This window comes from Chiloscyllium punctatum, chromosome Y (genome assembly GCF_047496795.1).
Source record: "Chiloscyllium punctatum isolate Juve2018m chromosome Y, sChiPun1.3, whole genome shotgun sequence".
Taxonomy (NCBI): domain Eukaryota; kingdom Metazoa; phylum Chordata; class Chondrichthyes; order Orectolobiformes; family Hemiscylliidae; genus Chiloscyllium; species Chiloscyllium punctatum.
Window position 1 is genome coordinate 2,016,840 of NC_092792.1, and position 72,089 is coordinate 2,088,928.

The 72,089-nt window shown below is 42.5% G+C and overlaps 1 pseudogene; it reads right to left on the reverse strand.

Moving 5' to 3' along the window:
* Positions 1 to 32,074: 32,074 nt before the first annotated feature.
* LOC140471383 (Ig heavy chain C region, membrane-bound form-like) lies at positions 32,075 to 52,009 on the reverse strand (annotated as a pseudogene).
* Between the last annotated feature and the right edge of the window lie 20,080 nt (positions 52,010 to 72,089).

Genomic DNA, 72,089 nt, shown 5'->3' on the forward strand with positions numbered 1-72,089 from the left:
GTTACATTAGCAATGATTAACTTCTCATTACACAGCATTCAGTGTCGGATGGCCTGCTTGCTAGTTGGTTTCCGCACGTATTGGTCAAGGAAACTATCCCACATACAATCTAGAAATTCCTCCTCTCCACCATTGTAACTAAATAGATTAATCCAGTCGATGTGCGGTTAACATCATGCATGATCACCAAAATACCCTTATCTCATGCATCTCTAATTTCCTGTTCACTGCCATTCCCAACATCACTACTGCAGTTTGTGGGGTAGGGGTGGGGGGAAGCATGTGACACCCACTTTTATTTTTTACCCTTTTTTTCAACTCTACCCACGAAGACACCAAAATGTCAGAGCTGGTATCCCTAAAAGAGATGAACAAACCTACATGACAAGGAATGGAGACATTTCGCTGAAAGGTTGACCTTGATTTGATGCTAATTAGTCTTATCCACTTCCAATGAGTTGTTTCATAATGCTACAGCTGCCAGTTTAAGGTGATGAGCTAGAAAAAGCGTGCACTTGCTTTCTCAATAGATTGATATCAGTCTCGTATCGTTGAATTTTCACATCAGTGTAATGTCAGTGCTGCTCCAGCAGATGGAAGTGAGGACTGATAGTCGCTTCTCCTGTCAACATATTCAGGCCTGTTGTGACACACTGCTGGTACAATTGAGACTGAAGTGCCGGGTTTCTTAGTCACGTCACAACCATTAGATGTTTTAGATGTTTTTGAAAGACATGACGGAAAGCAGGAATGCTTAAGTATTACTGAGTCATAGGCTTGGTCATTAGTCGATATAGAATCCATGTAGGTGAAGGTCAGAAAGACCATGGGAAAGACAACGTTGCTGGAATAGATGTTGGAATCATGGAATTATTAATAAAGCATGATAGAGATCAGAAGATAATGAAGCATGGAAAAAAAGGAAGTGTATTAATCATTGGCTAATTAATCTTCACATCAATTGACAGACAGTCAGAAAGACTTTTACACTTCATGTTAAGGTCCCAGGGAGTGTTGCTGAACAAGGAGACCTTGGAGTGCAGGTTCATAGCTCCTTGAAAGTGGAGTCACAGGTAGATAGGATAGTGAAGAAGGCATTTGGTATGCTTTCCTGTATTGGTCAGAGTATTGAGTACAGGGGTTGCGAGGTCATGGTGTAGATGGACAAGACATTGGGTTCGGGGCCCCTGTTGGAATATTGTGTTCAATTCCGGTCTCCTTTCCATTGGAATGATGCTGTGAAACTTGAAAGGGGTTAGAAAAGATTAACCAGGATGCTGCAAGGGTTGGAGGATTTGAGAGGTTGAATAGGCTGGGGCTGTTTCCCTTGGAGCATCGGAGGCTGAGGAGTGACCTTATCGAGGTTTCCAACATCATGAGGGGTATGGATAGATTAAATAAACAAAGTCTTTTCTCCGGGGTGGGGGAGTCCAGAACTAGAAGGCATAAGTTTACGGTGCGAGGAAGAAGATATAAACGAGACCTAAGGGGCATCTCTTTCATGCAGAGGGTGGTACGTGTATGGAATGAACTGCCAGAGGAAGTGGTGGAGGCTGGTACAATTGCAATATTTAAAGGACATCTGGGTAGGTATATGAATAGGAAGCGTTTGGAGAAGGATGGGCCAGGTACTGGCAGGAAGTACTAGACTGGGATGGGATATCTGGTCGGCATGGATGAGTTGGACCGAAGTGCCTGTTTCTGTGCTGTACATTCCTATGACTCTATCAGCAAAGGTAGTCACAAAGAAGAATTCAGATAGATTCCTGTAACAGTATGTCGTGGTTCAAAATGGAGTATTGATGTACTGAATCTGGTAATGTGCAATGAGTCAGATTTTATGCATGGTGACAGACTGAAAGATTGCCTCGGATCAGCAAAGTTTGAGCATTCATTTGGAGAGCGAGGATCTGACATCCGAAACAAATGTGCTCAGCTTATATAAGTGTAAATTGTAAATGGATGAGGGCAGAGCTTGCTGCAGTGGACCAGGAAACGGGTTTAGCAGCAAACACCCTGTGAAGAACAGTGGCAATCCATTCAGAAAAAACAGTTCAACGCTCACAGGAATTAAATAACTCAAGTGAGAAGGAAGAAATCTAGGAAGGGGACGAGTGTATTATGTTTATGTAGAAAGGTTACAAATAGCAACAAATTGAATTAAACGGAAAACATAAAATGTGGGAAATATTTTCGGTGAGCAGGATATTCGGAATTTTTACAGAAATCTCAATAAGCGAGCAAATTGGACAGACAAATGGACGTACATGGAATAGTGTAGGTGGGATGGGCTACAGGTTAGTATGACAGGGCGGCGCAACATCGCGGGCCGAAGGGTCTGTACTGCGCTGTAATGTTCTATGTTCTATGTAAAGGTTAATAAGGAGGGAGCAGTAAACATCGAAAGCGAAGCTGTAGCTCATATTAAAGTGGACAGCAAGAGCCTTCTTAAACAGAAAGAACTGAAGAGAAAAGCCAACGTGAATATAGGCCCATATTGAACGAAGCTGGGAATTCGTGACTGGGAACCACGAAATGACAGAAAAGATGAATAAATAGTCTGCATCTGCCATGAAAGTAGCAGGCAAAGAGCATTCTATAATTTCAAAATAATGAAGGGCAAAAGAAACGGCGAGTAATGCGATCCAATGACATTCACAACAAAGAAAACGTCAGAGAAATTTAAAGGAGTATTTACCGCAAAATGCACTGGAATGAAAGAGGTGCAATCCAAGATAGAAAAATAAATAAGAAAAAAAATGTGTTGGATGCACTAGTTGTAACTTTCCAATAATCGTTAGGTTTCAGAAAAGTATTACTGGATTGGCAAAGGGACAAGGTAACACCTTTACTCAAAAAAGTATGGACACAAAAAAAATGACTCAGGCCAATATTGACCAATTAACATAATGTATTGGAAAAATTGCGAAGTCTATAATAAAGCACGTAACACCAAAGCATTTAGAAGTACATGACATGATCGAGAGGACTGAGAATGGATTTACAAAAGGGAAATCTTGCTTGATAAATGTGTTAGAATTCTTTGAGAATGTGGAGGAAATAGTGATTTTTTTTGTTTTCTGAAGACAATTGATAAGATACCACACGTCAGATTATTTAACAAGATAACAGCCTGTGGTTTCGGAGGTATGACGTTGCCACGGAGAGAAGATTGTGGGAATCACAATCGTAAGAGTGTTTGATGATGAAGTTTACTTTACAGGATGTCAATCTGTAGCTGGTGAATGCCACATAAATCCGTTTCAGGGGACACAAATATTTACAAAATATTTTAACGACTTAGATGAGGGAAGTGAATGTACTGCAGACATGTTGGCAAATGGCACAAAAATTGGAGAGGAGGTTATTGGTGGGTACGAAGCAAACCAGTTTGCAGAGGGCTATAGATTGGAAAAGAGAGGGAACAAGAAACTTTGCATATTAATATAACATGGTGAAGTAAATGAGAAATGCCATAAAAAATGAAGTTATGAATTTTAGCAGGAACGGTGGAGCAACTGAATATTATTTGCATAGAGGTTTAATTCTGAAATCTACAGAATAGGTTTGGGAATCCTCATCACAGAATGACGAAAAGCTAGCTTATATTTTAACTGCAACAAAGGCAAACATAATACTGGGCTTTGTTTAAAAACTAATGGAATATTGATAGTTGGAATAAAAAAAAGACCGAGCTGATAAATGCGTGGCTGAGGAGGTGTTCCAGGGGCTAGGATTCACATTCTCCTATCACTGAGATCTCTTCAGCAACAGAAATGACACGTATAAGAGGGACAGGTTTGACTTGAATTGGAAAGGGACCACTACTCTTGCAGGAATTCTTCCTCGTAGTACCCTGAAGACTTCTAGCTGGTAAGGTTGATGGTGAGACTCAACACAATAGTGAGAAAAAGGAAAAGGTTGAGGATGGTAAAATAGACACGGCGAACCATACTGAGAGTCAAGGCAGGCAGCAGTTTGGCATAACTGAGGTAAGACTACAAAGCAGTGCAAGATGCCTGATAGATGGCGCAGTTGAACATAGGGCATGGATGGGAATGTGGGATGGGGATATCATAACCATTACAGGAAGGTGACTCAGGGATGAACAGGACTGGCAGCTTAATCTTCAGGGGTGCAGATACTATATAAAGGCTAGACGGGGTGAGGGGGGAAACAAGAGTGGCGGAAGAGTGGTACTTCTGGTTCGGAAGCACATTATGGCTGGATGTCGCAAGGAAATTCCTGGGAGACTGCCCAGAGACGTGACATGGATGGAACCTAATTTTGAGAAAGGGATGATCACCTTGCTGGGAGTGTGATATAGTCCTCTCAATAGTCAATTGGAAATTCGCAAGTGAATATGTAAGGAGGTCTCAGCTATGTGTAAACACAATCGGATTATGGTCGGTGATTTTTAACTTTCCAAACATAGTTTGGGACTGTCATAGTGTTGAGGTCTTGGAAGGGGAGTAATTGGTTAGGTGTATACAAGGAAAATTTCCTATTCAATATATGGAAGCACCTCCTAGAGGTTGTGGAATACTTGAACTTCTGTTGTGAAACGGAGCAGGACAAGTGACTGAGATGTCCTGGGGATCAGACTACAGAGCAAGTAATCGTAATTCTATTAGTTTGAAAACCGTTATGAAAAAGTGTAGAATTGATTTAAAAAATGAATGTTTCAAATTGGAGTGAGGCCAGGTTTGACGGTATCTGACAGGAACTTTGAAAATCTTGTTGGGGTGGGGATGGCGGGCTATTTGCTGAAAAAGGGACGGTTGGGAATTGGGAAACATTTAAGCATGAGATCATGAGAGTTCAGTGGATGGTATGTTCTTGTTTGTGTGAAGGACCAATCTCATCGGGTGCAGGGAAAGCAGTATGACAAGAGGAATTGAGACTCTGGTCAAGAAATAGGAGAAATATATATCAGGTGTAGACAGCTGGGATCGAGTGAATCCGGAAAAGGATATAAGGGCAGTCGGAAATCACGAGGGTCAAAAAGGGGCATGAACTCACTTTGTCAAATAGAGATTTTGAAAATCTCAAACGATTCCATTAATACAGAAAGTGTACAAAAATAATGAAGGAGACAATACAGCCGCTTAAAGACCAACATAGCTGTCTATGCGTCAGACCACAAGAGATGGATGAGACACTGAGTTAATATTTTGCTTTAATAGATGCATGGAAACTAAGGAAATTGGGAAATAAACAGCGATGCCTTAAAAAGAGTTCGTCTCAGAGTAGAGGAGGCACTGCATGTCTAGGAACCAAAAACAGAGGGAAATCCCTGAAATCCCTGAGATCTGATCAGGTGTTTCCCAGAACTTAGTGGGAAGCTTAGGAGAAGATTCCTGAGCCCCTTGCTGAGATATTTGTATGATTGATAATCATGGATGAGGTGCTGGAAGATTGGAGATTGGCTAATGTGGTGGCATTACGTAAGTTGGCTCGAAAGGAAAAGCAGGAAACCATGGAGAGTTGAGCTTTCTCTCCACAGATGCTACCACAGCCTCTGAGTTCTTCCTCAATTTCCGTTTTCCTTTGTTTCAGATACACTACATCTGCAGTTCTTTTGATTTTTATTTAGTGGTCGTGGAGTGTTGTCTTCTGGATTGGAGGTCTGTGAAAACATAACAATACCAGAACGTAAGAAATGTGAGAGGGATTCAGCCATCTGACCCTCCGAGCCTGCTCCTCTGTTCAGCAAGACCATGGATGATCATTCCATGGACTGAGCTCCACTTACCCACCTGGGGGATCCCTGCCTCCATTCCTGATGAAGGGCTTTTGCCCGAAACGTCGAATATCCTCCTCCTCGGATGCTGACTGACTCGCGGTGATTTTTCAGAAACAAACTCTCAGCGTTTTATCAATAAGGTGACCCTGAATAGGCGAGGGCACTTCTTTTCCCTTCAGCACGAGGAAAGGGGGCTGAGGTTTGGCCTGAACATGATCCAGAAATCATGAGGGGCATTGTTATGATGAATAGCCGAGGTCTCTTTCAAAGTGTTGGAGAGTCCAAAACTATAAGACAGAGGATTATGGCGAGAGGAGAAACGTTGGAAAAGGTCCTGAAGGTTAATGCTTTCACATAGATGGTGGTGTATTCACAGAAAAATCTGCAAAAGGAAGTGGTGGAGGCGAGTATCACTTTAAAATTTAAAAAGCACCTGGATATGTGCACGAGAAGGAAACATTTAGACAAATTAGATTAGATTAGATTAGATTACATTACAGTGTGGAAACAGGCCTTTCTGCCCAACAAGTCCACACCGACCCACCGAAGCGCAACCCACCCAAAAAAACCCTACATTTACCCCTTACCTTACACTACGGGCAATTTCGCATGGCCAATTCACCTGACCTGCACATCTTTGGACTGTGAGAGGAAACTGGAGCACCCGGAGGAAACCCACACAGAGACGGGGAGAACGTGCAACCTCCATACAGTCAGTGACAAATATGGGTCACCTATTGGCCATATGATACTCGGTCAAATTGGGATATCAGTTCAGCACAGATGAGTTGGAACGAAGGATCTGCTTCCGTGCTGTATAACTGTATGACTGTAAGTTTTGTTAAAACTTAGAAGAAGCTCTCGTCATATCACAGCTGAATACTCTCTACTACTGTGGGACTCGGATTAAAGGAAATTTACTCTGGAATCCGAGACAATCCACATGAGGTTCAATAGACTGATCTTGAGGATGGAGGGACTGTCTTGAGAGTAGAGATTGCGTAGTTTGAGCTTGTACCAGTTGGAACATAGATTATTCAGTGGTGACAGTCTGAACTTTCAGGAAACACGGTGCTTTAAATGCAGAAATGTTGTTTCCACTTTTGGGAGAGTTCAGGGAGGGTAATCTCTGGCTTAGAGGTCACAGATTTAAGGCTGAAGAGAAATTCTTCTCCCAAAATGGAGTGAATCTGTAGAATTCTTTACTGCAGGACACCGAGGTTGGACCATTGAGTACTTTCAAATGTAACTGGGCAGATTTTCAATTTTTAATGGAATCAGTGCTGATTGGGAAAAGGTTGAAAAGCGGATGTAAGGATTATCAGTTCAACCACAACGTCATTGAATAGAAGACAAAATTCCATTGACAAAATTGCCCGCTTCTGGTTCCTTATAATTGACCTTAAATCCCCAGGACCTGATCATATGTAGGTTAGAACTCTATGGGACGCTAAGGAAGTGATTGCTGGTCCCCTTGCTGAGATACTTGTGTAACCAATAGTCACAGGTTAGGTGCTGGCAGACTGGAGGTTGGCTGACGTGGATCCACTGTTTAAGAAACAGTAAGGACAAGCCAGGGAACTGTAGACCAGTGCACATGACGTTGGTGGTGGGAAGGGTCTTGGAGGGAATTATGAGTGATAGGATGTACATGTATTTGGAAAGGTAAGGACTGATTCGGGATCGTCAACATGCGTGGGAATTCATGTCTCACACACTTGATTGAGTTTTTTGAAGAAGTTGCCAAGAGGATTGATGAGACGACAGCAGTGGATGTGATCTATATGGAATTCAGTAAGGCATTATAAAATCATCGAGGTTTATAAAATCATGAGTGGAATGGATAAGATAAATAGAGAAAGTCTTTTCCCTGTGTGGGGGAGTCCAGAACTAGATGGCGTAGGTTTAGGGTGTGGGGGGAAAGATGTAAAAGGGACCTAAGGAGCAACTGTTTCACATAAAGGGTGGTACATGTATGGAATGAGCTGCCACAGGAAGTAGTGGAGCCAAGTACAATTGCAACATTTAAAACGCATCTACATATATTTATGAATAGGAAGGGTTTGGTGGGATATGGGTCGGGTGCTCGCAGCTAGGATAAGAAATTGTAGGGTTTTTTTGGACTAAACATGGAAATTGATATCACTGTGATTTTAGAATCAGACAACTTGCATATTTAAAGGGACTTTAATCAATTAGTATGGAAATTCCCTCCTTACCGGCATAATGGGTTAATCCACAATGGCGATTCAAGAAGGCAGCTGACGATCACCTTCTCGAGGGCCAAGAGCCAGCCAAGAGATGCCCAGATCCCACAAATGATTCATACTTTTTTTTAAAATCCGTAGTTTTATTTGCATATTTGCCATTATTTGTGTGCTGTGCTTGTGGGGAAATATAACCTGGGGGTTTGTTGTTCTGTCATCTATTCTGAGAGTTCTATTTCTGTGTTTATTTACATAAACGTTTCACTGGTTTCAAAGCAGAGTTGATGACAGTAAAGCCAGATGAACGGAGTTTCAAATGATAAGTTTCAAACCAAACCAAGTTTATTGGAAGAAGGTTGACAGTTTGCAGAAGTGAATGCAAATTTCATGACTATCGATTGCAACAGATATTATTTATATCTGGAAGATAAACCTAATTTAACACTTGAATTTAGCTTAATATTTGAATTCTGGAAGTTCATGCAATGAAACATTTCTCTTCAATTGGATCCACTTAGAACATTGATTTATATTGTCGTCCTTTTAGACAATAACATTTCCAACAGTGCAACATAGCTCAAAGTGCATTTTAGAATATTCATATAAAATAGTTGAAATGAAATCAAACACTGCTACAACAATTTCATCGAATCGATATTGTTGTTGTGAGGTTTAGTCACGCTTATATTTTCTTTTAATCTTTCATAAAACGTTGATGTTGCTGGCTCAATCATCGATGGGACCCTCTCCCTAATTACCCGCTGTGTCACTTGCTCATGCCACTTCAAAAATCATCAATTACCTGAAAGTGGGTGCGGATTCTGATGATTAGATTATCTACAGTGTGGAAACAGGCCCTTTGGCCCAACAAGTCCAGGCCGCCCCTCCGAAGAGGAGCCCATCTCTCTACCCTTACTTACCCTTACTAGGGCACATAACACTGTGGGGAATTTAGCATGGCCAATTCGTCTGGCCTGCACAGCTTTGGATTGTGGGAGGAAACCCACGCAGACACAGTGAGAGTGTGCAAACTCCAAACAGACAGGGGGGAAATCGAACCCAGGACTCTGGCGCTGTGAGGCAGCAGTGCGAAAAACTGAGCCACAGTACCATCTATGATGTTGGCTGACGAGGTAAAGGCGATAGACGGATTTTCTCATGGCAATTAGTAAACCAGCTGTTTTAGTATTTTTCCATTGACTATGGTTACCTTGTCACCATTTATTCCCCTGATTCCAGAATTAATTTGTATTCAAATTTCCCCTTGGCAAGTGGTGTATTCCACCTCCTGTCCACTCAAAGTCCAACTGGAGTTTGGAATACTGTTCCAGTGATACTCCCACTCTGATCCTCATGTTGAAAATGCAGTGAGAAAGCTCTCACAAACAGAAATGCAATAAATCTGACACTTTATATCATGAATAAATATTGGAATGGAATACTGACAGCATCACAGGAGACTTTGCATCCAATAATCAATCTAAAATCTGTATCTGATGCTCTGGCTGCAGACCTGATTCACCTGGTACATAATTCCCAAATTTCTGTTCTGTTTTCCTTTCAGATTTCCATCCTCCCCCATAATTTGCACGTGTTGGGTTCTTGTTTGAAATATGAAAATGTGAGTCACATATTCCAATGTTGTCGTCAGCTATCTTTTCGAAAGACTGCCATCTTGTTAGACTAATTATGGTTAATCTTTCTGAAGAAGCTTTAATACAAATGTTTGCCTTCTGCGTCACGTTTGCCACATGCACGGAACAAGCGCCTTATTGTTGAATAGGGTGGGGAGTTCAGGTCGGAATGGCAGGCGTCCCCTGAAGGACAATACTGAGCCATTTAACTTGCTTCAGAACTTTGGAAAGTCCATGATCATCGTTCATTACACCATAATTTTCATTTCATATCCTTCAATGAATTGAAGCTACCATGGTAGATATTGAACCCTGAGTTTGGAAATTTCGATTGTTTATCAAGTATTCATAAGGCCTACTAACCACTTTATTGAACTGATATGTTCACTTCAAGGATTTTTTTTTTTTACTGACCTATGCGACACAGTGAGCGCTATTACCCTTCTGTAGGTGTCCTTCAGAAAATCGAAATAATCTGCCTTTCTGAAATGCTGTGGTGCAAAATATTCTTAAGAAGGGAATTCCTGGAGTTTTGATCCAGTCACAGTGAAGGATCGTTGAAGTATTTCCATGTCAGGATGATGAGTGGTTTAGAGATGAGCTGACAAGTATTGCTGTTCTCATATATCTGCTGCTCTTCTCCTTCGAGATGGAAGTGATCATGGGAAGGTCCTGTCTAAGGATGTTGGTCAATTACTGCAGTGTAGTTTTTAGATAGTGGATACTGCAGGTACTGAGTGTCAGATTTGGAGGCAAAGTGTGCTTGTGAGAGTGCTACTAATGAAGTGGGATGATTTATCCTGAATGATGTCAAGGTTGTTGAGTGTAGCTGAAGCTGGACCAATCCAGTCAAGTGGGGAGCTGTGCCATCACACTCCTAACTTCTGCCGTTTAGAGAGTCAATTAGCTTTGGGGGTCAGGAGGGTGAATTAGTTGCCACAGTATTCCTAGCCTCTGGCCTGCTTTTCTAACCGTTGTGCTCATATGGAATGTCCAGTTAAGTTTGTAGTTAACAATAAATTCCAGAATGTTGATCGTTGGGGGGTTCAATGATGGTAACACCATTGAATGTCAAGGCGTTTTGCTAGATTATCTCTTATTGTCTGGAAGTGGTGTCAATGCCACTCGTCAGTCCAATTCCGGATATTGTCCTGATATTGTTACATTTGAAGGTATACTGCTTCCATGTACGAGGTGTCATAAAAAGTGCTATCATCGGCGCAGATATCAATTCTGGCCTTATAATGAAAGGAAGATAATTGATGACACAGCTGAAGACGCTTCGGCCAAGGCTTCTTCCTTCACGAACTCTAATGGAGATGTCCTTGAGCAGAGACGATTGACCTACAACAATCAGATCCAGGGCCGCTTTTGCACACACGCCAAATGCAGTATTGCTGTTACAGAAAATTCAGTGCCCAGCAACTGCGTTCTTAAAATAGGATGCCCATCGGTGCCATACACAGTGGTACATATTCAGGACCAGTGAGGAGAGAAATTTAACAAAGTTTCACTCAGCAATTAATCGGAATTGTATTCCTTGTCAGCACTGCAGCAGATATGCGTGTGCAAATTCAAAGCCAGGTTTGCTGATGAGACTAACGAGAAAGAAAGCTCCCTTCACGCCAATCCCAAAAGCTACCACTATTAACAACAGAACATGTGTGTCCCTGTGGGGACTTGAGCCAGATTCATTTGCACATGAGGCAAGCGTGATGACCACTACACTACAGTGCAACTGTACTCGCTGTCCTACCCAACGCACTGACAGTTGTGGCCATCCCATGCATTAACTTTCTCTTTCAAGTAGATCATTGTCATTCAGCATTATTGAAAAGTTAAAGAGCATCACTTGAAATTTCTCAGGAAATGTTAGCAGGGATGTTGTCAAGTTTGCACGGTTTGGCCTACAGTAGCCCAGGATATTATCACCGGCACCTCCAACCTCTGTATCATCGGCAAATTTAATTACCCACGCCTCAACTTCCTCATCCAAGTCATTTATAAATCCTACAAAGAGCAGTGGCCCTGGAACACAGCCCTGCGGGACAACACTCACCACTGACCTCCAGGCAGAATACTTCGCATCAACAACTACTCTCTGCCTTCTGCCAGCCAACTAATTGTGATTCCCTGTGTCACTGTGAAAGGGGACAGAGAGAGAGTGAGAGTCCTTTGGGTTATAACCACCTTTGGCAGCAATGTTTCTCTCTCCAAGTTTCCAAACAGTTCATTTTATCGCCCTGGGTTTCAATGTGAACAAGGTGGAGCTTTGATAAATTGATGTTGTTCGGGAGTAGCACTGAAGGAAGGTACAGAATAGGCTGATGATAACGAGGGCTCGTTCTAAGGCGATGGGTTGTGGTGAAGTGGCGCCGTCTATAAATGGGGTCATTCAACTCGTCTGATTCCAGATCCCGGGGCGAGAAATAACGAGCGTTTTCTCACTGAATTTGGACGGGGCTTTGACTGGAAGAGACTGTGATGCCAGGTATGAAAGGACATTTCACTGGAGTGGATCGTGAAATCGCGCAGTGACTGTGAATAAAACGCTGGAAACGTCCAGCAGAGGAACAGGCGACCCCGAAGTAGGCACCTGGAAACAGATGTCTTTCCCTTTTCCACTGAAAGGCACTGCTTCACAAAGTGGGGACTTCCAAGTGAAGCAGTGACGGGGATTATCTCTGCTGGTTGTACACCTCGTGAATGCTTTCTCTCCCCAATGTCAGCGTTTACATTCCACAATGACAAGCTTTGGGGCCTGTACCAGGGAATTGGGCCAACGGCGTAATGGGTAATGCATCTGACTTCGGCTCAGGAGATCGTAGGTTATACCTGGGGCGAGCACATTGAATTTTTCGGTACATTCTGCGAGTTGGACGTCCATTTTGGGTTCTCCAGGAGGTGCAGGGATTCATTGAAATTGGACGTTGCATTTGGGCCAATTGCATTTCATTGCCAGACAATTGGATGGTAGGTCCTGTTATGTCAGGTTCTGAGGAGGTGTAGGGATGGGATCAGTGGGGTGTTTTTTAATCGAATTTGAAAATTGCATTTGGTTCCATTGCAGCTCATTACCAGAGGGGTGTATGACACGTCCTGATTTGCCTGGTTCTGAGGAGCTGCACGGATTCCATCCAAGTGTTTTTGAGTTTGAACGTTGCCTTTGGGTCCATTGCAGCTCATTGTCAGAGAGGTTTGTGACAGGCCATGTTATGTCAGGTTCTGAGGAGCTGCAGCGATTGAATCACTGTGCTTTTAAAGTTGAAAGTTGCATCTGGACCCATTGCCCATTTTCAGTTCCAACTCACCTCAACGTCTCTCATTGACTGTGCAACTGGCTTGTGTTCCACCTAAGGCTGCCTTTTGTCAGAGAATCTTGTGTGTGAAGACAAAGGGCGCAAGTGAAGCGCAAAGAGCGTATATAATCCTGAAACCTTTGACCCTCACAGGGAATGAGTCTGTTTATCTCCCTCTGTGGGTGAAAAGGGAGATGTGTTCATCAGTGGGGTTACAGCACAGTGTGAATAGGCCAAACGTCGTTCCCATTTCTGTGTTATTTAAGATCACAAGGGGAATCTCATTGACATTTCCACTGGGAGCATCAGAACACACAAGGTTATGGGTCAAAGCTGGTCGCTGGGACTAGTCTGGATGGATGCCTGATGATCCGCACTGCATGATGGGATGAAAGGTCTTTTTGCAATCTGTAAATGCTCCAATGCAAGTAGAGACTACTCTGCAGATGAAAAGATCAAAAATAAAAATGCAGAAGCAGTTTCATTGAGAGTAAATGCGACATATTCGGTCGACTTCTCACGAAAGACAAGAGTGGTCCTAAAGGAAGAGGACTAAATTGGTGGAAGGCCAACTATATCAACATTAGTCTGTCGCTGGGGAATGCAGATTGGGAACAGGTGTTTGAACGTATATCCATATTCAATATGTGGGTGGTTTTTAAATAAAGGTTAATTAGCGTTCAGGAGAGAGGATGTTCCTGGAAAATGAGCAATACAAATGGCAAGACAAGGGAACCATGGATGTCAGGTGAAATGCCAGCCTGGCAAAGAGGAAAAGGGGTGCGTACTTAAGGTCCAAGTGACTGAAGACAGACGAACTTTTGAAAGAACATGAGGACTGTTCTGCCAATCTGAAACGAGGAGTTAAGAGGCCTAAAAGGGGTCATGAGATATCCTCAGTGGACAGGGTAAAGGAAAGTGTCTTTATTCAGATATAATGAGCCAGAGGGTACTAGAGAAAGTGTTGGCCCACTCAGGACAAAGGAGGAACCTTATACGTGCAGTCAGGGAAAATGGGTGAAATTCTTATTGAGTACCTGGCATTGCTGTTCACCAAGGATAGGGATATGGTGGATGCTGAGGTTAGGATAGATGTTTTATTACTCTAGGTCAAGCTGGCATAAAGAGGGAGGAAGTGTTGGGTATTCCAAAAGGCATAAAGGTGGGTTAGTCTCCAGGTCTGGATCGGATCTATCCCAGGTTTCTGAGGGAAGTGAGAGAGTAGATAACCGAGGTTTTAACAAATACCTTTCCAACATGATTGAACACGTGTGAGGATCTGGAGTACTGGAGAATTGCTAATGGTGTCCCCTTGTTTAAGAAGGTTAGCAGGAATAATCCAGTAATTACCGACCTGTGAGGCAGTTGTCAGTGACAGGGAAGTTACTGAAGATTAGGATATATTTCCATTCAGAAGAAAATGGGCTAATCAGTGAGAGGCAACATGGTTTTGTGCAGGAAAGGTCATATCTTACAAACCGAATAAATGTTTTTGTAAAGGAGACAAAGTTGATTGATGAGGGAAAGGATCCAGATTCCATGGACATGGACCTTGGCCAGGCTTTTGATAAAGTACGCAGATGGAGAAGGTGAAGTCACGTGGAGTCCAGGGTGCTTGAACTAGATCGGTAGAGAACTGGCCGACAACAGGAGACAGAATGTTGTAGTTGGGTAGTTGGAAGGGACTTCCTGAAAGTGGAGATATGTGACAGTGGTTCCACAGGGATCCGTATTGGGGCCACCGTTATTTGTGATATATAAAAGTGACTTCGAGGAAGGTATAGGTGCCTTATTAGTAAGTTTGCAGATGACACTAAGGTTGCTGGAGTAGCAGATAGTGATTGGGATTGTCAGAGAATACAGCAGAATAAACATATGTAGGAAAGTTGGGGAGAGAAATGGCAGATGGAATTCAATCCATGCAAATCCAAGGTGATGCAGTTGGAAGATCCGATTCAAGAGCGAACTGTGCAGAAAAAATGAAATGTCCTCGGGAAACTTGATGGACACAGAGATCTGGGTGTTTATGTCCATTCTTCCCCGAAGGTGGCGACGCAAGTCAGTCGAGTGGTCAAGAAGACATTCCTCCATCGGACGGAGCATTGAGTACAAGAGTTGGCTGTTCAGGTTACACCTGTATAAGACTTCGGTTCAGCCAAATTTGGAACACTGTGTACAGTTCTGATTGTCACATTGCCAAAAAGGACGGGAAAGCTTTGAAGGGGGTGCAGAGGAGGTTTACCAGGATGTTACGAGGAGAGGTGGAGTAGATTAAAAAGCCAGAGGTTGGGGGAGGACATGATAAAGCTCTACAAAATCATGAGAGGTTTGCAGGGAAGATAGCAAGAAGCCTTTATTCCCAGAGTGGGAAACTCAATTACTAAGGGTCACACGTTCAACGTGACCGGGGGATGGGGGGATGTTTAAGGGAGATATGTTTGGTACTTTCTTCACACAGAGGGTGGTGGGTGCCTGAAACACATTGCCGGCGGAGTTGGTAAGGGCGGGAACAATAACATCATTTAATAATCATCTGGGCAGATTCATGAATAAACAGGGAGCAAAGGGATACAGACCGTTAGAAAATAGGCAGCAGGTTTGGATAGAGGATCTGGATTGGCACAGGCTGGGAAGGCCGAAAGGCCTCTTCCACAGGGGTAAGGTTATTTGTTGTTTGTTCTTTGTTATATTCAGTCTCGCCAACAGGCCAAACCGTGCTAACCTGACAACATCCCTGCTAACATTTCCTGAGCAATTTCACGTGATGCTCTTTAATTTTTCAATAATGCTGAATGACAATGATCTATTTTAAAGAGAAAGTTAATGCATTGGATGGCCACAACTGTCAGTGCGTTGGGTCGGACATCGAGTACTGTTGCACTACAGTGTAGTGGTCATCACACTTGCCTCATGCGCAAATGTATCTGGCTCAAGTCCCCACAGGGACACAAATGTTCTGTTGTTAATAGTGGTAGCTTTTGGGATTGGCGTGAAGGGAGATTTATTTCTTGTTGATCTCATCAGCAAACCTGGCTTTGAATTTGCTCGCGCATATCTGCTGAAGTGCTGACAAGGAATACAATTCTGATTAATTGCTGAGTGAATCTTTGTTAAATTTCTCTCCTCGCTGGTCCTGAATATGAAACACTGTGTATGGCACCGATGGGCATCCTATTTTAAGAACGCAGTTGCTGGGCACTGACTTTTCTGTAACAGCAATACTGCATTTGGCGTGTGTGAAAAAGCGGACAATTTCAGAGATAAGGAGAACCCGAAGTGAATACTGGATTACTGGTGTACACTGTCCTCCAACTGTTTCCCAAAGCAGGCTCTCTATGGCCTCATTGGGATGCTGTGTGCTGTTTGTCAACGTGTGTGAATCAAAGGCAGAAATCCTCAATCATGTTTTGGAGCAGTTCACATGTTCGAGAGTTTTAAGCACCGGCTTTGTTTGCAGCTCATTCAGTCAACAGCCTGAATGTGTGGATTTACAGTCTCAGATGAAGGTCTTAACTCGCGCTCTCATACAGTCGCTAATGTTAACTTGTGCTCTGAAATCCTGAAGAAGGGCTCATGCCCGAATCGTCGATTCTCCTGCTCCTTGGATGCTGCCTGACCTGCTGCGCTTTTCCAGCAACACATTTTCAGCTCTGAAATCTAAGCGGTGTGGGAACTGAAGCTGAGGAAAGGACTGACAGGCTGCTGAATGACATTGTAGCCATTTTATTTTCCTTCACACCACAGAGGAGCAGGAATGTCTAAACTGAGAGGAATACGAAAGTGGACCACATGCAGCTCTGGTGAAATAGGTAAAAACCAGGCCTGCAGATGCTGGAAACCAGAGTCTAGAGTAGAGCGGTGCTGGAAAAGCACAGCAGGTCAGGCAGCATCCGAGGAGCTGCCCTGCTCTTCGGATGCTGCCTGACCTGCTGTGCTTTTCCAGCCCCACTCTAATCTAAGCTCTGGTGAAATACCTACTTTCTGATTCAGTCAGCAACAAGAGACGTGAAGGTGACTCAGGCGTGATTCGGTGGTGCCAGTGTTGGAATGGGCTGGACAAATTTAACAGTTACCTTTCAGGTAAACGTCCTTCATCAGGCCCAAAACGTCTATTTTCCTGTTCCTCCGATTCGGCCTGACTTGCTGTGTTTTTCCAGCACACCTCTTGTTTTGACTCTAATCTCCAGTGTCTGCAGTACCCACTTGCACCAAGCTCAAAGTCACACAATACCAGGTTAGAGTCCAACAGTTTTATTTGGAATCACTAGCTTTGGAACAACTGCTTCATCATCAGGAAGTTGTCACCTGATGAAGAACAGCACTTTGAAATCTAGTGCCTCCAACTAAAGCAGTTGTACTTTAACATGGCGTTGTGTGATTTTCAGCTATGACTCAGACGGGAGAGCTTTTCACACCTCGAATAAAAGACCAATCATGTGCAGTTTGCAGTTCTTTGAGATCTTGCAGTGACTTTTACCTTCTGTCAATACACACAGACACTGCCTTTTGTACATCTCTCAGCAAGCACCGTGGGATTTCGTAACATTTAGTGAGTTCGCTTATCTCTTCGGTTCCCACATTGGTTTTCAACTCAGCTGGCACCCATGTGACAATTGGTCGTGCCCTGATGTGGAAAGTTGCGCAGGAATAACCTGGTTGAGGGCAAAGATCAGGGAAATACCAATTTGTACCAGCACCGTATTCAACAACCTGGAAATGTGAGCTCTCCTTCTCGGATTCTGCTGCTAACTCAGATTTGAGGGTGAGGACCTCCTTTGAAGCGCTAATTTTGCAGAACAGGCGCTGGAAATGACCATATGGTGCAGGGTATCATCTGGGTGCCGACCTCCTTAGCTTTGTGAGCTACGCGTGTTTGGTGGCCTGACTGAGCAATCTCAGGCGCTGAGGTCAGGTTCCAGTTTCATAGAAAACAGGGCCTTGAGTCCCACTTGTGCTGACTGATTATTATGGCAACTTTAGGAAGGGGGGGGCGGGGTGCTGTGTTAAAGTTCAATGCAATAAAACATAATCATTACCTCCAAACCATTCTGTGAAGTGGGAGAGCACAGAACCTCCAACCAGTCAGTATCCACGCTGTGTTCCCCTGGTGCTGTGGTCTTCACTTTCACCTCTTACTCCAAAGTCCTCTGGCCTAATCCCGGGCACATCCAGGCTGCGCTGCTGTTTCATATTCCAGGCAAGTTGGGTTGTTCACCATGATGTTGGAAAGTGAATGGAGATCATTATTTCACCACTGTTGTGAAACCAAATCCTGTATTGAATCTACTCGCTGTTATTTGGTGCTGTGGTGGAAATGAGGGCAATTGCGGTGTGAAACTTTGTTAAATATCTCTCATTTCCTCCATTACTGTCACCACACGGTTGGCTATTGCACAGAATCTGGTGGCATTGGATTGAGTGTGATTTAGCGGTTTGGGTCAGACATCGGCTAGCTGGAAGAAGATAGAGAGTGATGTTTGATGCAAACTGTTCATGGTGGAGTTCAGTTAATCGTGGTGTAACTCAAGTCTCTGTTTTGGGTTCACTGATGTTTGTCATTTTTATGAACATCTTGGGCAGAGCCAAAATGGATGGGATACCAAATTTGCGAATGACACAAAACTCAATGGAGTTGTAGATAGTACAGAAGAATGTTATGGGTTACAGAGGGACCCAGATAAACTGCAGAGCCGGTTTGAATGGTGCCAAATGGAATGTAATGGGGAAACGTGTGAGGAGATTTACTTTGGATTGAGTACTAGGAATAAAAAGTACTGCAGTAATGGTAAGATTCTTGGTAGTTTAGATGAGCAGAGAGATCTTCAGGTTTTTAGACACTGGGATGCCTTCTCATGTACTTGAAAGACAAGTTGCAGCTGAACTGGAGGGGCACACATCTCCTGTCTAGGAGATTTGCTCTTGTGGTTCGGGAAGGGTTTGGGCACCAGAGTTACATATCTGGGGGGTGGGGGGTATTGTAGATGAGGCAGCGACACGATGTAGTCAATCTATTGGCAAGGCTTTTCATGCAATTAAACAAAGGGATCGGTTGAAGTGTGTCTGCTTTAACCCAAAGAGTGTCAGGAATAACAGTGGTCAACGTATAGCATGGATCAGTACTTGGGACTATGATTTTGTGACCCTAACGGAGACATGTGTTGCACAGGGGCAGGAATGTTTGTTACATATTCCAGGAATTAGAACTTTTAAAAAGAACAGGGAGAGTGGAAAAAGTGGAGAGGGTGTAGCATTGCTCATCAGTGAATGCGTCACCGCTACTCAAATGAAAATTGTTGAGGAAGGCTTGTCTACTGAGTCAGTACGGGTGGAAGTTCGGAACAGCAAATGAGCAGCTACCTCGTTGGGTTTTTTTTGTAAATCCCCAAATTGCAGGAGGGAGATCAAAGAACTCAAAGGCCGGCAGATGTTACAAAAATGCAGATGGAGCAGGGTTTTTGTCATGGGTGACGTCAACTTTCCCAATATTGACTGGAACCTCCTCCGTTCAGATGGTTTGGATGGAGCCATCTTTGTCAGTGTTCAGACAGGAGCATATAGACAGGCCGACAAGGGGAGAGGCACTTTTGGATTTGGTGCACGGCAATGAGCCATGGCAGAAGACTTTGTTGACAGTGGTCACAACTGCCTCTGATGCACCATAGCCACGGAAAGGGAAACGAGCTGATACCCCATGGGAAGATATTTAATGGGGAAAAAGGAAATTATGATGCTATCAGACAGGAGTTGGGAAATGCAGATTGTGTGCAATTGGCCCACAGAAGGGGCACAACAGACATGTGGAGAAAGTTTAAATTGCAGTTGGTGCGAGTGATGCATAAAGTTATTCCCCTGAAACAGTCAAGAAGGAGTAAGATTAAGGAGCCTTGGATGACGAGAACAGAGGTGATTCTCATCAAAAAAAAGAAGGCGGCTTACGTAAGGTGGAGGAAGCAAGGATCTAGCACAGCTTCAGAGGATTACACACTGTAGAAAAGAGCTCAGAAATGGAATGAGGAGAGCCGGGGAGGGGCTGGGTGGTGCATTTGTTCAGGTTCCCAATGGCCAGCTCATTCCTCAAGTCAGTAATTATGGGATACAGGGAGGCTTGGCTCCCTGGAAACAGAATTAGTTGGCTGGCAGAAGGCAGAGAGTAGTTGTAGATGCAAAGTATTCTACCTGGAGGTCAGTGGTGAGTGTTGTCCCGCAGGGCTGTGTTTTTGGGCCTCTGCTCTTTGTAGGTTTTATAAATGACTTGGATGAGGAGGTTGAGGGGTGGGTTATTAATTTTGCTGATGATACAGAGGTTGGAGGTGCCGTTGATATTATCCTGGGCTATTGTAGGCTGCAGCGTGACATTGACACGATGCAGAGTTGGGCTGTGAAATGGCAGATGGAGTTCAACCTGGATAAATGCGAAGTGATGCATTTTGGAGGGTCAAACTTGAATGCAGAATATAGGATTAAAACGGGATTCTTGGCAGTGTGGAGGAACAGCGGGGTCTTGGTGTTCAAATGCAGAGAACCCTCAAAGTTGCCACCCAAGTGTATAGGGTTGTTCAGAAAGGATATGCTGTTTTGGATTTCTTCACTGGGGGATTGAGTTTGAGAGCCACGAGGTTTTGATGCAACTCTACAAAGCCCTGGTGAGACCACACTTGGAATACTGTGACCACTTCAGGTCGCCCTATAATAGAAAAGATACAGAGGCTTTGGGGAGGGTGAAAAGAAGGTTTACCAGGATACTGTCTGGACTGGAAGGCTTGTATTATAAAGAGAGGTTGATAAAGCTCAGACTTTTCTCTCTGGAGAGGCAAACATCAAGATGATAGTCAGACACTTTTCCCCAGGCCACAATTGACTGCACGAGGAGTCATAGTTTTCAGGTGTTCGGAGGAAGGTAAAGAGGAGACTTCAGAGGTAGGTTCTTCACACAGAGAGTTGTGAGCACATGGACTACATTGCGAGCGGCGGTGTTGGAAGCAGAGTCATGAGGCACATTTAAGTGACTGCTGGATACGCACATAGACAGCGGTAATTTGAGAAGAGCTTAGGTTAGGTTATTTTATTTGAGATTAGGATTAAGCCTCAGCAGAACATCGTGGGTCGAAGGGCCTGTTCTGTGCTGTACATTTCTATGTTCCATGTCATATGTTCTATTATTAGATAAGCTGACGCCACCTTGAGAATGCAATTCTGATATTTGCACATTAAAGAACCTAAACCATCATATCCCATTTCAAAAGATGATCGGCGTAATTTAAATTTGTTTAAGAAGTATAGCCTGGTGTTGTGTGATTTCTTGTTTAAACAACTAAAGTTGCCATTGCCCTGTAACCATTTTGCTGTAAATTCTGTGTTGTACGATTATGATCCATAATCACCTGATGAGGAGGCAGTGCCTTGTAAGCTCGGGCTTCGAAATAAACTTGTTGGACTATGACATGGTGCTGTGTGATTTTTAACTTTGTCCACCCCAGTGCAAAACTGGCACCTCCAAATCATTCCTCTCTGACTGAATCCTTCAGCGTTTTCACCCACCACCAACTCCATGCAATGACGTGGGAAGGCCAGCAGAGAGGGAACTTTTTTGCACTGTTTTGACTCTGCTCCTGGGGACAGAAATTTTCTGATTAGACCACATTGGAGTAGAAGCCCATTGGAACTGAGAAGCTTGACATTGAAAACTAGGGAGTTGAGGCATTTGTTATCATTCCTTTGGTGGTTGGGTTCTGGTAACGATTTGTTATATCATGCTGCAACTTCACACGTCGAAACGGTTCATATATTACTCTGTGTGAATTTGTATGGGGCTTGTTGAACTGTTACTGAACAGTGAGATCATGTATTTAATAGTGAAACATTTTCTGTTTAACCATTCTGTTTAGTTTCATTAGACCCCACTGAATCATGTAATTTTGATGGAAGGTTACAGACGGTTCTAAGCTGAAAGAATAACCCAGGAAGAAATTCTATTTACCTGGCCAATTCATTTGCGTTGTGCTACAATAGGGAACCCGCACGTTCTCAGCTCAACGCTTTGCCTGAATTGGTATAAAGACACTTTGTCAGGAGTGTGATGAAATACTTCCCACTTGCCTGGATGGGTCTAGCTCCAACAAACATTCAAGATGCTCGATACCTTCCAGGACAAAGTAAGCCGCTTCTTTCACACCACATCCACAAGCATCGAATGCCTCCACAATCAATTCTCAGGAGGAGCGGTGTGTACCATCTACAAGGTGCACGGTAGAGGTTCACCACAAATCCTCAGACAGCAACTGACCCCTTTCATCCAGAAGTCCAAGGCCTGTACATACATGGGAACACCACCCCAGCAAGTTCCCCTCCAAGCTTCTCACATTCCTGATTTGCAAATATAGACTGGTTTGTTTCGTAAAATTGGGTCAAATTCCCGGACTATCCTCCCTAGTAATTAGGTGGGTTGACATGTAGCACATGCACAGCAGCAGTTCAAGAAGGCAGCTCCCAAACACCTTCTCACGGGGGATCTAGCTGAGGGTAATAAACACTAACCCAGCCAGCGATGCCCATATCCCATGAGTGAACTTTTAAAACTCATTTATCCGTCGGGAAACAAAAGGACCCTCCTGTGTGTTTGCTTGATGAGCTTTATTTATTCATGACACAAGGAATTCGCGTAACCAGGTAGTTTACTGTGTTCCTGATCTTTGCTCTGAACCGAGACAATGTTACTATATAAATAAATGTGTTTGTGCAGCAAGTTAGATTCCGCAACATGAAGCCAATTTTCCTCAAGTGAAAAAGAAAAGGCGAGTAATCATCAGGATGGACTCCTTGAATGACATAATATAAGAAATCTACAACAGTGATTAACCACAGGAGGATGAAGATCCCAGATATGGCGAAGAGCAAAATCATGGATTTCTTTCTGCTCTCCATCTCTGGGTCTCTGCCCTTCTCTCCTTTGATCTGACACTTTAACCCCTTCCGAACTTGACTGGTTACTAAAATGTGTCTGACTGTCAGAGCATTGAGCAACAGAATTAAAACGAATGGTAGTAAAGGGGTTAAAACCTTATCAAGCCAATCGAATGCCACCCACCAAGTCTCAGTATAGTAGCTTGAATTTCTTTTCCAGTAGAATGGCACATTATTGATAATCCACCGAGGCTCAATTGTAAAATAGATGGGGATATTTGTCAAAAAGAACAGGGTGCATGTTGTTGTTAGAACCAAAGTCGCAGTTTTCTCAGTGCAATATTTTGTTCTCAGCTTCTGACAACAAATCGTTACAAATCTGTCAAAGGAGAAAGTGACGGTGAACCAGACAGAACAATCGGTGGCAGCAAAAGTTAAGACCCTAGCAACACTGCACACAGGAGTGATGGCCAAAAAACAGAGTGGGTAATAATAATAGGTAAATCTCCTCAGTATAACACCAGAGATAATGACCATCAGATCGGCAACTGCCATTAGCACCAGGTAACGAGTAGTGGAACGAGAAATTCCGCAATGTCCCCGGGAAAGGATAACAATCACCAGCAAATTAACTGTGGAAGACAAATGGAAAAAGAAGCAATGAATGATTGATTAGACTCTAGTTCGCCTGTTCCAAGAAAAACAGTCAGATTTTACCACCAAAACCCAGTGCATTGTGTGAGCGGAAGTAGTTGGTGTTGAGTGGGTTTAATGTCTAAGACTTTTGCAGCCACTTCAGATGCTCCTCCAGCCCAGTCGTTTCAGAGATTATGGAGTTTTGACAGAAGTTGAGCGCATGCTAGGAGAGCAAAAGGAATTCCAGGTGACTATTTAAAAAATGATTGGAGTAAAGTCTTTAAGTTCTCAGCTCCAACTCTGGCAAGAGGAGAACCCCATTAGAAAACTCACTCCCAACTCACTCCTCGGGCTGGTGATTGGACTGTCAATGAAGCAAACGCAAACCTCCTTTGATCGGTGTATTTCCCGCTCTTAGCACTGAATGAAATTCTGATCAGAGTCACATCAGGATCAGGAAAAAATGATTATCAAAAACTGCACAAGATTTCAAACAAGACACACAGGACAACACTCCACAGCATGCTGGGGCTGGTTAAGGACAACTTGTGCGTGTTAGGACTGATGATATATTTAGACTGTAAATCTACACATCTGTACATGACAAGAATGTCAACATGCAGCGGGGAGGAGGGAAATCTCTCAAGACTGCAATTACTTGACCAAAGACGGTGAGGAAGAAAGATTTTCCCGAAGATATGATAGTTAGAAAAAGCTTTGCAAACTACAGTGCAGCACATATTTTTCGATTCCTTTGCTTACAGAAAAAAATGACAACTGATTTCCCGTTCAAAACTGATCAAGCATCCATTGCTGTTTGCGGAAGAGAGTTCCAAACCTTTCCCATTGTTTGTGTGGAGAAGTGCTAACGAACATCTCTTCTTAACTTTCTCTCCCCAATACTCATATTGTGCTCCTTCATTCCACAATCAACCAGAAACGGAAATACAAAACCTTTCCTGTCTTTTCCCATTAATATTTTGAAGGATTTCGCTCAGATCATCCCTCAAACTTCAAAATTCTAGCGAAATCAGGCTTCATTTGTCCAACAAAAGCAGAAATTTCCCAGTGGGACTGACAACATCTATGTGAGAGAAAGTTGAGTTAATGTTTCCAGTCCAGTGACCCTTCTTCAGAACTAACCTGCCCGATCGCTCTGCATAACTTCAAATCATGTGAAAGTGGAACAGTTGATAGAACAGTGACATCTGAAAATGCTGCAGCAGCAGTGAAGATGGGCATCTCTGTCAGTGGAGAATTGTACCAAGAATGCTGCTCAGTGAATTGCTATCACTGTTCTGGTGTCTGGATAAGGCGAACCAGTAGTGAACTGCAGACGTTATTCTTCAACAGCAAAAAGTGGAGAGCATATCAGCAGCAGATTTAAACAAATTCAATTGTCATGAAGCCATACCTGGAATGCCAGCAAAGGCAAGGGTGGTGTAGAAGACCAGGTGATCAATTGTTTGAAACATTTCTTCCACGCGAGATGATCAGTCCCTTCAGACAACTGGCAAGCTCCCTGTTTGAAACTCTGACTGGCTACGTTTCCTGAAATGCCACCTTATTACTGTGTGGAAGCTCCTTGGGGAGATCGAAGTTACACCATGACTCAGTTTCGCAGCTTTTTTTGCTGTTTTCCAATTTTCTGTCAATGAGCAATTCAATAACAATAAAAAGCTTAATGCCAATTATCAAGGAATGTTATTGCTCAGTCCGTCATAATGAAATAAGAAAAAAAAACAGAATCTGGAATTTTACAGCAATAACACTGTCCACTCCAACACGATGAGTTCCGTCCCTGGATTAGAAACTATTTCAACTAATGCTGCATCAAGATAGATTATTCTAAGTGTGAAAATATTTTTCAGAACTGTTCTCCTTTACTCTTGTCTTACATGTCAGGCCCGCTGGTCTATAGTTTCCTGGTTTTCACTTAACACCATACTAAAACAGTGACACAACGTTTGCCAACCTTCAGTCTTTCAGCATCTCACCAATGACTATCGATGATACAATTATCTCAGCAATGTGCCCAGCAATCACTTCCTTAGCTTCCCACAGAGTTCTAGGGTACACCTGATCAGGACCTGGAGGTATATCCACTTTTATATGTGTGAAGACATCCAGCACTTCCTCCTCTCTCATATGGATATTTTCCAAGTTGTGACCATCTATTTCCCTCCATTCTATATCTTCCATGTCCTTTTCCACAGTAAACGCTGATGCAAAACACTCGGTTATTATTTCCTCCATCGACATCAATGCCACACAATGGCCGCCTTGTTGATATTTGAGGGGCCCTATTGCAGAACATAGAACATAGAACAATACAACGCAGAACAGGCCTTTCGGCTCTCAATGTTGCGCCGACCTATGAACGATTCTCAGCTCATCTCCCTACACTATTCCATCGTCATCCCTTGCTTATCCAAGGATTGTTTCAATGTCCCTAATTGTGACTGAGTTGACTACATTGGCAGGTAGAGCATTCCATGCACTTATCACTCTCTATTTAATGAACCTGCATCTGACATCATCTTAAATCTATCAGCCCTCAATTTGTTGTTATGCCCCCTCATACAAGCTGACGTCATCATCCTAGGAAATAGGCTTTTCTGTCTACCCTATCTAACCCCATGATCCTCTTGTATGCCTCTATCAAATCCCCCTTAGCCTTCTTCTTTCCAATGAGAACAGACCCAAATCTCTCAGGCAACATACTGGTAAATCCCCTCAACAACTTTTCCAATGCTTCCACATGACTTTTCTAAACGCAGAAACTCGAGATAACCATTTGCTCTGATATCCAAAATTGTCCACAAAGTCCAGATACATGCAATTTCAAACGCAATGCCACCAGCCCAGCTACAGCTTGTCATGTTGACAAATATCGCCTGGAGAACCGTACCTTCAACGATCGCACACTGTGCTCCTTAGTACTCAAATACCTTTGGTGTCATGGTGATATGCTGCTGATCGACTGCTCCGACCCTTATGCGAAATGCATTTGAATTGTAATCCAAACAGTGGGTTTTATCCACTTTCACGCGTTCGAGAATTGCTAACACCACCTCATTGTGAACCCGACTCCAATCTAGTCTGGTTGCCCGTATCTCAATATTCACCTCAATAACATTGTTTTCCATCACGAATGCTGTTAAAAATATTGACTTCGTGCTTAAACTATCTCCTCTGACTTCACACACACTTCCTACTACTATCCTTGATTGGACCTAATCTCACTAGAGCGATTCTTTTAGTCCTGATAAACCTTCCGGGTTTTCGTTGATCCTTTCCGCCAATGGATTCTCATGTCCACTCCTGGATCTCCCCAGGTCTCGATCTAGGTCTTTCCTAGTTAACCTGTACTTCTCAAGCACCATAACTGAGGCATCACATCTCATCCTAACATAAGCCTTCTTCTTCCTCTTGACAAGAGATTCAACTTCTTGAGTAAACCATGGTCCCTTCACTCGACAGCCTCATCCCTGCCTGACAGTCATACACTTATGACGCAGTGGCTGTTCCTTGAATAAGCTTCACATTTCAATTGTGTCATGCCCTACAGTTTCCTTCCACATCCTATGCATCCTAAATCTTGCCTAATCACATCATCATAGCCTTTCCCCCAGATAGAAGTCCTGCCCTCCGGTATATGCACATGCGTTTCCAGCGCTAAAGTAAACATAACCGAATTGTGGGAACTGTCACCAAAGTTGCTCACCTCCCTTCAAATCTAAAAACTGGCCGGGTTCATTCCCCAGTTCCAAATTCAATGTGTCCTCGACGCTTATTTACTTGTCGACATATTGTGTCAGGAATGATGAAATACAAACAGACTCGAACCGCAACGTACCCGCAACGGGACAGGCTGCAAGGTCGTTCAGTGAATCAATGGCTGTAAAATTTCAAGGGAAGGAAAGAGTCAAGATTAGAGTGGTTCTGGAAAAGTACAGCAGGTAAGGCGGCATCTGAGGAGCAGGAAAATCGACGCTTTGGGCAAGAGCCTTTCATCAGGAATGGTGAAGACTGCTCATCAGATGCTGCCTGACCTGCTCTGCTTTTCCCGAATCACTCCAGTCTTGACTCCAATCTCCAGCATCTGCAGTCCACACTTTCACCTAAGGAAGAAAGGAGTTGCAGTGCCTCTTATATTTCCAACTGAATGGTATTTTATTGATTTCAAAACAGGGAAAGGATGGCCACTCAGTTGGACAATGTGGAGTCTGTTCCCATCAATGCTGGCATTTTATTAGAAGTAGGTGGGTCCTCCATTGTGTAGCATATCATATCCTGAAGACTCAGGATTTCCCGCCTAAACAAGACCATATACCTAACAGCAGCGTATCCCAACTGCACACTGGAATAGCCTCCTATCCATGATCGCAGTCATTACTGGAACTGGAAATCCAAGTAAATGAGTAGAAGCGGCCATGGAAGGCGGAGTGTACACAATGTTGCCAGGGCCAGGTTGGCAGGTTCCACTGAGGGCATTAATGATTCATTTAACATTCCCCCAGTTGGCATATGGACATTCACCGAGCGGGAGAATTGTGAACACAGCTTTTTCAGTACTATCAAGGTAAAATTGGAGAGCAGCCATGCGAGAAAAATTATTCACGTTCAGTGCTGTACACTTGAGACGGTTTTGTGTGTGTTTGTGCGAAAGGATTTATAATGTTGTTAATAGTCAATTGGTTTCATACAATGATGATTTATTGTTTATTCATTTGTGGGACTTGAGTTTCACTGGCTGTCCAGCATTGATAGCCCATCCCCAATTGCCCTCGAGAAGGTTGTGGTGAGCTGCCTTCCTGAATTGCTGCAGTCCACGTGCTGTGGGTTGACCCACAATGCCAGTAGGGAGGGAAATTTAGGGCTTTGGCCCAACGACTGTGAAGGAATTGCGATATATTTCCAAGTCAGGATGGTGAGAGGCTTGGAGGGGACTTGCAGGTGGTGGTGTTCCCAAGTCCCTGTTCCTCTTGTCTTTCTAGACGGAAGTGGTTGTGTTTGGAAGGTGCTGTCTTGGAATCGTTGGTTAATTTCTGCAGTGCGCCATGTAGAGTGTAATAACTGCTGCCACTGAGTGCTGGCGATGGAGGGACTGAATGTTTGTGGATGTGGTGCCAAACAGGCAGGCAGCTTTGTGTCAAGCTTGTTTGGGATTGTCAGAGTTGCACCTATCCATGTAAGAAATTGAGGGTTTAGTTAAGAAAACGAAGGAAGCATGCGTAAGGTATAAACAGGATAGATAGAGTAATCCTAAAAAGAGTATAAAGGCAGGAGGAGTATATTTAAGAGATAGCTTTCGTAGATAGAATTAAAGAGAATGCAAAAGGTTTTTACAAATACATTAAGAACAAAAGGGTAAGTCGGGAGAGAATAGGACCCCTCAGAGATCGACAAGGCGGCCTTTGTGTGGAGCTGCAGAAAATGGGGAGATGTCAAACGAGTATTTTGCATCAGTATTTAACGTGGAAAAGGATATAGAAGGTACAGATTGTCGGGAAATAGATGGTGACACCTTGCAAAGTGTCCATATTACAGAGAAGGAAGTGCTGGATGTCTTGAAACGCATAAAGATGCAGGGAATCCTGAGGGACAAGATGTGCATGTATTTCAAAAGGCAAAGACTTATGAGGGATAGTCAACGTGACTTGGTGCATGGGAAATCATGTCTCACAAACTGGACTGAGTGTTTTTGAAGAAATAACAAGGAGGATTGATGAGGACAGAGCGGTACAGGTGATTTATATGGACTTCAGTAAGACAAGGCTCCCCAGAGGAGACTGGTCAGAAAGGTTAAATCTAGAACTAGGCATTTGGACACAGAACTGGCTCAAATGTAGAAGACAGAGCATGGTGGTGGAAGGTTGCTTTTCAGACTGGAGGCCTGTGACTAGTGGAGTGCCACAAGGATTGGTGCTGGGACCTATACTTTTTGTCAGTTATATAAATGATTTGGAACCGAGCTTAAGAGTTCCAGTTAGTAAGCTTGCAGATGACACCAAAATTGGAGGTGTTGTGGGCAGCGAAGAAGGTTACCTCAGATTACAAGAGGATATTGACCAGTTCGGCCACTGGGCTGAGAAGTGGCAGATGGAGTTTAATTCAAATAAATGCGAGGTGCTGCATTTTGGGAAAGCAAATCTTAGCAGGAGTTAGACAGTTAATGGTAATGTCCTAGGGAGTGTTGCTGAACAAAGAGACCTTGGAGCGCAGGTTCATCTTAATTCCCTTTTGGATTTCATGGGAACTCATAGAGTCATATAGATGTACGGCACGGAAATAGTCTCTTGGATCCAACTGATCCATGCCGACCATATATCCCAACCCAATCTAGTCCCACCTGCCAGCACATGGCCCATACCCCTACCACCCTTCCTATTCATATACCTATCCAAATGTCTTTTAAATGTTGCAATTATACGAGCCGTCACCACTTCCTCTGGCAGCTCAATCCATACATATGTCACCATCTGAGTGAAAATGTTGCCTCGTAGGTCTCTTTTGTTCACCAGTCTCTCATGGGGAACCTTGTTGCACGCCTTACTGACGTCCATATAGATAATGTCTACCACTCTGCCCTCATCAATTCTCTTTGTAACTTCTTCAAAAAAACTCAGTCAAGTTTTTGAGACATGATTTCCCACGCTTAAAGCCATGTTGATTATCCCTAATAAGTCCTTGTCTTTCCAATTACATGTACATCCTGACCCTCAGGATTCCCTCTCACAACGTGCCCACCACTGACATCAAACGCTCTGGTCTGTAGCTCCCTGATTTGTCCTTATTTGAGACAGTATTTAATTTTCAGTTATACTTTATTGTGCTTTCGGGATTTGTTTTGGTTAAGTACTCAGTGAAGTGCAGTAATTCACATGATAACTGCAACAACTAAATGTAAAATGATGGGTGATATAAGTTATTACAAATACAGAAATAATTTGTAGGTTCTATTAACTGCAAGCTCTGGGAATTGAAAAGGCATCCATCCTCGATTTTAAACTAGCTGATATTAAAACAATGATATCGTTCATGTAAAATGCAGCATGATTTATGAAGGACTCCCTCCCGGTTTCTACATCTTCACGGCCACATTCAGTAATATAATAAGAGGCTTAATAAGCTTCTTGTTTATCCTGGGGCATCTGAGGACGAGGGGTATAACATCTTGAGTGGCGTAGATATCGTGGATAGACAGGATTTTTTTTTCCTGGTTGAGGGAGTCCAGAACTAGAGGGTGTAGGTTTAGGGTGAGAGAGGAAAATAAATGAAAGAACCCTCATGGGCAACTTTTAATGCAGAGGATGATGCATTTATGGAATGAGCTGCCAGAGGAAGTGGTGAAGGTTGGTACAATCTTCATATATCATATATCATATCATATCACTTTTCTCCCTCCTGATTTCTCTTTTTAAAAATGACCCTACAACTTTTATATTCTTCAAGGAATTCACTTCATCTCATTTGTCTATATCTAATATACAACTCATTTTTATTGTTAACCAGAACATTAGCATCTTTATTTCTCCATTGTTCCCTCGTGTTCCCAGCCTTACCTTCACTCTAACGGGAATGCAATGCTGCTGCAGTTTCGTTACCTCACTTATGGAAACCTCACACTTGTTGGCTCTCCCTTTACCTGCAAACAGTTTACTATAATTTACTCTTGGAATTTTTGTTTCATACTATCAAAGTTTCCCCGAATCCAATGAGGAACGTTAACTTTTATACATGACCTATCCTTACCATAAGTATTTTCGAACTCATTGAATTATAGTCACTGGCGCCAAACTGCTCCGCTGCAATCACTTCAATCACTTGCCCCGCTTTATATCACAAGGCAAGGTGAAGATTTTTTTCTCTGTTGTGGTTGCATCTACATATTAATTGAGAAACTTTTTTTGAGCACATGTACCAAATTCCTTACCATCCAAGTCCGTAACATTATGGCTGTCCCAAGTTATGTTTGGAAGGTTAAAATTCACTATTATTACAACTCCATTATTCGTATATATAAATGAGATCTCTTTACATTTTTGTTCTTCAATTTCACTCTGACAACTGGAGGGACTATTACAATTGCATCGCCTTCTTATTTCGGACTTCCATTTATTTTGCTTTACTGGACCACCCCTCAGAAATATCCTCTCTTAGTTCAGCATTGCTAACCCAGGCTGACCTGACATTGGGATACTTTTAGTTTTTAAACAGATTCAACTTTCTTATTCCATTGTCTGCCTCTTATACGTTTCTGTGGAGCAATGTTCCTGATTTTTATTATTACGTGACCCGTGGGCGTGACGATTTGTGCTTAAGAGGAAATGGTGTCTAATCATTCTGCCTCTGGAGAATTCTAGAAGATAGACAGTGTGAAAGATGCATTTATATTAGTGGTCCACTTGATGGTGCAGCATTAACCTTCTGACTGAATGAAACATAACTGGACAGATCAAGTGAAAAGTGTTTTTGGGAAGGGAGTGGGACGTGTAAACTTGGGAAAATATATTATTACTTATTGGCCTTGAAAAAAGAATCAAGCAAACTCAAAGTTAGTGCATTTCATTCAAGATTTATTAACCACTTCAGAAGCATTTTTATCGAAAAGCTTATGTTAAAGTTAATAGAAGTGAACACATTGACTGGATGCTACATTGAGACGAGGTTGCATGCAGTATGAGCCGTGAATTTTATGTACATCTGTAACAATCGCCAGAAAGAGAATACAAGGGCTCAACATATAAGGGAGGCAACCATTCTGAATAAGGAACAAGTAAAAAAAACAAATTGAATTGGTAAGCTATAAATTATTCCAACTATAATAATCTCAAAGATATCAAAGTGAAAACGAAAGGCCATCAATATTTTTCTTAGTTACACACTGACAAACTTAAGTGATCTCACTCTTCGAGTCAGCAACAGGACAGATTGTAGATTGGGAATTCAGAAGACTTGATAAGCAGATGAGGAAAATCTACGGTGTCCACAACTCATTCACTTAACCTGGAAAAGACAGATAAAGTCATGATGCAGATGTTTATGATCCGATGTATTCAGGTTCTCAGTTGCATTCAGTGGCACACTTTGTTATTTCACAAAACATCTGGAGCTCCTTGCTGTGTGAAATATTTGATTACTCTCACCTTCACCAGAGTGACGGCAGCGCTGTAGAAAATACTCAGGAAGAACAGGGTGATGAATGTGGAAGCAGTTGTCCAGATGTTGCCATTATCATCCTCATAGTCTTCAATCCAAGTGCGATCTATTGAATCTATGAATATAAAACCGAGAGAACGTATTCAGATTGTTTATTGATCCTGACTGATCTATCTGCACCTTAGTATTGTAATTAGAGACTGCTACATCTTCTTTAGGCAGTCAGGTGTTTCTCAGGTTTGACTCTCTATCTGCATGTATTAATGCATTACTGACTCTCAGCAAGAAATTACTAAAACTAACTGTACAATTTTCCTTACTGTCCGTGCTGGAAAACTTCGAATTACTTTGCCTTTTAATCTATTATTGAAGAATATTATCATCTGAAGAATACTTACAGAGAACAAATATTTTAATTTTATCATTATATTTTAAATATGGGCTGTGACTGCAGTTTAGTTCAATATTTTGTCCATTACTGGATGAAGGTTCAAATATGGTTCTCATCTTCATGATATATTGGTGACCAATTGTTTGGTAAGTCACGAATATAAATTTCATCCACAGTAAAAACATCGCTTCATATTTTTGTTTATAGGATCTGCATATTTAGGAATAAGTTTTTGTCCATGTCTCTCTTAATTTATTTTTTCTGCTGCTTGATGTGTATATTTTTCCTTGTGTTTGTGGATGTGGTAATGCGTGTCTCTTAGATTACACCTGCCCATTTTGGAGTGTGTGCATGAATAAACATGCTCATATTATTTACTGATGATGTGCTCACGTGCTTGTTGTATGTAAATCTTGTTCCCTTCACAATGCGTAAGCATCATCATGCTAAAATGGCACTTCTTTGACGCCTATGTCTATCATTTAATGTCCTTGTCTAGTTTTCGTCAGTGCCATCCGACCAATAGACAGCAGGATCTGTCCATTTCAGGTCCTACCTACATTCGGTTATTTTCATGTTTGTGCTCAATAAATGTGAGCATGCAACGTCATGTTTGGTGAATGTTTGTATTTGCGTGATGATCTCTGCTTGTATGGCAATCTATCCTAAACCATTGCCGGATGTGTTTTTTTGTGTTATTATGTGTGGATGTTTGCTGACGCTTGTACCATTCTCCTTGTTTAATAAACGCCCCATTACTTGTGCGTCTGCACGTGAGACTCTGAATTTATGTGTGTGTGTGTGTGACCATATATACGTACTGATCAAAGTGGTTTAAAAATAAATTAAGCTGCCTCTGAAATCATATGTTTGTGATTATGAAAATTAAAAAATAATAATATTAATGTCTAACCCTGTGCTCATATGTGCCTGTGTGAGTTTACATGTGGGAGGACATTTTTCAGATGTTGTATCTTTGTGCGTATGAATGTATGTCGGTCAGCATTATGCTGCATGAATAGAAATGCAGCCATGTCCATTTGTGTATTAATTTGCGTCTATGCTTTTCGTAATTATGTGTGGATATCCTTGTTCACTTGTGCACGTGCTATTCTTTCCGTGTACGTGCGTTTTTGTGGGAGTTTAGATGAGTGTTCAAGTACTATTTGCATGTGTGGCTCTGTGTATATAAGAGTGTGTGACAGTTCATCTCTGTGCACGTTTATGTGTGTGCATAAGCATGTGTCTTTAGGTGAGAGCCTGTGTATGTGTTTTTACATGTGTATTTGTGAGCATTTCTCTGTAACTGTTTCAGCTCTAATACTAGATTGTAATTTGCATTATTGTTCCAGTTTTTATGAATTGTCAACATTTATATCTGACCCTGATGTTGTCAGGAACATTTCTGATCGTCGTGGAGAGATAGATGCTTTAGAACATAGAACAATACAGCGCAGAACAGGCCATTCGGCCCTCGATGTGAGCAACTCTTTTGTTACAGCGAAAGAATTTCTGTCTCTGAGACAAGAGACCTGAGAACAAATCCCCACTACTCCAGATATGCAGAGTTGCATTTCTGAACATGCTGATTACAAAATATCTACAAATGTTCTGTACTTGAAGCAAAATGATGTCAGATGTTCGAATACAAGAATTTATCCCTTGTGCTCCAGAAAACTGAGACAAAACTATGCGCTACACACTGGGATGATGTAAATACCAGTTTTGGATTAAGGGGAGTCAATGTTAACAAACGATTAATAGAGTCAATCGAATTGTGCAGACACAAAGGTATTATTTTGCATGGAAACATGGAATCTTCGAACAGGATAGAAGAAGCTGACAGTTACTGTCAGAAACTGGGTTACATTACAGAGGACTTCTATCTTGAAAACTCTGCAGAGTGAGTAAGAGTACAGACCATTAATAATTCCCCTCTCCCCCTACCTGGGCTCAACAACAATAACCTTCATTTCGGGTCTCTTTGGTGTGGAAATAAAGATGCATTCTGTCAACCACTGCACTGGTACAACATCCCTCGTTCCACAGAAACAAGTGTCATATTCAACTTACTCTGCACTGTTTGCGATTGGCATTTTCCAATCAAAACTAATTCCAAATGTCTCTTAAGATTGCGTTCCCAATTGTTGCATTGTGGCAGTTTAAAGCCGACATGAATTTTGTGAGAATGTGCAATCGGGGAATCAGGAAAACAAAGTTCAAAATCCGTGGTCTTTACTTGAGAGAAATTGGGCATTTTAAGATTTCGTTTTAATGGAATGTAAGATGGATAAGGTTCTTTGCAGAATCTGGTATTGAGTGAGCTTTACTCTGCCTCTGATCCTAAGTTGACCTGAGCAGGGAACATTAACTGCACAAGACACGAGTTTTAGACCTGTTAATAATCCAACTTAACTTTACAGGTGGAATATAAGTAAAAGTGGGAAACACAATTAATTAAACGGTTGTATATTTAAATCACAATTTGAGGAAAAAGCTTTATTACTTTTGTTGAATTATTAAAAGCAACTTTGAGTTTTTTATTGACATGAATTAACCGTGTCCATCAGTGCAAGTGAAATGTTCACAAAACTCGGTATACCGCTGGATTTATCGACTGTTCTGTTGATGATCTTCAATGGAATCGCTTCATGTCCCACCACACAGGAGTAAGAAGCACCGCTGGCCCACTCCTCTGCTGTAATGGATAACAGGCTGTACATGAAGAAGGAGGTATTCTCGCTCTCCGACATCACCTCGGTGTTCTTGTAGTTACTGGGATTCACCGGCTTGTCATTGTTTGTCCACTTGATGAAGATCTCTCGGGGGGAGAAACCTCTCACTAAACAGGTGAGGGAGAGAAACCTCTGAGCAGAAACATCTTCTGTTGGTGGCAGGAGGATAGACACTGATGGCTCCAGTAGCTTTTCTCCTGCAGAATATTTGAAACAAATATAAATCAATTATAAAAATCCAGAATCAATTTTGCATTTCACTACATATTAAAATATGCCAGTTTTGTTTTTTTTAATTTGGGCTTTATACGCTCTCATTTTCTAAACCAGCAGAATGATATCCATTCTATGCATTACGAGTAACGATTTTAATTCGAAAGTCGACTCCATGTTTCTAACCCACAACTAATACATCCTGTACATTTGTCATTGCTGATGTTAAAAATACAAATCAGGTTTCTTCCCACTTTATTTGACTTATAATCATAAAAGATCAATCTTTAGTCCATTTTGTTCTCAATCAGATGTTTAGCTATCCTGCCATCAGACACATCTTTCATGCTGCCAAGTTATTTGGAGCCAATCTAAGCATGCCATGTATGTAACTGGATCGAGATTACACGTGGAATACTTTGTTCGTTCCTCTCACCACTCACCATTTTCCTTGCGGATGGAGTCTCTCAGAGGTGTCGGGAGGTATGGATGGTTCACCACACATTCAACACTAACGTGACTCAGCCAGGATTCGGTTGAAATGCTCAATTTGCTGATCACGCTGTCGGGATCTTCTCCAGGCTGGTTAGCAATCTCTGATTTCAGAGTCTTCTTTTCTTGTATCCAGGTGACATTGACTCCAGAAGGAAGATTGGACACAACACAGGTTAATGTCACTGTCGCCTCCAGTAAGACCTGTTCTACTGGTGGTGGTAGGATTTTAACTGTGTAATCGTGGCACTCATTAACTCCTATGAAACAGAAATCAAATCAATGAAAAATGCCTCTTTAGAATCAAAACACCGAGCCTTCAGGCTACTCCCACATGAAGTGAAGAAACCACCTTTGACATGTCAGCTTCCAAATATTGCTGAAATGATTGTTCCTGTTGATTATATATTTTGTTTTGTGAAATCATTTGTTATTATCTATAACATGCACCGTGTAATAATTCATATAGAACACTGGATTTGTCACAAGTGAAACCTGTGACAAAGTAAAATCAAAGACACCACGGCGTAACACATGGAATTACCTTTCTTCTAGAGTTCTTCTCTCAATTACGACCATCCATTGATACTTGTAACAAGAGTAATCTGAATATAACGACTTCATTTCTATGTTCATGAAATTTACTTGCAAATGCTGCTGGGCATTCTGAATGCCAAATTACATCCCCAAGTTTGAGCAAATTGTAATCAATCATAATTATTGTCTTTGTTCTCATGCATTTTCAGAGGATATAAGGTGTTACAGGGGCAGTGATCAGTCACAGAAATTCTATTCAACCTGTTTAACGTTATTGAAAATAATTGACATTATTAGTGTGAGATCATTCTCTAAAACATACTATGAGATATTATTACTCCTGTCAAACTTGGAGTAGATCTAAAAACAAAACAGTGAATTTCTTAGTAGAACAAAGACTGAACAAATACGAGTGTCTTCAATTATTCTACCAACTTGATGGAAATTTGCGCAAGTATTATTCAGATTTCCACTGCTCACTGCATGAACATTTCCATCCTCAACCTGGGCTCAATCAGCCTAACTCAATTTCATAGATCGTTCATCCCTACTTTAGCCTTACCACTAGAATGTATTCTCCTGCCACATCCACTAATTGCAGAGAGTAACTTAAAGAGGCTCAATTAGGTCATGTTTATCCAGATTAATCAAATGTGAGACCAACTTGGTCCGCGGCCTGGTCCCATGAATGAAGTTGAAGAGCTCAGTACCAGATAAAATCTATGACTAACAATGCCCAAGGACAACAGTTCATTCCTGAGCTGGAAATGAAGCATTGAACACATTTTGATTTATTTTGAAAGAAGGGTCGCTGCATGTTTTACCATGTCATTTTGAGACCACAAGATCGTAAGATAAAGGTGCAGAATGAGGCAGTTCGGCCAATCGAGTCTGCCCTGCCATTCGATCATGGCTGGTATGTTTTTCCACGCCATTCTCCAGCCTTCTCCATGTACTAACCGATCTATCGCTACCTTAAGGACAGTCACTGACTTGGCCTCCATAACCCTCTGCAGCAATGAATTCCACACCTGCAACCCCACTGGCTGTAGAAGTTTTTCCCCATCTCAGTTCCAAATGGTGCACCCTTTGACTCTGAGGATATGCCCTCCTGGCCTACTCTGGCCTACTGGCCAAAACATTTACTCCACGTTCACCCAATCTCGGCCAGCAGCATGTTCTAAGTTTCAAAGAAATAACTCTCTGACCCTGCTCCCCTGCCCCCACAAGACACGCACCCCTCCTCCACCCCTAACTCCTTTATCCTTAAGCCAGTCACCAGGCATGAATTCGGCAGTCTGCCTCTCCAAGTGTGGTCAGCCAACAAACTACTTTAAAAAAAGACTATTAATCCAGCTCACTGTCTATATGTCTTCAATATGGAGGGAAACATGCTTTTCTGATTTGACATAATGTTAAATTATGAGCAATGCTAATGTAACACTCAAGCTGAAATACATGACACGTTTGTGAATGGGATGCTCTACACCTTAGTGCTGTTCACTAAATTTGATAAATGTGTGCATCTGATTGACATCGGAGTTCAAAATGATTTCTAGTTCTATCGTCTGTATGTCTTACCCTGGGGTGTGGTGATGTTTTGACTTTGAGTGTTCTCTCCATGAGTGGCCTGGCAGGTATACACTGCGCTGTTGAACCATTCACTATAAGGGACTGTCAGCCGACTCATCACCGAGAAGTTTCCATTCGCCTCACACACAGGAGACGTGAAGACAACAGAATCCACGGATTGGCCATTTTTCAACCATGTCACGGAGATTTCCTTCGGATGGAAATCAATGATTGAACACACGATGGTTGCAAACTTGCTGCTTGCGATTTCTTCACTGGGACTCACGGTGAGAAGAAGAGTTGGCTCGAGAAATGGGCCTTTATGAAAAACAATGCATAAATTATCTGACAAATTTGATAACAAATACATTCAGTTCTATTATAACTAATTCTATTATGGCTAATAGATACTAACCTTAACATTACAAGTATCAGAATTATGCAGAGTGCTATAGAAGATGAAATCAACACAGTACAATTAGCAGGACGATGTGATAATGACAATGTAATGATAAAAATTAGAGGTCACAGCAAGGAAGTCAAGAAAGTCAGTTAGATCAGAGGGTGAGATAGTAAGGTTGAATGGTATTCATTTCAATGAAAGGAGCATGATAAACAAGGCAGATGAGTTAACGGCATGAAGGAGGAAGTGTGCACTTGATATCATGGAGACATGTTGAGAGAGGGGCAAGAGTGGAGTTCAATATTCCTAATATAATGCCTTCAAGCGAGACAGGGAAAGATGTAGAAGGGCGGTAAAAATTGTTGATGTTCACCAGTGTGAGGGAATATGTGGGTATAGAAAACATGAAGAAGTATGATGTTTTTTCAGGAATTAGGATAGATGATGTGATGTTCTGTCTTGCTGGAAGAAAAATAGATATATTTCCAGGGCAGATAAAATGTATGCCAGGCAAAGGATGAAGTAGTGGGTCGTTGGCAATAATTTTTAATTCCTGGCCACAGGGGATATGGCAAAACTGCCAGTGTGGTATTGTTATGCTGGATGGATGAAGGGAAAAGCAATGAAACCACAGGCTGGGCTCAAGTTAGACTCAGTAGTAGGGAATATATTGTAACTATGGAGAGGGAAATTAAACTTCATCTGGAAGATGAATCAACAATTCTCAGCACGATTTTATTGACGGGAAGTCATGTCTGAGCAATTTGATGGTAGTTTTCAAAGAAATAAGTCGATGTCCAGAAGATAGTAAAGATCAGAGCCAGTTGTCGTCAAGTCAATTTGACGAATTGAATCCTGAGGAAGCTGAGTGGCAGAATGCAGAGGATAATGGCCATAGGATGTTTGTGTGGCTGGAAGTATATGTCTAGTGGTGTTCTGCAGGATTCAGTGTATATTTATTGATGCCTCAATTATGTAAAAGTGATTTAGAATATACTGCAGAAGATTTAGCTGGTAGGTTCACAGCTGAAGCAAAAGTTGCCGAGTTGGCAGGGAGTGACCATGATACCTTTAGATTGCAGCAAGATACAGAAGGGTTGGCTACTTGTGCTGAAAAATGGCAAATTAAAATCATTCTGGATAAGTGTAAGGTGATGCACTTGGTCAGAAGAAACGAAGAGGTATTATGGTTTCGATGGTGGAACCCTGAAAAGGATTGCATGCCCATCGATCCCTTCTACTAATGTGGCAGAGGGATAAAAAGGCTAAGAATGTGTGAAGGGTATTTGCTTTTATGAGCCAATACATTTACATCAGGTGTTGGGAGATGATATTGGAAATTAATGAAATACATGTTAAGTCAGACATGAAGCATCATGTGTAGTATAGGACTGCATGTTACGGAAGGAATGTGATTAGACAGAAGGCAGCGTTGTTGAGATAGTCCAGGATGTTTCCTGGGCTGGAAGTTTTTAATTATGAAATGTGATTCACCAAACTGGGGTTTTCCTTGGAACAGAGAAGATTGAGAGAGAAGATGATTGTGATGTCTGGAATTATGGTAGACATACACAGAGTAAACAGAACAAAACCTTTCCCCTTCATGGATGGAGCAATGACTCAAGGGCATAGGGTTAGGGACAATTAACAATTAAGGACAGGAGGATATCGGGGAAAACAAAATCACACACAGGGTGTGATTCTGTAGCTCAGTGCCAGTAAGTCATGTCAAGGCTGAGCCCCGCATAATATGTGAGAAATATTTAGATGGATATAAGAAATGCCAAGTCACACAAAGCAATGGATCAATTGTGGACATATTGAACTGGAATAGTTAGGGGGCTGTTATTGATTGGCTTGGACTGGATGGGCCGAATGACCTTTCCCTGTGCTGTATATCTCTATGGCTATGTCAAATGTATTATAACTAATGCCCAAATCATGTTAACCACAGATGTGCTGTTCGCTTCAGTTCCCACAAGACTTACATGGCATTCCAGTGTTCTGCTTTGACCCGCTGTGTTGAACCTGACAGGAGATTTTGCTGCAATCCGCTTCTGACTCAGGCAGGGTTAACTGGCTGCTCAGGGTGTAAGCTCCCTTCTTGTTTCTCACGGATGGATAAGTCTTCAATCCAGTCGTGATTGGGTTCCCACCTTTCTTCCAGGTCACCTTGGTAACGTCAGGGGAATAGTCCATGGCCAAACAACCAAAGATCACAGAACCGTCGGCATTGTGTTGCTGACAGGAGGAGACCAGTCCATAAAGTGTGGGGGGAGATGCAGTCTCTAGGATAGAATGAACAATTGAGCAAGTTACTTTCTGTTAATTCGACCTTATTGGTTACCCAAATGTTTCCTCAGCTGTAAATGTATGCTAGTGTGTTCCTGCTAAAGTCTTCAGCAAACGTTGAGTTTATTTTTGTTTCCAATCAGTCGTTGATCTTGATCTATTGGTTCCCTCTCCAGGAACATGCCCTCGACCTTGACCATTACTATATAAAACTTAGAAATAAGAACACCCTGATCCCACGAAAAGTTACTGTTAGAAAATCTCACCAACGAACACTTTCATTGGATTGCAGGTGATGAGCAGAGTCGTTTCACAAAATGCAAACCAAGAAAACGTTGAAGTTGGAATTGGAAATAAAAACCGAAGTTGCAGGAGAAACCCAACAACTGGCAGCATCTGTGTAGCGAAACCAGAATGAACGTTTCGAGTCCAGTATCCCTTCCTCGCTTATCAATGTCAGTCAGAATCTACTCTCTGGAAAGAAGGCAGTTGCAGGGCACTGGGACTGAGAGAATGCTTGTCACAGCTGATATCATGCGAATTATCTGGAAGCTCAATGATCGACTTGGCAATTATCTGAATTCTGGAGACCTCTGAAATACAGAGGACCATTAAGGTTCAGAGACTTTGGAATGTGACAGCGAGCTGAACTGAGTATTTATGTGAATATCATTCGAGAAATGAACAAGGACTCTTTTACGTCAATAACCAACAAACTTACAAGCACTTCATGGTAAAACTCTAACGTCTCAGACTAACCACCGCTCTGACTCTCTTCTCAACCTCAATTTCCACTCACATTGACAACCCCTCCACTTTTACACGCTCATTCACCCTCGGAACACATGACCCTTATCACAAGAGATAACACACATTCAAGGCAATCCATATTCCAGACAAGAATTTAATCTCGATTCCTTTCACTCAATTCCACTCCTGCTACACTGCACCTGGTCCTTGGTGAATCTAGTCCTGACACCAGACTTTTCACAACCCCTGACAGGATATCCCTCCCCCAGATATGAACTCAGACCTTCACCACTGATCTCTCATCATACCCAAGTCAACCTGTGCACATTGCATCCGAGCTCTGTTCCCATCTGTCCTTCGCCACACTTCGAGCTATACATTTTGACATCATATCCACGTGTCACATCAGCACAATGAACTTCTGTCACTGAAACAGTCCAGCACTCTGCTCCGGCGATCAACTAAACTTCCTGACACCCTGCCCACCTCTCAACTAACCAGCCCGGCAGCCTGCCCACCTCTCAAATAACCAGCCCGGCAGCCTGCCCACCTCTCAACTAACCAGCCCGGCAGCCTGTCCACCTCTCAACTAACCAGTCTGACACCCTGCCTACCTCTGAACTAACCAGTCCGACACCCTGCCCACCTCTCAACTAACCAGTCCGACACCGTGCCCACCTCTCAACTAACCAGCCCGGCAGCCTGCCGACCTCTCAACTAACCAGTCCGACACCCTGCCCACCTCTCAACTAACCAGTCCGACACCCTGCCCACCTCTCAACTAACCAGTCCGACACATTGCCCACTTCTCGATTAACCAGTCTGACACTCTGCCAACCTCTCAACTAACCAGTCTGACGTCTTGCCAATGTCTAAACTAATCAGTCTGACACCCTGTTTAACACTAAACTAACCAATCTGACTCCCTCCCCACCTCACAACTGACCAGCCCTGCACCCTGTTGACCTCTCAACAAATTGGCCTGGCACGCTGCCCACCTCCAAATAACCAGCCCTGCACCCTCCTCAGCTCTCAACTAACCAGCCCTGCAGCCTGCTGGCCACTCAATTAACCATCTTGGCACCAGGGAGACACCCTGCATTGCTGCTCAAAGGACCTACCAAGCACAATGCGACCAAGTTATTTCCTTGTGACCATTATGATTTTCTTTGATGCCACCCTGCCAGACGAGGTGCATGCAAGCTTACCCAGCAGCCACCCAACACCTCACGGCCTATCAGCTCAAAATCTACCACATCACCAACCTCCCTCCTCACTAGATCACCAGGTTCCAACTTTCAGCCTACTCCACCATAATGTCAGAGATTCAGAGAGTCATACAACACAGAAACAGGCCGTTCGGCCCAGCTCGTCCATGACAACCAGGTTTCCCAAATTAAACAAATTTCATTAGCCTGCATTTGGCCCATATCAATCCAGATCTATTCACTTCCTGTATCTGTCCAAATGTCTTGGAAATTTTCTAACTAGATCTGCATTTGCCACTTCCTCTGGCAGTTGATTCCAATGTCAAGTCCAGTTGCAACACAAACTCCCAACCTTTATACTCAATGCTGTGTGCAATGAGAAAACATTTTACAAACATATTCTTCAACACGCCAGCTACTTGAGACACCACTTTCAACAATATATGTATCTGATCCCTCAGGTCCCTACGTTCGACAAAGCTACCCATTGCCATATCATTAACTCTGTACGAATCTATGTATCTGAATCCCTAGGTGCTTCTGTTCGACATCACGACCCAGTGCACTTCCATTCACTTCAGGTTGTTTCCTGATTTCTGTTCCCAAGATGCAATGACTCATATTCAGTTGAAACTGATCTCTATCTGCCCATTGGCCCAGCTGATCATGATCTCGTTGTTCTTTCAGATAACTTTTATTGTCAATTATAGAAACAATTTTGCTGTTATGTGAAACTTAACAACCAGGCCCCATTCAATTTCTTCACAATTTTCAACCAATGTTGTACACGGTTCAACTTTTTTTTCCCTACATATCTATTGTTTCCTTCAACTCTTGAAAAAACTATCACCTTCTTGAAATCATTTGATGTTTTGACCTCAAACCCTTTCGGTGACAGAGCAATCCAAAGGTTCATTCTTTAGTTGAACAGTACAAAAAAGGGTTCAATCTTATCGTGTGTGGGTAAGACTGGTGATTGTTCCTCCAAACATTACTACATTTTGACTTGCAATTCTTTCATTGGCCCTTTACTCTTTCTGGATCACAGCCATGGAACTCACTTCCTGACAGAGCTGTGAAAATGTTAATACCACACAAATGTCAGAAAGTCAAGGAGGCCAAAGTCGACTGATCTCTCAAGGAGATGCAAAATTCCTAACATTTCCACGCCTATCTACAGATGCAAATAACTACTAGAAAAAATGAAGATTATTCTGGCGCTTGCGTGTCCACACAAAGATGACGTGCTCAATAGTTTTGTTGTGTGTCGTTTGGTTGTACTTCCAGTGAACCACTTCTTAATCATTTAATGGGCAAGAAGCTTTCCTCATTTTTAGCACGGCAATCATACATTATACTTCCCTGGAATAAAGAAATATAATGTTTAATTAAAGGGACCTGACGATTGGGATGATTGAGTTGGAAATTGTCAGAAATTTAAAACTTATTTTCACGAGCAATTAATTACAGCCTTATTGTGTCACATTACATACATACACAAATGCCTTTCAGAAATGGTGTCTCCCTCTGTTACGTGCAGTTGAATCATTAAATCTGAGATAGTTATTGCTTGTTAATCAGATGTGTTAAAGAGTTTTAGTCAAAGGTTAGCTCGCAAATGTACCATGTTTTAAGTAAGTGGTGGAATAGCTCAAGGGGCTGAGTGTTTTACTCCAGATTATACCTTCCTATCTTTGTGTCATTAATTCAGCTAGCAAAGGTGCTGAACACTATTTACTAAAATATTTCAACGAATTAATTGTTGAAAATGTTCTTAAAATATTCCTGTTGATTATTTGGAACAGGAGCATCGACATTCTCTATTTGAGTGGTCAGAATAACTCCCGTCTAAGTACACTCCAAAGATGCAAAGTTCAGTTGAATTGGTCATGCTAAATTGCACGTGGTGTTCAGGGATATGTAATTTAGATGTGTTCATTAGCGTTAAATGTATGGTCTACAGGGCAGGGGAATGGGTCTGGGTGTGTTTCTCTTCAAAGGGTAGATATGGACTTGTTGGGGCAAATGGCCTGTTTCCACACTGTAGAGATTCTATAATTCTATACAGCAGCCATTGCCCTCTGGAACAGGTTGTTATTTCATCATACAGCTTCTTCTGAAATTATGGCTCTACGCCAGATCACTCACTTTCAACGATGACTAGGTACTAAATATTTATGAAAATTCACAATTTGGTAGAATATATTTTCTCTCTGAACAACTTGTTTCATATAAAGGAATTCTTTTTTAAAAGAAACAACAAACTTTGAATGCGATAAATCCGAATTAAAAACAGAATTCTCTGAAGAAAAGCGGCAGGTCGGGCAGTTCCTGTGCAGAAAAAGGAAGCTTATCATTTCAAGTGCAGTGATCCTTCTGCAGCAAATTGTTTTCATATTTTCTTGAACGAGAACTCATACCTATTGAGTTAGACGGTGATTAAGTTTACCTGACTTCTGTTGGAAAAGCATTATAAGAAGATGTACTGGATGATCTGAGATATCAGTTGAAAACTAGTTGAAAAGCTACCACCAAAGTGTTGGATTCAACCAAAATCCCACCAGACTGAACAGTCAAATTCACTCACAGTAATGGTTTGATACAAACCAAAACTGCTCCGACTTAATGTCATCAAATATGCTTTGGGAATAATTAATCGTGGGTTAGTTATAAATGGTATTGATAGAACAGCCAGTCAAAATTCCAGATTTCTTTGAGGAGTTACACTATTAACCCAGCTCACAATTCCCAAAAGCCTGTGACAAATATTGATTTGAAAAAGGCTCCAAACCGCCAACCTTCTGTCTAATACCTGAGGCCCAGGTCTGGACAGCGATTAAATCGATTTCACAGGCCTCTGTGAGTGGCATTCCAACAGTACTCAAAGAACTCAATGGTTATTCCCCCGAATTAACCAGAAGAGACATGGTATTACATTCCTCTCTAGCAGGTTGTAAATGTACACAAACCACCTGTCTCAGAGTCAGAGACACTACCACTACGTTATAACAGATCTGAACACAATCTCCGACAACACAGACCACCGGTTTGAGAGTGCACAAATTTGTTAATAATTAACCAAGGATTTCAGCAACCAGGGATTGTTACAAAATGCTTACAAGATGAAAGTAGCATTTCAACAATTATCCAAGAATGCTTTGATAGCAATTCCGAATTGTTCAAGCTCTATGGGAACTGGAGAGGAATAAAACTAGGATTTGCGTTGCCATAAATTTAAATTTAACTGGCTTTCAACTGAGAACGCCCTTCCTCTTAACCCTTTGTATGTCGCTGCACCAGATGGTCTGCTTAGGTTGAAATGGATTAGAATCTTTGCAAGTGTAACATCACCTTTGCCAGTAACATTACATGCAGACAATGAGTTCTGAATAATTTGATTCCACATTGTGCCACTGAATGTGTCATTGACAAGAGAGACACAAATAAAATATGCAGCATATTTCCCTCTGTCTCACTGAATGATATATCCTTCATTGCTAACAATTGACTTCAGGGGTCTACAATTTGACTTTTGTTACTGAAGTGTTTATTCGGATTGTAACAATTCAGTCAGGTCTCTCAATTCTGTGGTGCCTAATTTCTGGCAGACAAAAGTGGTTTTGAAGCGCCACATGAAATTGAACTGTCTAAGATTCAGGTGTACGAACCGGTCGATTTACAACTGGTCAGGAACAGCTGACAACTCGGTCGAGATAACACGGGAACACACTGTACAACAGTCTTGATCTGAGCAGATATATCAATTCGTCACATCAAATGTATTCACTGCAATTTAACTTTCATAATAGGGACGAGCCAGAGAGAAAGCATCAATGCTTCTCAGAACGTTTTCACAATGAAGTTAGATTACCTACTGATTTAATCAACTTAATTATGACTGTAAATAAGAAAAATATTGAGGTGTACCATTTCACCAACTGAAGCACAGTTCCGGCGGAAATAGAATATTCTCTAAATTATTTCTGCATATTCTTAAAAGATTTCTTGAACTTTGGAAATTTTGCACGCACTGCTCAAAACCAATACTGCATTCCATTGTGTAAATTCATGTCTGTTGGATCCATTAGGGCAAGTATTTACTCTCAGGTGTGCTTGGCAATGGCAAGTTATTTTCCTTCATCGCTCTTTGTAAAGAACGATTTTTTAAAAAGAAAATGTATGAATTGAAAATAGTTTCTGTCTGCATTAACTAATGTCGAAATAAATGATCATCAACACTTAACTAACGTGAACAATCTCATTCAGATTGCTACATTCCAAACATCGCGCCAGTATATTAATTGAAATGAATATTACTCTATTCTCAGTGTCTAAATAAACAATGTGCTCTACTACCCTCCAGTTTCTGTCTTCTCTAAATTTGTTAATTCTGCAACTTTTGGAATGCATGGACAGGAAAACTATGGGGGTGGCACGGTGGCTCAGTGGTTCGCACTGTTGCCTCTCAGTGCCAGGGGATCCGGGTTCAACTCCCACCTCGGGTATCTGTCTGCATGGAATTTACGCATTCTCCCCGTGTCTGGATGGCATTCCTGTGGATGCTTCCGTTTCCTTCCACATTCCAAAGATGTGCAGGTTAGGCGATATGGATAAGCTGAATTGCCCATAGTGTTCGGGGTAAACGTCGGGGAACGTGTCTGGGTGGTTGCTCAGCGTGGGTTTGGACTTGTTGAGCCGAAGGGAATCTTTAAAATCTCCGATTTTGCATCATTTATTCCCATGGTGAGTTGATGATGGATTATTTTAATTGATTCGAAATCTAGACTTGGTGACACAATCGACTATAGCAGCTGTTTCCTAATGAATGATTCTTCAGTTCCGATGTGTTGTAAAATGTATCTATTTACTTAAAACACACGGATTGGGAACATCTAAAGCATGGCATGGATTTAATCACTCAGTTAATGTTACATTATTTAATCCTGTAAATCTAATTTAATCAGATATACAAGAATTAATCATTTCAAGTTAAACTGAGAAGCTGATCAATTCAGTGAAACCAATTTGTTCAGCATCGAAATATTTGGAGCAGAATTTCTTAATCGTCTTTTCCAATGATCTCTTCCAGCCAGGAAACTTGTGTGTCGGGTACAGCGGAACTGAAAAGTAATTCTTGATTAATGATATCACAGTAATGGCATTTTTGCTCAATGACAAGAAAAATTAGAACATTATACTTTTGAAATTATATTTATATTTCTTGTGACTTGTAAACTGTTTCAAGACAAACTTTGTGATTTAAGTAGTAAATTAAGTTCTGAGTTTCGAATTTAAGGTTTGGATTAGACCAGTGCTCAATTGTTACTTTCAAATAAAACGCGCACCCGAACGTGTCTGGTTTCCCTTCATTTCAAAATCCTTTGCGATTTGCCTTTCACTAAAATATTAGGTTTAATGAAAGTTCAACTCCAATGCTGATTGCATTGAATGAGGAAACTGGAGCAGTTCACTATCAACAACCATGTAAACATTTCTAAAGCAATGTACAAATCAAAGACAGCTTCAACAATATATTAGCTCAATTTTACCGAAGCACATTCGCTCACCAACTGAATAACGATTACCAAATCACAACACTGATATCAATGATGTGTTTGCAGCAAAACTGTCTCTTTGCAATCATTTTCAAAAGAACCAAAAACATAATGTAACCTCACAACAAATATCCCAAATTGGATACCATCAAAACTGCTCACCATCACACAAGCGAATAATTAAATCAAATAGAAATAAAAAGTCAGAACAGCTGCCATGGTTCTGAGATAACTTATTGAACAACGCTTAAAGCTTTAACACTTTCGGCAACAACTCAATTTATTACCAACCCATTTAGTATTTCTGATCATGTCAATCTTGTGCAGTGCACAGCAGAGCAGCTTAAGGCATCTATTGATTAATCGCCTTAAGGTCAAAATAAAATGAGTTCAATGGACAAAACATTAGAATTGAATGTTATGATAAGTTCGTCTCAATTATGAAATCTGATGAATTCGGTAGCTTAAGATTTTAGTCCCAAATTGTATTTTGAATGAGGCTGCTCAAAACAGACTTTAACTCGTTTAAAATGAGAACTGAGATTGTGTATCTCAAAAAAAGCTCTAAAAAGACGTCGCTTTTTTTCCGTTTCTCACACTTCCGTATTTCTGCGTTAAGTTGTTCTTCAGACAGTTACAAACGGATATAGTGCTTTCAGTCAATCAGAAAAAATATTGCCCCTCGTTTAACAAACGCCGAAACGATTCAGTACAAAGAACTTCACAGATATTCGTAACTGAGAGTCATCCAGAGAGACAATCCCCTTTGCCGAAATAAAACACCGATTACTGAAAGCATGAAAACTCAGTTCAATTCCACAAGATGAATCAACTCAATTCAACACAATCAAATAAAGCAAAGCCAGAACCCATACAACTTTTCAACAAAATCAAATAAAACACAATCAGCATCCAATCAAAAGAATGAAATGTAATGCCGCAAGAAGATTCCATGGCAATATCCAACGTGCTTGTCATCAACAAAATTAACAACTCAAATGACAAAATGCAATCATGGTAAGAGCATTATGCACCCGGGGAATATATTCAATAAATTAACATATTTTCATCCTGTTTAGTGATATTTCCAATATCTTTAAGTTCTTATCATTTGTTGTCGATAATAAAACTCACAGATAGTGGGTGTCACTAAACTTTGCTTGTACCTGACTTATTGAGAGAGTTTATGTGTTTCATGGAAGTCAGCCACACAGAATGCCCATCTGATTTTTAAAAAGATATACACTGAGCATCTGAATCCGCCACAACGACTTCAGTCATTTTCTGAGACTTAATGTAAGTCTCTCATCAGTTTTAACAAAACTCAAACGGAACCAAATCAAGCTCAACACAGGATCTAAGTTTCATTTAATTCAGGAATTATTCACATGAATAGAACGTTAGTAAAAAATAAAGTCACGAAGAAAGTTCAAGGTTCTTACCTGAAGTCACCGTCACCATGGTCCCTTGGCCCCAGTAACCAAAATAGTCACAGCGTTACACTCTCTGGACTGGGTCACACAATAACTGACGCTGCATAAAAACAAACAAAATCCTGCATTATTCTAAATATTCAGAACCATTGTCAAAATGAAGTCGCGATAAATCTTCATCACATTATAATTGTACAGTGGATACTGATCATTCTTACTAAATTATTATAATGTTTTATATTTCACAGAGTAACACATGAGCTGATTCTCAAAATCACCAACTGCTACAATAATAATCATCACTTTTGCGAATTAAATTTACAATTTAAACAGCGATAATTGCACAATACCCCACAGAACTAATACTGAAATGCGAGTTTAGGTAGTCTGTACAGGTAAACATTGACTCGTTTCAAACATTGGGGTCTGGAACGGGTTTTTGTATTGATCATAATTGCAGTGTCACCCCAGTATGTCACTGTGAGACACATTGTGCCAAATACTACGGCGGGCTGCAAGCTGTAAAATGCAGATATTTAATTTCATTAATTCCTGGAAAGAATTAATTCAGGCTCTTCTAAAAATTATTTAGTGGAATATTTCAGCTTTTCCTATTCACTGTATTTTAAAAGCTCGGAATACTTTTGCAAGTTTGGCGTGCATTAATGTAGCCATAAACATGAGGAAAGTAGAATAATTTTATACATTTGTCCAAACTAGTCACTCCTGGATGGGATTTAAATTAAGTCTCACATTATTTTCCTGGTCCTTCAATGGTAATAATCGCCAGCTTGAGACAAACCCTTGTCAGTGGTTTTTGTATGAGGATGTCACTGTGCACATCACTGTGACCCACTGTAGTATCACAGTGATTTAGACCCGTACATTTTCTGGAATACACTCTGGGTCTCAATTCTCATGTGAAATGGACATTTAGTGCTGATAGTCTATAGAATTAACGGCATGGTTTGCAGACCACGCTTAGTAGACATTTCCCGAACTGTCAGATATATGAAAGCTAACATTATGTCCAAGCCTTTAATTGGTGGAAGTATCAGCAGTACATACGACATGCCAAAAACATTGTCCTGTGATATCACACAGTTTGTTAGTTTCAATGGTCTGTTTCCTCTGTGATAGGTTTGTCAAAGGCAGCCGGAGGTGTGTTTCAGATCGCAGTTGGTTGAACTGAATTTAAAACGGGTACTGACCGTCAGTGAACGATGAAATTGGCAAAATGTCCCCTTGAGCTGTTTTTTGAATGGGTCCATCCCTGGTTCCTCTCGCTGTGGTATGTTGCACAGTAATAGATGGCGGTGTCTTCGATCTTCAGGTTCTCCATGTCCAACGCGAAAATGTTGTTTGAAGTGTCTTTGGATGCAGTAAATCGATTCTTAATCGCTGGTGCATAGTTACTGCTGTATGAACTTTTGTAATTGAGCAGCCACTCCAGCCCCTGTCCGGGAACCTGTCGGACCCAGCTCATCCAGTAACTGGAAAGATCGAAGCCGCTGGTTTTACAGGTCAGTTTCAGGGTGGCTCCGGGATGGCCACTCTCTGACTCTGGTTGAGTTAAAACAATCTCCGACTGGACACCTTTAAAAATGAAAACAAGAAGAACCCATGAGAATTAATGCTGATACAAAGAAGCCTGAGTCTTTTACATTCCTGAGGCAGACGAACATTGAGACAGTAACAAAGAGAGACATGAACAAAAAAACACTCACATGATAAAAATGTCAGTAACAAACTGAGAAAAATTGTTGACTTGATCATTCTGATAACTTGTGGAAAACGGTTCTGTCAAGAGCTTTCTAAACAAACCAGATCCAGGAGTGTTGAACTAAAGCACAGTGACCCGGATTTATATGATCATCAGAAGGGGCAGGTTTACAGGTTCCGCCTGTTGGTTTCCTGCTGGAGGCTGAGACAGGATCCTTGTGTCACCTTGCACAGCCCTAACAGATGGGTTCATATTTACACGAGATTATTCTTAAACATGGATATATACACACCTTGGGATATTGTTTTGCTTATTAGCCTGCTAGGAAGTGTTTTTTGAAGGGGAAAGTAACATTTAACAGCTTGAAGTATTTTTCAGATGAATTTTACAGATATTTTGTTGAAACCAACAAAACAATTTCAATTGGAAGTTGGCTCTCTGTATTTTAACATGCATTCACGAGTAAATAAAACTAAAATTAAAGTCCGAAGATATTATCAGCCAAATAAGTAACTGGACATATTTATTCTGGACACTCCAAGTCTCCGCCACACTACAAAATAACTTGTAAATCATACCAGATGTTTCTAAATTCACTTTGTGCAACTGAATACAGAGCGTGTTCAAAGTGATTATGTACAGAATATTCAATTGGAAATTAACTCCCTTTGATTCTACATTCAACCACAAGCAGAAAAAGCTAAAACAAAGTTTAATGCCATTGTCAGACAATACAATTACTGACTTTATTTCTGCAACCACTCCAAGTTTCTCTCAAATTACAAAATAAGATATCATTTCTAATTGGCGCTTCTAAATTCAATTTAGGCAAGTTAATATCGAGCATGTCTAAAATGAATATGTTCAGAATGTGTGTGTATGTCACTAAACTGTTTGGACACTGAGATTAGAGGGACCTCACCATATTACAGAATCTCTCTCCTTGTACCTTTTTTCAATATGCACCGACCACAAGATAGATATTTGAAAATGCATTGTAAAGGAAGGCTGTGTGCCCGAGAAATAAAAAGTGGATTGCCAGTGATACCTAACACTCAGGCAAAACTTTGAAAGAGAATCTGATAAAGTGGAGCAGGCTGGTGAGAAGTTAGAAAATAATTCCCAACAATCTAAACCATTGCAGGTAACTGTTTGGGTACATCAGGAGTGTCTGGCAAGTTACAGAGTATTACATCAATAATTGCCACGGATGTTGGTCATAAACAGCACATTTCTCCGCGCATTGGTAACTGTGACACGGGACTGTCAACGAGTAGAAATCAGCTAAACCTATGCATTACACTGCACCGGTGCTCCCTAAGTATAAATGGCCCACTCGGTTTTAATGAGATGCATTAATCAGAGAATGGTGCAACGGGTTATGGGAGTTCAAGCCAATTCAAGTTTATCAACTTACTCTGAGAAAATGACATATGTTAGTGCAATGTGGGAGTTTGGGAGCATTAACGCTATATTCAAGAGCTTTAAAAATCCTCAAAACAAACGGTTTACTAACTAGGCTGATCTTCAGCCGGAGTTAATAGAAATGTCTGTCATGCAGTCAATTTCCTGTTTTCTGATTGTCACACAGTGAATGCTGCGTTGAGTGGCCATCCTTGTTAAAGAAGAAATGCCAAGTTGAGTGTGTCCATTTTGGGTAAACGGGAAAATACAGTTTTTTTTGGTTGGGTTTTGTTTTAGTTGATTCATACTGCCTTTAATCTGCCAGATACAGTCGTTGGCAGCAACTAAGCCGACTGCAGAAATGGTTCTCGAGTTTCCAGTTACATTTACCGGAAGCATCTGGAGTCTCTGCAGTTGATCAAAGACATTTTGTCTCACTGTTGACCACGTGCCAGAAAGCCAACGTCAAACCATAACCACTGCCTCGGCATAAATAAATCTACTCAGCAGCAATGCTACAGAAAATATTAATTTTCAGCTGTGCAACTTGGAGAACTGGTCCCTTCTCTCATTAAAACAAATATTCACTGAGTCTGAGTCACAACCGAAAAATCAACATTTCACGAGAGGATCACTACAGCACTCTATGAAATTAAGAAAAAACAGATAGATAGCTGTTCATGGAGTCATGGAGAGAAATCACTTAGAAACAGATCCTTCGGTCCAAACAGTCCAAGAGCAACCATAATCCCAAACTAACCTAATCCTACCTGTATTGGCCCATATCCTCCCAAACAGCAAATATTCATGGACCTAACTAAAAGTCTTTTAAAAGTTATAACTGTATTCATATCTAAGTCTTCCTCTGGAAAATAATTCCTCACACGAAACATTCTCTGTGTAGAAGTTGCCGCTGATATGAATTTCAATCTTTTCTCCTCTCACCTTAAAAAAATGTTCTCTACTCTTGAAATCCCCCACCCTTGGGAAAAGACATTTGCCATTTTCCTTACCACTCATGACTTTTACAAACTTGTACAAGGTCACTTCTGGAACTCTTCTGCTCCAGTGAAAGAAGTTCCAAACATCTCGATTTCCAACGGTGGATATGTGCCTCACATTCTCCCGTGTGTTTCAATTAGAGATCCTCCTGCCTCCCCAGGTACACATATTACATTCCTTCTCAATATTTTAAAGAATTGAAAGGGACTTGTCCTTCCTGTATTGTTCAATTTTATTTTGCTCCAAACATCAACACAAAATCAGTTGTCCATGTCATTGCTGATTCATGGGAGATCTCTGTGCGCACAATGTCTACTGAAATAACTACATTACCATCCCGAATGTACTTCAGAAGTGTACCTCTAGCTCACAAACGCAATTATACACCACGGAAGAGTGAATACCCCCTCTGCACGCCGCCACACCTACTCCTTTGCCCTTTGTGAAAACCGTATTGTCAATATTAAGTAAAATAAATGCATTTTGTTTTGACTTTCATAATTCATGTTGCTGATCTTGGCTGAAAAAAGGATATCGTTGTCAGCATTAATGTGTGCATTAATTTTCATGTTAACTTAAACTTAATAAGTAAGTCAAGAACAGTTAAAATAACTTGAGAAACGACGATTAGAACGGCTCATTAAGATTCTCAGGGCTGCACCAACTGTTTGAATAATGATGTTGTTCTGCCTACAGTTTTGCCATAAGCCAGCATTTAATTGAATCGGATATCATGTCTGACTGGACAATGGATTTGACCTTACACAATGATCCGGATTGTAATGGCTCTGCATCACCTTTTTCCATCATATTTTGACGTGAATACAAGTAATTTCCCCAGCTGCTGGTGAAGTGATAGTTTACACAATATCAGTTAACGTTAATGGTACAAACATAAGAACAATGACAATTGAAAAAAAAACTTTACGACATCCATGCAGACATACTCGTGGGCACACACACACATCTGATCACTTCATTACTGTCAGAATAGAAGTATTTTCGAATGAGTCTCGGAGGATGCTGCTAAGACTGGAAAGAAAGCAGTCATAACGAAATTCGAGGTGGCCTGGAGCTGTTCATTTGGAGCAGAGGAGGTTGAGGGATATTTTTCGAAAGAAACACTCAAATGTTATGCAAGGATAAAATAGATGGGAAAAACCACCTTAGCTTGGGGGAGGGGGAGGGAGACGGTGGCGAGTTCGATAACTAAGCTGCTTAGACATAAGTGATAGACAGCAAACTCACGGGGAAGATTCGGGAAACTCACAACCAGAAAGGATAGTAGATGCAGGAACACTCAAATAATTAAAAATAAGCTTGGCTATATGCTCCATGTGCTATAACCTGAAGAGTTACGGATAATATGCTATGAAGTGGGTGTAGTTTGGGAGGTTCTGTTTTTACGTGGCACAGGCCTGATGGTCGAAGTGATCCCTCTCTGTCATTAAACATTTCTATTACTCTAAATCAACACTTCCTACTTTGTTTAATTCGAAGGCTGTAATTCATATGATTTATACGGGAAATGTTTCAAACTTTCATTTCAATGATATCACAAATCAATAAAATCCACCTGACACTGTGCCTAGTGATGTGGAAATTAATGGTTTGGTTAATGATCCCAAATGATGCCTGGCATAACATCCCTTTATTCAAATAATGATTTGGAGATGCCGGTGTTGGACTGGGGTGTAGAAAGTGAAAAATTACACCACACCAGGTTATAGTTCAACAGGTTTATTTGGAAGCACTATCTTTTGGAGCGCTGGTCCTTCATCAGGTGGTTGTGGATTACAAGATTGTAAGACACAGAATTTGCAGCAAAAGTTTACAATGTGAATGTAACTTGAAGAATGTTCTGCGATTTCCATATGAAAGAACTGAAACCAGCATGTTCATTCCAAAAGATAAGAAACTTAATACTATCCAGTTCAATATTTAATTTAAGTTTCTCGCCTTTTAGAATGAACATGTTGGTGTCAGTTCGTTCATGTGTAAATCGCAGAACATTCTTAAAGTTACATTCTCAAGTGAACTTTAACAATTAGTCTCATGTCGGCCCAAATAATGCATTTAAGTTGTGAGATGTCCTCTGTGAGACTGTCTGTGACACAATGTTCAGACTGATTCTGATCTAGAAAAAGAATTTACAGAATCTAACTTGGATTCGTGCAGTTTTTGAGAAAAATAAAATGTAATTCTGCAAGTACAAATTCACCCGACAACTTTCTCTGTGTGGGGGGGGAAGGGGAGGTTATGATCGTTCGTGTGAGCGTGTGTGTATGTGTGTGATTGTGAGTGTAAACGGGTACAACTCTGTGAGAGGCTGCACGTCTGACAATGTGAGTTTGTGAGTGTATGAGAGAGAGATCTTGTGCATGAGAGGACCCACATGAGTGTATTTGTAGGATTGTGTGTGTGTGTATGTAGGAGTGTGTGTCTAGGAATGTGTGTGGCTGTGTCTGTGTGTGTGCATGCATCTGTATGTGTGCGCATGTCTTTATCTGGGTGTACGTCTGTTTGTGTGTGTGTGTGAATGGGGGAGGATATAAGTGTGTGTGTGTGTGTGTGTGTGTGTGTGTGTGTGTGCGTGTCGTGTAGTGGGGTCACCTGTAGTGTGGCATGAACCCAAAGTCCCGTTTGAGGCCATCCCCACAGGTACCGAACTTGGCTATCAGCCTCTGCTTGGCCACGTTGCTTTGGTGCACACCCCGGAGTTCACCTTGGAGAACGATCACATGAAGATCCTAGGTCGAATGTCCTGGACCACTGAAGGGTTCACCGTCTGGAAGGGAACACTCCTGTCTGTTAATTGTTGTGTGGTGTCCATTCATATGTTGCAGTAGCTTCTGCTCATTCCCGCCAAATTACTATGCCGCAAAGCATCCTTGCCTACAGTGTATGAGATAGACAACGTTGGATGAGTCACATACATGCCTGCCATGCACACACAAAGAGAGAAAACCAGATACACACCCAGACACAGACACACACACACAGGCACATAAACACACACACACACACACACACACACACACACACACACACACACACACAGATACAGATGCACACACTCCTACACACACACTCCTACAGATCATCAAACATTCCTACAGATGCACAATTTGAGGAAAGACATTCTGGCTATTGAAGGAGTGCAGCGTAGGTTCACGAGGTCAATTCCCAGCTTGGCGAGACTATCTGACGTTGAAAGATTGGAGCGGACTGGGCTTTTATACGCTTGCGTTTAGCAAGCTGAGAGAGGATCTGATTGAGACGTATAAGATTATTAAATGATTGGACTTTCTGGAGGCAGGAAGCATGTTTCCGCTGATGGGTGAGTTACGAACCAGAGGACACAGTTTAAAAATAAGGGGTAGGCCACTTAGAACAGGGTTGAGGAGAAACTTCTTCACCCAGAGAGTGGTGGGTGTGTGGAATGCTCTGCCCCAGAAGTCGGTGGAGGCCAATTCTCTGGGTACATTCAAGAAGGAGTTGGATAGAGCTCTTAAGGATAGTGGAATCAAGGGTTAAGGGGATAAGGCAAGAACAGGATACTGATTGAGGATGATCAGCCATGATCATAATGAATGGTGGTGTTGGCTCGAAGGGCAGAATGGCCTACTCCTGCGTTTATTGTCTATTGCCTATTGTCTATTACTCACACGGGCTCTCTCATAACACAAGCTCTCTCTCATACGGTCACACGTTCACTCCCACATCCGCATGCATCCACTCACAGACTTACACCCCTTTCCGCTCACACTCATACTCACACACATATGCCCACTCTCTCACACTCTCCACCCCTCCGTGACACAAACACAAATAAGTTTGTGAGTTGAATTTGTACTTGCAGAATTAGATTTTATTTTGCTCAAAAATTGCCTGAATGCATGTAAGATTCTGTAAATCAGTTATTTTTTAGGATGAGAATCAGTTTTTATTTAAGATTAGAATCACTCTCATGGACAATCTCGCACAGGGCACCTCACACCTTAACTGCATTATCTGGGCCGATATGATACCAATTGTTAAAGTTCACTTGAGGATGCGATTTACATATGAAAGAATTGAAACCAATATGATCATTCTAAAATATGAGAGACTTAGCAAACAATCCAGGTATTTTTCAATACATAATTTCAATTATATCACACTATCAAATTTTTATGTAAATTCTGTGTCTTGCGATCTTCTACTGCACAACCATCTGATAAAGGAGCTGCTCTCCGAAAACTCGTGCTTCCAAATAAGACTTGTTGGACTATAACCTGGAGCTGTGTGATTTTTAAGTTTATTCAACTAAGGTCAATAAATGTAATTGACAAAGTGAAAAGCACACTCCATACATTTAGGCAGATCAGACAGTTTCATGTCTCAGTGGACACAACTTAAAATTCAGAACAATGTAGTGATGAAAGATGAGACCTCATAACATTGGAAATTATTTTGTTTGATAAAATAATCCATCGTAGACATGCTGAGATTAATTCCTGCGAACCAAATTGTTTAATTTTTTGCAGGGTAACACACGAGATGTTACTTTAATCCGATTCATGTGAACCATTTACACGTCAAAAGTTATTTGAACACGTTCTTCACAACTGACATGCCAGCAAAGTTTAGAAATTATGGGTCAAAATGGACAGTTGGCTTTTTTCGACTCAAGAAAGATCCATAGTGATAGTTTGCAGGTGGAGATTAGATTAGATTAGATTAGATTAGATTAGATTAGATTACTTCCAGCGGGGAACCAGGCCCTGCGGCCCAACAAGTCCACACCGACCCGCCGAAGCGCACCCACCCACACCCATTCCCCTACATTTACCCTTCACCTAACACTGTGGGCAATTTAGCATAGCCAATGGGGAAAGTATTTGGACCTGTGTCAGCTTTTATTTATAGTTTTGACTAAGCTCTTGGCAAATAATGGACAGCTTCTCAAGTTGCTATAACACGAACCTACCAACCATTGGGATCCAGGAAGACGGTAATACAAAATTGAGTAAGGACCGACCGAGGTTTGCAGATGGGACGATGAGATGACAATAACATTTAGCACAGGGATTTTTGACATAATTAATTTAGCTAGGAAGGACACAGAAACACAAATTCATGTCTCTGTTTGCATTTCCACGCACTATAAATTACTTTTCTATTATAGTCTAAAATACTGGTGTCTTTGTCTGTTTGTAGTTGATACACCATGTCTTCTCCTGAGCTAAGATAGTTCCTTTATTTAATGAATACAGGACTCTATCTAAAATACACCATACTTTCTCTCAGTAGTGACCCAACTCGATCTGGTGTCAGCTTATATCACAGGATGTGCTTTTTCAGCAATTCAATCTCTCCTTGACTTGGAGATGCTGATGTTGGACTGTGATTTACAAAGTTAAAAATCACACAACACCAGGTTTTTGTCCAATAGGTTCATTTGGAAGCACTAGCTTTCGGAGAGCTGCTCCTTCATCGGTGGTTTTAGAGTATAAGACCAGAAGACACAGAATTTATCACAAAAGTATTCAGTGTGACCTAACTGAAATTGTATATTGAAAAAGACCTGGATTGGTTGTTAAGTCTCTCATATTTTAGAATGAACATGGTGGTGCCAGTTTCTTCTTGGACGGCATGGTGGCACAGTGGTTAGCACTGCTGCCTCACAGCACCAGAGACTCGAGTCAACTCCTGCCTCTTGTAGCTGGGACTGCTGTTCACTACAGTCGTCGAGTCGTAGAGTTGTGCAGCTCTTAAACAGACCATTCGGTTCAACTCATCCATGCTGAACAGATATCTTCGCGCCATACGCCAGCGCTTAGCCTATATCCCTCTAAAACCTTAATACTTGCGTAACCATCCAGATTCCTTTTAAATGTTGCAATTGTACCAGCCTCCACCACTTCCTCTAGCAGCTCAATCCATGCACGTATCACCCTCTGCGTGAAAACTTGTTCCCTTAGGACCCTTCGATATCTTACCCCTCTCACCCTAAATCTATGCCCAGTAGTCTAGGACTCCCGATCCCCAGGGAAAATACCTTGTGTATTTATCATATCCATGCTCCTCATTATTTTATAAACTTCTATAAGACCGCCCCTAAGCTTCTAAATCTCCAGGGAAAACAGCCCCAGCCTACTCATCCCCACACCCCAAATCCCCTTCCCCACTTCACGGAGTCTGCATGTCTCCTCATCCCCACACCCAAGGCTCTGCGTGTCTCCCTCCCCACCACACCACAGTCCCACTCCCACAGTCTGAGTGTCTCCCTCCCCCCACGTCCCCATGCCCAGTCCCCAGAGTTCGAGTTTCTCCCACACCGCACACCCCATCCCCAATCCCTAGAGTCTGTGCCTCACCCTCCCCAAACCCCCTTTCCAAGTCCCAGAGTCTGTGTGTCTTCCTCCATCCACGCCCCCATTCCCTGTCCCAAGAGTTTGAGTTTCTCCAAACCCCACACCCCCAACCTACTCCAATAGTCTGCGTGTCCCCTTCCACTCCCGCCCACATCCCTACACCCCAGAGTCGAAGTGTGTCTCTCACCCCACAACCAAACTACACTCCCCGAATCTGTAAGGCTCGCTTTCCCCAACTCACACCAATCCCCATTACCAGAATCTGTATGGCTTCCCCCACACCACAGTCGCACTCCAAAAGACTGAGGGCCTCCCTCTCTACACACCCCCATTTCCAGTTCCCAGAGTTCGAGTTTCTCCAACACCACACACTTCATTCCCACTCCCAGAGTCTGTGTGTCTCCTTTCTCCCATACCCCCATCCTCACTGCCAGAGTCTGTGTGTCTCACTTAATCCCCACAACCCGATCCCCAATCTCCGAGTCCATGCATCTCCCTCCCCAACACCTCCATGCCCACTCCCAGAGTCTGTGTGTCTCCTTCCTCCCACATCCCCATCCTCACTGCCAGAGTCTGTGCGTCTCCCTCCCACCACACCTCTATCCCCACTCCCAGAATCGGTGTTTCTCCCTCCCCAACACCTCCATCCTCACTCCCTGAGTGTGTGCATCTCCCTCACACCACACTACTATCCCCACTCCCAGTGTCTGTTGTCAAAATCCCCCGACATCTCCATCCCCACTCTCAGAGTCTGTGTGTCTCTCGACCCGATCTTTAATCCCAGAGTCCATGTGACTCCCTCCACAACAACCCACTCCCCACTCCAACGTCTGTGCGTCTCTTCCCCCATACTTACCCCCACTTCCACAGACTGTGTATCTCCCTCCCGCAACATCTCCACCCCTTCGCAGAGTCTATGTGTCTCCCTCTCCCTCACACACCCCTCCTCACTCCCAAGGTCTGTGAGTCTCCATCCCTCGATACCCCCATCGCCACTCCGAAAGTCTGTGTGCTCCCCTTTACCCCACAACCCCATCCCCACTCTGCAGTGTTCATCAACCTCCCCACACACCCCAATCCTGACTCCCAAAGAATGTGTCTCCCTCTCCCCCCACACTGCCATTTGCATTCCCAGTGTCTGTGTGTCTCCCTGGGCCCCCACATCTACATCCCCACTCCCGGAGTCTATGTGTTTCCCTGGTCCACACATCTAGATCCCCAATCCTGGAGTCTGTGCGTCTCCCTGCCCCCTACATCTCCATCCACACTCCCACAGTCTGTGTGTCTCCCTGGCCCCCACATCTCCATCCCCACTACCACAGTCTGTGTGTCTCCCTGGCCCCCACATCTCCATCCCCACTCCCAGAGTCTGTGTGCTCCCCTTTACCCCACAAAACCATCCACACTCGGCAGCGTGTGTTTTTCACCCTACCCACACACCCCAATCCTGACTCCCAAAGACTGTGTATCCCTCTACCGCACACTGCCATCCCTACTCCTGGAGTCTGCGTGTCTCCCTGGCCCCCACATCTCCATCCCCATTCCCTGAGTCTGTATGGCTCCCTGACCCCCACATCTACGTACCCACTCCTGGAGTCTGTGTGGCTCCCTGACCCCCACATCTACGTACCCACTCCTGGAGTCTGTGTGGCTCCCTGGCCCCCAAATCTCCATCCACACTCTCAGAGTCTGTGTGGCTCCCTGGCCCCAACATCTTCATCCACACTCCCAGAGTCTGTGTGTCTCCCTGTCCCCAACATCTCCATCCACACTCCCACAGTCTGTGTGTCTCCCTGGCCCCCACATCTCCATCCACACTCCCAGAGTCTGTGTGTCTCCCTGACCCCCACACCTACGTCCCCACTCCCGGAGTCTGTGTGTCTCCCTGGCCCACACATCTCCATCCCCACTCCCGGAGTCTGTGTGTCTCCCTGCCCCCACATCTCCATCCCCACTCCCGGAGTCTGTGTGTCTCCCTCCCCCCCCACATCTCCACCCCACTCCCACAGTCTGTGTGTCTCCCTGACCCCCACATCTAAGTCCCCACTCCCGGAGTCTGTGTGTCTCCCTCCCCCCCTCATCTCCATCCCCACTCCCGGAGTCTGTGTGGCTCCCTGGCCCCCACATCACCATCCACACTCCCAGAGTCTGTGTGTCTCCCTGACTCCCACATCTACATCCCCACTCCCGGAGTCTGTGTGTCTCCCTGGCCCACACAGCTCCATCCCCACTCCCAGAGTCTGTTTGTCTCCATGGCCCCCATATCTCCATTCGCACTCCCGGAGTCTGTGTGTCTCCCTCGCCCCCGCATCTACATCACCACTCCCGGAGTCTGTGTGTCTCCCTGGCCCCCACATCTACATCCGCACTCCCGGAATCTGTGTGTCTCCCTTGCCCCCATATCTCCATCCGCACTCCCGGAGTCTGTGTGTCTCACTGGCCCCAACATCTCCATCCCCACTCCCAGAGTGTCTGTGTCTCCCTGGCCCCCATATCTCCATCCGCACTCCCGGAGTCTGTGTGTCTCCCTGGCCCCCACATCTCCATCCCCACTCCCGGAATCTGTGTGTCTCACTGGCCCCAACATCTCCATCCGCACTCCCGGAGTCTGTGTGTCTCCCTGGCCCCCATATCTCCATCCGCACTCCCGGAGTCTGTGTGTCTCACTGGCCCCAACATCTCCATCCCCACTCCCAGAGTGTGTGTGTCTCCCTGGCCCCCATATCTCCATCCGCACTCCCAGAGTCTGTGTGTCTGCCTGGCCCCCATATCTCCATCCCCACTCCCGGAATCTGTGTGTCTCACTGGCCCCAACATCTCCATCCGCACTCCCGGAGTCTGTGTGTCTCCCTGGCCCCTACATCTACATCCCCACTCCCAGAGTCTGTGTGTCTCCTGGCCCCCACATCTCCATCCCCACTCCGGGTGTCTATGTGTCTCCCTGGCCCCAACATCTCCATCCCCACCCCCAGAGTCTGTGTGTCTCCCTGGCCCCCACATCTCCATCCACACTCCCAGAGTGTGTGTGTTCCCTGGCCCCACCATCTCCATCCCCACTCCCGGAGTCTGTGTGTGTCCCTGGCCCCCACATCTATATCCCCACTCCCGGAGTCTGTGTGTCTCCCTGGCACCACATCTCCATCCCCGCTCCCGGGAGTTTGTGCGTCTCCGTCCACACCTCCCCACACTGCTGGGGAGATGATGGCTGCAGAATATAGAATGTAAAACTGATTAAAATTACTTTACATCATAAGACAAAGTAACAAAAAGTGCAAGATCAGAAATGTTAAAAGGTGCCCTCGAAGTGTTCCAGATTTTGAGAATTGAAGCATCTTGTTAGATGGTTTGGAGATTCGTCCAACAACGTCATGGAATCGGACTGTTAAACCGAGTTCGACAGGGTTGATTTGTAAATGTTACTTCAACGTGATTGCATACCGCCCCATGAACCTGTTACCAGATATAGGCCACATTGGCAGATGTTTCCTCAGACTGTTTCCCCTGTGTTTTTATTTTCTGATCAGAAGTCAAATGTGTGGCACACAGAAACAGGAAGTTTTGTGTCAGCTGAGAATGACACACCGGGCAACAATTCCCTGTTATCAATGCGAGCAGTCTTCCTGCCTGTGAGGGTGAACAAACACTGACAGCATCAAAACCAAATAGGCAGATTACGGTTGGTTTCAACATTGTATTCAATCCATTCCCAGTTTACAGAATGAAATATAAAACACCCAGGATTATTTAAGATAAAGTACATTAACTGTCAGCTGAGAGTTATCACTGGGCGAAACATGCCAAAAGACAATTATTAGTTTCATTTGCAATTCTCTGTTTAAACAGGGAAACCTTACGCAAACTTCGGCGATGACTCAGATCAAAGGCAAGGAGAGTTTGCATCAATGCACAGGTATTTCTACCTTGTACCTATCTTCAGTCAGATTTTGGTGTTCTCTTTTTGTTTTCATTCATGTCAGATATCAAGAAGCAATTTAAGATTTTAGTTTGTGAATCACAGGTATTTCTAAGAGAACGAGAAGAGATTAAGTGCTTCTGGTGTTCCGCCACGAGATTTGATTAAATAATGACTCTAGAGAGTAGCGATCTTGTTGTGAATTTTCTCTTTGTTCTGAGGTCACAAACAGTGGGCTAAGACTCGTATTATTAAAATAAATAAGGATAAATATGAAGGTATAAAAACAGAACTAATTAAAATGAGTTGGTAAATCATTCAAAGGAATAATTAATAACGGTGTGCCAATTATTAACGCCAGAAAAGGGATTCCTGGATGGAATGCTGTTTCCCTGGAGCTCGGGTCAGAGATGTCACCGATCGGTTACAGAGCATTCTGAAAGTGGAGCGTGAACAGTCAGTTATTGTGGTGCATACAGGCACCAATGATATAAGTAAAAATTGAGATGAGGTCCTGAAAGCAGAACTCAAGGAGCCAAGAGAGAAGTTAAAGATGAGGACCTCGAAGGTAGTGATCTCAGGATTGCTACAAATCCCACATACTCTCCAGGGTAGAAATGAAAGAATAGGCAGCATGAACACGTGTCTTGAGAGATGGTGATGGAGGGAGAGGTTCAGATTTGACGGACACTGGGGCCAGTTCCCGGAAAGGTAGGGCTATTACAAATTCAGGTCTACACCTGAACCTGCCAGAAACTAATGTCCTTTGGGGAGTTTTGTTACCGCTGGTAAGGAAGCGTTAAACTAATGTGGCAGGGGGCTGGGAAAAAGATAAACTAGCAGACGGTGAGGTGGAAGCTATACACTCTAAAGATCATGAAGTTAGCATTACCGAGGGGAAGAGTAGGCAGAGAACTGATGAACACAAAAGAACTGGCAGTCTGAAGGACACACACTTTCATGCAAGGAGTATAGTGAGTAAGGCAGATGAACGGAGGGCTTGGATTGATGCCTGGGAGAATGATGTTATTGCGATCACCGAGACGTGATTGAAGAAAGGGCACGATTGTCTACTAAATGTTCCAGGATATAGATGATTGAGAGAGGACACAGAGGGAAGTAAAAATTGCGGGTTGGGGTGGGGGGGGTGGGAGGAGTTGTCTTGCTGGCTAGGGATGATATCATGTTTGTGCTAGAGGAGGACACGAAGGAGGACTTGAGCAGCGAGGCATTATGGGTAGAGCTGAGGAATGAGAAAGGTGCAGTTCCATTTTTGGGGATGAACTACAGGCTCCCCAACAGTGACCATGAGGTAGAAGAACAAATAGGTAAACAGATCATGGAAAAATGTAGAGACAACAGGTTGATGGTGAAGGGAGATTTTTATTTTCCCTACATTGACTGGGATACATTTAGTGTCAGAGGTCTGGATGGGCACAATTTGAAGGAGCATCCAGTAAAGATTTCGAGAGCAGTATGTCAATAGTTCAATGCGGGTAGAGGCCACATTGGACCTGAGATTGAGGGAAGATCCAGACCAGGTGGTAGACGTTGCAGTGGGGGATTTCTCTGAGAACAGTGCACACCGTTCGCCAATTGTGGTCTACCCAAACTGCTATGTAACTAAAGCAAAGCTTCATTGCTCCAGTGTTCAAATTATCTTATAGTAAGGGCTAACATTCCATCGATCTTCCAAATGTGCATTGAGTAAAGGGTCACATGAAACGTTTTTCTGGTGGATAATTAAACAACTCATCGGAGGGGTAGGCTCCACAGATATTTCTATCGTCCCTGATGGAGAGCACAACATATAAGTGTAAAAGTTAAGGCTGAAGCATTCACAGCATTCTATCGTCAGAAGTGTCAATTGTACGATCCATCTCGGCTTCGTCCAAGTATCAGCAATATTACAGATATATGTTTTCAGCCAATTCGCTTCTCTCCACGTGATAACAAGACACTCGGGGAAGCACTGCTCACTCAAACGTTATGTAGCCGACAAAAATACTGATGGCTTGAGCGAGGCAGGCACTTCGAGTGAGGCTGCAACATCGGCAAAAATCCGACAGTGTGTGAAATAGTTGAAAAGTGTGGTGCTGGAAAAGCGCAGCAGGTCAGGCCGCATCCGAGGAGCAGGAGAATCGACGTTTCGGACATAAGCCCGTCTTCAGGAATCAGGACGCCGATTCTCCTGCTCCTCGGATGCTGCCTGGCTAGCTGCGCTTTTCCAGCACCACACGTTTCAACTCTGGTCTCCAGCATCTGCAGTCCTCACTTTCTCCCAGTGTGGGAAATAGGCCAGGCACGTCCTGAGCACAGAAAACAGGACAATCCAAACTGACCAATTTCTGCTCCCATGCTCAGCCCTGAGTTGGGTGTGTGATAAATGCTATCAACAGAGTAATCAAGCAGCACTGGCTCAGCAATAACCCGCTCAGTGACATGAAATGTGGGCTACACAAGCTCCACTCAGCTCCTGAACGAATTGCACACTTGATTTAAGCATAGACAAAGAACTGAGCTCCTGAAGTGTGGGCAGAGCGACAGCACTTGACTTAAAGGTCACATTCGCCCGAGATTGATATTACAGGGCACGACGAGAACTGGAATCAGTGAGTATCAGGTGACAAATTTTCTACTGCCTGGAGTCGCACCTCGTACATTGAAAGATGGATCTGATTGTTGTAGGTCAATCGTCTCTGCTCAAGGACATCTCCATTAGAGTTCCTGAAGGAAGTATCCTTGACCGAAGCGTCTTCAGCTGTGTCATCAATCATCTTCCTTTCATCATCAGACCAGAATTGATATCTGCGCCGATGATAGCACTGTTTATGACACCTCGTACATGGAAGCAGTATACATTCAAATGTAACAATATCAGGACAATATCCGGAATTGGACTGACGAGTGGCATTGACACCACTTCCAGACAATAAGAGATAATCTCGCAAAACGCCTTGACATTCAATGGTGTTACCATCATTGAACCCCCAACGATCAACATGCTGGATATTATTGTTAACTAGAAACTTAACTGGACATTCCATATAAGCACAACGGTTAGAATAGCAGGCCAGAGGCTAGGAATACTGTGGCAACTAATTCACCTTCCTGACCCCCAAAGCTAATTGCCTCTCTAAAAGGCAGAAGATAGGAGTGTGATGGCACAGCTCCCCACTTGACTGGATGGGTGCAGCTTCAGCTACACTCAAGAAGCTTGACATCATCCAGGACAAAGCATCCCACTTCAGTAGTAGCACTCTCACAAGCACACGTTGCCTCCAAATCTGATACTCAGTACCTGCAGTAGCTACTATCTAAAAACTACACTGCAGTAATTGACCAACATCCTTAGACAGTACCTTCCCATGATCACTTCCATCTCGAAGGAGAAGAGCAGCAGATATATGAGAACAGCAATACTTGTAAGCTCATCTCTAAACTACTCATCATCCTGACATGGAAATATTTCATCAATCCTTCACTGTGACTGGATCCAAACTCCAGGAATTCCCTTCTTAAGAACATTTTGGACCACAGCATTTCAGAAAGGCAGATTATTTCAATCTTATGAAGGACACCTACAGAAGGGTAATAGCGCTCACTGTATAGCATAGGTCAGTAAAAAAAGAAGATCCTTGAAGCGAACATATCAGTTCAATAAAGGGGTTAGCAGGCCTTATGACTACTTGATAAGCAATCGAAAGTTCCAGACTCAGGGTTCCATCTCTACCATGGTAGTTTCAATTCATTGAAGGATATGAAATGAAAATTATGGTGTAATGAACGATGATCATGGACTTTCCAAAGTTCTGAAGCAAGTTACATGGCTCAGTATTGTCCTTCAGGGGATGCCTGCCCTTCCGACTTGATCTCCCCACCCTATTCAACAATAAGGCGCTTGTTCCTTGCATGTGGCGAACGTGACTCAGAAGCCAAACGTTTGTATTAAAGCTTCTTCAAAAAGATTAACCATAATTAATCTAGCAAGATGGCAGACTTTCGAAACGATAGCTGACGACATCATTGGAATATGTGACTCACATTTTCATATTTCAACCAAGAACTCAACACGTGCAAATTATGGGGGAGCATGGAAATCTGAAAGGAAAACAGAACAGAAATTTGGGAATTATATACCAGGTGAATCAGGTTCGTCAGCCAGAGCATCAGATACAGATTTTAGATTGATTATTGGATGCAAAGTCTCCTGTGGTGCTGTCAGTATTCCATTCCAATATTTATTCATGATATAAAGTGTCAGATTTATTGCATTTCTGTTTGTGAGAGCGTTCTCACTGCATTTTCAACATTAGGATCAGAGTGGGAGTATCACTGGAACAGTATTCCAAACTCCAGTTGGACTTTGAGTGGACAGGAGGTGGAATACACCACTTGCCAAGGGGAAATTTGAATACAAAGTAATCCTGGAATCAGGGGAATAAATGGTGACCAGGTAACCATAGTCAATGGAAAAATACGAAAACAGCTGGTTTACTAATTACCATTAGAAAATCCGTCTATCATCTTTACCTCATCAACCAACATCATGGATGGTACTGTGGCTCAGTTGTTAGCACTGCTGCCTCACAGCGCCAGCGTCCTGAGTTCGATTTCCCCCTGTCTGTTTGGATTTTGAACATTCTCACTGTGTCTGTCTGGGTTTCCTCCCACAATCCAAAGCTGTGCAGGCCAGATGAATTGGCCATGCTAAATTCCACACAGTGTTATGTGCCCTAGTCAGGGGTAAGAAAGGGTAGAGAGATGGGTTCCTCTTCGGAGGGGCGGCATGGACTTGTTGGGCCAAAGGGCCTGTTTCCACACTGTAGAGAATCTAATCATCAGAATCCGCACCCACTTTCAGGTAATTGATGATTTCTGAAGTGGCATTAGCAAGTGATACAACGGGTAATTAGGGAGAGGGTCCCATCGATGATTGAACCAGCAACATCATCGTTTTATGAAAGATTAAAAGAAAATATAAGCGTGACTAAACCTCACAACAACAATATCGATTGGATGAAATTGTTATGGCAGTTCTTGATTTCATTTCAACTATTTTATATGAATATTCTAAAACGCACTTTGAGCTATGTTGCACTGTTGGAAAAATTACTATCTAAAAGGACGACAATATAAATCAATGTTCTAAGTGGAGCCAATTGAAGAGAAATGTTTCATTGCATGAACTTCCAGAATTAAAATATTAAGCTAAATTCAAATGTTAAATTAGGTTTATCTTCCAGATATAAATAATATCTGATGCAATCGAATGTCATGAAATTTGCATTCACTTCTGGAAACTGTCAACATTCTTCAAATAAATTTGGTTTGGTTTGAAACTTATCATTTGAAACTCCGTTCATCTGGCTTTACTGTCATCAACTCTGCTTTGAAACCAGTGAAACGTTTATGTAAATAAACACAGAAATAGAACTCTCAGAATAGATGACAGAACAACAAACCCCCAGGTTATATTTCCCCACAAGCACAGCACACAAATAATGGCAAATATGCAAATAAAACAACGGATTTTAAAAAAATATTATTCAGTTCTGGGACCTGGGCATCTCTTGGGTGGCTCGAATTGATCCCTCTTGGCCCTCGAGAAGGTGATGGTCAGCTGCCTTCTTGAATCGCCATTGTGGATTAACCCATTATGCCGGTAAGGAGGGAATTCCCATACTAATTGATGTAGTCCCTTTAAAATACAAGTTGTCTGATACTAAAATCACAGTGATATCAATTTCCATGTTTAGTCCAAAAAAAACTACAATTTCTAATCCCAGCTGTCAGCACCCGACCCATATCCCTCCAAACCCTTCCTATTCATAAATCTATGTAGATGCCTTTTAAGTGTTGCAATTGTACTTGCCTCCACTACTTCCTGTGGCAGCTGATTCCATACATGTACAACCCTTTATGTGAAACAGTTACCCCTTAGGTCCCTTTTATATCTTTCCCCGCACACCCTAAACCAACACCATCTAGTTCTGGACTCCCCTACCCAGGGAAAAGACTTTCTCTATTTATCTTATCCATGCCCCTCATGATTTTTATAAACCTCGATGAGGTCATCCGTCAGCCTCTAACGCTCCAGGGAGAACAACCATAACCTATTCAATCTCTCCCTATAGCTCAAATCCTCCAAACCTGGCTACATCCTTTTAAATCCTTTTTGAACCTTTTTCAAGTTTCACAGTATCCTTCCCAAAGGAAGTAGACTAGAATTTCATTAAATGTTCCAACAGGGGCCCCTAATCAATGTCCTGTACAGCTGAACGTGACCTCCCAACTCCTGTACTCAGTACTCTGACCAATAAAGTAAAGCATACCAATCACCTTCTTCACTATCCTATCGACTTGCAACTTTGCTTTCAATGAGCTATGAACCTGCACTGCATGGTCTCTTTCTTCAGCGACACTTCCCAGGACCTTACCATTAAGTGTATAAGACCTGTTTAGATTTGTTTTCCCAAAATGCAGCACCTCGCATTTATATGAATTAAAATCCATCTGCCACTCCACAGCCCATTGGCCCATCTGATCAAGACCCCATTGAAATCTGAGTTAAGCTTCTTCATTGTCCACTACATATCCAATATTGGGGTCATTTGCTAACTTGCTAACTTGCTAACTATACCTCTTATGCTCGCATCCAAATCTTTTATATCAATGATGAAAAATAGTGGACCCAGCACCGATCCTTGTGGCACTCCACTACTCACAGGCCTCCAGTCTGAAAAACAATCCTCCACCACCACCTTTAAGCCAGTTCTGTATCAACATGGTTAGTTCTGCCTCTATTCTGTGAGATCTCACCTTGCTAACCAATCTCCCTTCGGGGACCTTGTTGAACGCCTTACTGAATTCCATATAGATCACATCCACTGCTCTCGTCTCATCAATCCTCTTGGCAACTTCTTCAAAAGACTCAATCAAGTTTGTGAGACATGATTTCCCACGCATAAAGCCATGTTGACGATCCCGAATCAGTCCTTACCTTTCCAAATACATGCACATTCTGTCACTCATAATTCTCTCCAAAACCCTTCCCACCACCAACGTCACGCGCACTGGTGCACAGTTCCCTGGCTTGTCCTTACTGCTTCTTCAACAGAGGATCCACGTCAGCCAACCTCCAGTCTCCCAGCACCTCACCTATGACTATTGGTTACACAAGTACCTCAGCAAGGGACCAGCAATCACTTCCTTACCGTCCCATAGAGTTCAAACCTACACATGATCAGGTTCTGGGGATTTAAGGTCAATTATAAGGAACCAGAACCTGGCAATTTTGTCAATGGAGTTTTGTCTTCTATTCAATGACGTTGTGGTTGAACTGATAATCCTCACCTCCGCTTTTCAACCTTTTCCCAATCAGCACTGATTCCATTAAAGATTCAAAATCTGCCCAGTTACATTTGAAAGTACTCAATGGCCCAACCTCGGTGTCCTGCAGTAAAGAATTCTACAGATTCACTCCATTTTGGGAGAAGAATTTCTCTTCTACCTTAAAT